This window comes from Protomyctophum bolini (genome assembly GCF_963924005.1).
Source record: "Protomyctophum bolini genome assembly, chromosome: 4".
NCBI lineage: Eukaryota > Metazoa > Chordata > Actinopteri > Myctophiformes > Myctophidae > Protomyctophum > Protomyctophum bolini.
In genome coordinates, this window is record NC_137865.1 from 13,400,796 (window position 1) to 13,472,884 (window position 72,089).

Consider the following 72,089-nt stretch of genomic DNA (forward strand, 5'->3'; position numbering starts at 1 on the left):
TAGCACGGTCGGTGAGTCATAATCAACTTCCATTGTTTGATTTCGGCTTTATAGTCTCTCTTGTCTCTCTGTCCTCAGTTTCATTTTTCTCTATACTAACATAAGAAAATAGCAAAAACTGCCCAGAACAAATATTCAGAAATCAGAATAGAATCAGAGATTATCTTCTTTATACTAATTCTAACCTTTCCAACCAATCACAGCCAACAATTCGTTAATGAGCCATCACTCAGGAAGGAGAGGAGAGGTTGTAAACAGGGGTAAACAGTTCCTGCCCAGTTCCCACCACCACCTGGGGTTAGTAGGCCATTCTTCACAGTTCACACGTGTAGTGGGGTTCCGTCTCCATGTTAAATTTAGTTGTCATTTACAACTCTTGTAAAAGTTTTACTTTCAGGACTAATTTGAAGTTGAGGGTCTATAGAACCATTTTGGTTCGAGTGGCAATCACCAAAATAAAATAATTGGCCTCTAGGGGGCGTAGTCAGGTGCCAACCCCCATCAGCCCTACCAAAATATGTAAACTGTTGTAACTTTTGATTAAATGATCCAATCTGAACATATGAGATATGTATGTATTCACAATCAGGAGTAGCATTTGGTACTTAAACCTTATTACACATAAAATATTTGTTTCCACCCAGTATTGGTGTATATCCACAAAAATAGCAGGAAAAACGAGCTAAAAACGAGCTAAAAGCGAGCTAAAACAAAGTTCTTAGTATTACACACAGACACAACAATTCATTTAACATTTGTATTTATTTTTTAACTGTATCACAATATGGTGCCATTGTTTTAACAACTATTTGCCAAATATCCAAAATGGTCAAAATCGGAATTATGTTTATTTGAAAAATGTCTCTTATATCCTGTTGAACCTAGAATGGTGATGTTGGTGCCTATACCTATGTTATCATGAATGACTAATTGTATAAAACCAAAATACATATAATAGGACAATATATAATATTCCACACAAATGAGACAATGCAGTAGATATGTGGGGAACTAAAGTTAGATATTGCAATATAATACACCAGTCCTGTGTTATATTTTGTTTATTTGATTTTATTAGTTATACTATGTACTGCCACTATAGGGGCAGAGAAGCAGGTGTGTCTTAATTGTACAGACTTGGTAGCTTGTTAAGCATACTGCAGAAGAGCATGAGCTGCACTGATTGCTCTCTTGTGGTATTGATATTTTGAAGGTAAGCAAAAAAGTTAAACATGTCATGAAGGATCCTAAAGTGTTTTTTATGAATATGGATAGTCATGTGGGTTAAGTGGCCAAAGTACTACATCCCAATAGTATGAGCTAGCATTAACCAAAGTAGCCTGTAGCTATAGCACAGGCTAAAACTAAAGGCTAGCTACAGTATAGCAATTATGCTGAGGAATAAATTGTGTTTTCATTGGCTATATGCACTGCTGACTGTTTTCTTGTATTAATATGTTGAGGCAAACTGTTAAATACAAAAGTTATATAATAATATAGTAATATAATAATATAATATTTTCTATATTTTTTCATGATATGACCCTAACAGAAAACTAAACCTGGATAGTAGTGGAAGTATTTGTCTGTTATGGCTGGGACAACGAAATGGCAATTGTGCATTTTGTGCCAAAAGCAAACTGAGGAAAGACTAGTTTGCCCTCTTGCAAATCCAGTTGCCAGTCGTAGAGAAGGAGCCTACACAGACATCATAGGCCTTGCAAGTCAGTTCAGAGCAATTGACGCTTCTCCCCACCCAGACGTTGAACTTCCAGATGCAGAATCCATGAAGCTAAATCGTGCATCCTGGCATACAACTTGTCGGCATCTTTACAGAGCAACAGCACTTGACAGTGCAAAAAAAAGGCATTCTGGAGGTGCTGTGGCATTGGCAAGAAGATCATGCCGGACTGGTGCACCTGTTAATCGTAATAAATGTCTCTTTTGTGGTGAAGAAACATATGCAGCAGACCATTCATTCCAGAAGGTAGAACTCACCCAAGAGATAAACGACAAGGCAGTTGCGCTGGGAGAAGACCGTATCGTGGCACTCCTTGCAGAAGGAGATCTAGTCGCTATTGAAGCCAAGTATCATTGTAATTGCTACATAACGTTCAACCGCCGTTTAGTGGGGTTCCGTCTCCATGTTAAATTTAGTTGTCATAGTTGTCATATTTAGCATGGCCACCTGACTAACGGACAGGATCTCCCTGGAATTATCTTCTTCTGGTGATGATTTGGGTCCTGCAAGGAGATGACGGAAGAAATACTTCATACATTGTGGAACAGATGATTCTTCGCAACCATTGGGAAATGAACCATCAAACCTGAAGGGAGTGTTATGATCCATAACAGCTTTTCTTAGAATTGATGCTGCCATTAGTAATGTATGTGCTTCCTCATCTTGTGTTTGATTTGCATCTGATATAATCTTTCTTGCCGCCTTTGAATAAACGATGAAAAAAATTCCACGGTGACGTTTCTCCTCTGTCATATCCGGGAACTGTTTGAGAACTGTTTCCTCTAGCCGTGTCCGGTTCACAGACTTATGAATTCCATGTTGTTCCAATCTCTCTGTCATCATTTCTGTCAGATCTTGTAATGCAAAAACCCTACGACCTCCAGCAATTTCTTCCTTCATAAATTGGAGCAACTCGTTTTCTACTGCAGCATCAGATTGATCGGTAGCTGTGACTTTACCAATCGCATCATAACGGCGGTTGAACGTTATGTAGCAATTACAATGATACTTGACTTCAATAGCGACTAGATCTCCTTCTGCAAGGAGTGCCACGATACGGTCTTCTCCCAGCGCAACTGCCTTGTCGTTTATCTCTTGGGTGAGTTCTACCTTCTGGAATGAATGGTCTGCTGCATATGTTTCTTCACCACAAAAGAGACATTTATTACGATTAACAGGTGCACCAGTCCGGCATGATCTTCTTGCCAATGCCACAGCACCTCCAGAATGCCTTTTTTTTGCACTGTCAAGTGCTGTTGCCCTGTAAAGATGCCGACAAGTTGTATGCCAGGATGCACGATTTAGCTTCATGGATTCTGCATCTGGAAGTTCAACGTCTGGGTGGGGAGAAGCGTCAATTGCTCTGAACTGACTTGCAAGGCCTATGATGTCTGTGTAGGCTCCTTCTCTACGACTGGCAACTGGATTTGCAAGAGGGCAAACTAGTCTTTCCTCAGTTTGCTTTTGGCACAAAATGCACAATTGCCATTTCGTTGTCCCAGCCATAACAGACAAATACTTCCACTACTATCCAGGTTTAGTTTTCTGTTAGGGTCATATCATGAAAAAATATAGAAAATATTATATTATTATATTACTATATTATTATATAACTTTTGTATTTAACAGTTTGCCTCAACATATTAATACAAGAAAACAGTCAGCAGTGCATATAGCCAATGAAAACACAATTTATTCCTCAGCATAATTGCTATACTGTAGCTAGCCTTTAGTTTTAGCCTGTGCTATAGCTACAGGCTACTTTGGTTAATGCTAGCTCATACTATTGGGATGTAGTACTTTGGCCACTTAACCCACATGACTATCCATATTCATAAAAAACACTTTAGGATCCTTCATGACATGTTTAACTTTTTTGCTTACCTTCAAAATATCAATACCACAAGAGAGCAATCAGTGCAGCTCATGCTCTTCTGCAGTATGCTTAACAAGCTACCAAGTCTGTACAATTAAGACACACCTGCTTCTCTGCCCCTATAGTGGCAGTACATAGTATAACTAATAAAATCAAATAAACAAAATATAACACAGGACTGGTGTATTATATTGCAATATCTAACTTTAGTTCCCCACATATCTACTGCATTGTCTCATTTGTGTGGAATATTATATATTGTCCTATTATATGTATTTTGGTTTTATACAATTAGTCATTCATGATAACATAGGTATAGGCACCAACATCACCATTCTAGGTTCAACAGGATATAAGAGACATTTTTCAAATAAACATAATTCCGATTTTGACCATTTTGGATATTTGGCAAATAGTTGTTAAAACAATGGCACCATATTGTGATACAGTTAAAAAATAAATACAAATGTTAAATGAATTGTTGTGTCTGTGTGTAATACTAAGAACTTTGTTTTAGCTCGCTTTTAGCTCGTTTTTAGCTCGTTTTTCCTGCTATTTTTGTGGATATACACCAATACTGGGTGGAAACAAATATTTTATGTGTAATAAGGTTTAAGTACCAAATGCTACTCCTGATTGTGAATACATACATATCTCATATGTTCAGATTGGATCATTTAATCAAAAGTTACAACAGTTTACATATTTTGGTAGGGCTGATGGGGGTTGGCACCTGACTACGCCCCCTAGAGGCCAATTATTTTATTTTGGTGATTGCCACTCGAACCAAAATGGTTCTATAGACCCTCAACTTCAAATTAGTCCTGAAAGTAAAACTTTTACAAGAGTTGTAAATGACAACTAAATTTAACATGGAGACGGAACCCCACTAGTGGGAAGGTGGCACAGGAGGGCTTTATCTGGGACTGCAATATAGTGACTCAGCGGAACTGGGAGGGATAGCGTCTTACTCCGTACATGTGTTCTGCCCTCCAGTTGAAACTCTTCACGTGTATCCTCCCCCAGAACAAACAGTACTGTATAGGGGCTGACAGTAACAGGTGCTATACAAACGTGGTGGGAATTGGCATTATCAAGTACATTGAATCTCATCTCTGGTCCTCTCATCTCCTGTTGATTTCCTTCTCTTCTCTTCTCTTCTCTTCTCTTCTCTTCTCTTCTCTTCTCTTCTCTTCTCTTCTCTTCTCTTCTCTTCTCTTCTCTTCTCTTCTCCCCTCCCCTCCCCTCCATGCTCTACTAATGTGCCATCAGCAGTTGACAGCAGACTGCACTGCAGCACTCTCTCGTTAATTGGACCTACAGACACTTAAGCACAATGGAGTGATACACACACATAACTGTACACTTAACCACATGCATACAGTACATACATACACATACTGTATATACACGTACATTAAATGCACACATACTGTATATTATGCTCATATACTATAAATATAATACATCCATGATGTATATGCATGCACATACTGTATACACATTACACAAATACAGTATGTGCATATACATCCCTATATAAACACACATACTGATACAGACACACCGGTGCACAATAATTCGTGAAACGCACACACGCACGCACACACACACACACACACACATTCCTTTCTCATTAATATTGTACCCTCCGCTATGGTGGCGCGCGCCTCCCCTGCTTACGAGACATGGAGAGTTGAGGCAAATGGGGAACGGCAGAGATGAGAGGAGAGAAGACACTGAGTGATCAAAGAGGAGGAGACAAGGAAACGAAGGGAGCGGAGGAGGAGGAGAAGAGACGAGGGGATGGCAAAGGGAGAGAGAGAGGAGCAGAGGTGGGGGGGTTGGGGGGGCAGATGAGTCACACATCACTGATGTCGTATTATTTAGTAGTTTTGTTGAGAAGAGAGAGGAACTAGAGAAAGAGAGAGATATGAGGGAGAGAGAGTGGTGTGGTGGTTGGAGGGGGTTAGCAGTTAGCACTTGGCAGATGCTGCTACTATTTGTAGGAGGTTCCTGAGCACAAGTATGTGGTTTGTTCATCTTAACTGAGCAGTGAATGTAATGTGAACTGAAGTGGTCAGGAGGTGCACGCACCGGAAGAATAAGTCTGCACACCGTTTCGAAAGCTCCCCAAAAACTTTATTTACTCTACCTCGTTGGCCTTCGTCAGGTGTATGTAATGTGAACTGACGATGTAGTTTTTAATGTGAACTGACCACAGACTGTAGTTTTTAATGTGAACTGACCATAGACTGTAGTTTGTAATGTGAACTGACCATAGACTGTATTTTTTAATGTGAACTGTACACTCAGGATCAGTGGTGGAGTAATGGATTACATGTAGTGATCTAATTACACTAATGGTATCGGTATCTGTAATCAATAAGTGAATGTAACTAGCCATGTATGGATTTCCTTTACATTCTACCTGTAAGAAAATGAACTGAGCCCAACTGATTTCTACCTACTGTGTGTGTGTGTGTGTGTGTGTGTGTGTGTGTGTGTGTGTGTCCAGGCAGGTGGCACCATGTCGTTGGAACAGGATCTGCCAGGATATCATCTCAGTGGTGAGTATAATGTGACAGTCATGTTTATACACTGAGGTATGTTTATGTGACAGTGATGTTTATACACTGAGGTATGTTTATATGACAGTGATGTTTGTATCTGAGTCTTAAAGTTAGTGAGTGCGTGCGTGCGTGTGTGCTTAACACACAGACAGTAAATGTTCTCTTATAGCGAGAATCACACAGCATACCTCAAAAGAAAGTGTAACTTGTCCACCCCTGTGTATCGCTGTGTATCGTTCCAACTCGGCTAGCCGAGTTCGCCTGCTGTTTTTTCCTCCGGCGTGGAAATACTGTTGTGAGGCGGTTAGTGTTGCTGCCCACCTCTCGTAACACAGAGTATGAAGAAAAAAGGAGACAGAAATGTGACCGACAGACACTCAGTCATGACAGTCACACTCGGGTCACATTACACACAAGACCCCTCCGCTGAAACACACAGGAGGGAGCCGTCCCCTCCCTGAAACAAAGAGAGAGAAATCAGATGAGAGGTGCACCCCACTGCACCGAGACCATCGGCTTGATATGCAGCCATTCTGTTGACCTGAGTTGCATGGGAGTCTCCGAGCCGCCATTACGTGACAATACGCCAACCCCCTCCCGTCCTGTTTTCAGGAAGGGATGGGGAGAGGCTTTTTTCCCCTTTTTTTGGGATCACGTGATCGGAGGGTTGTGGGATGAATCAGGACTGCTCGAGGTATTGTCTGGGTGTGTAGAAAGGCAATTGAAAGTAATCAATAAAAACGGACATCTACGTGCGGTAAACGGACATCTACGTGTCCCGCACCGGACCGTTGGGATTCGATCCACATAGAAATCCATTTCTCGCACGGGATGTGTTAAGAGTGAGATTTTTTTTTTATCCGATCGGAAGTGAATGGTGCAACAGCGCCCCCTGTTGGTACCCTAAACATACATACATACAGACAGACATAGGGAGGGACAGACATTGCTGTTTCTAGGAGTGGTTGCACCACAGAAAAATCAGACCTGTCTGAAGTGAGTGGTGCACCGGCGCCCCCTGGTTGGTACCCAAAACAGACAGACAGACAGACAGACAGACACTTTAAAGGTGTAGAATGTCGTTCCTTCTTCTGCTATGAGAACTCTTAAAGTAATTAAATAAAACTTCCCAGACTTTGACCTTGATATCCGCTCCTGCTCGCTGCAAGCCTGAATAATGATCAAGGAGGCAGCATGGCTGCCTGTGTCTGAAATGTGGTCAGCCGTACACAGAGATAAGGCCACTCTTATATCTGAGGCAGGCAATTAGCAGCTGCTCTCAGCCATGGAGATTTAAGAACTGAAGGAACATTTTAATAGAGACAAAGTCACATGTATTTAGGAAGGATGTGTGTTTGAAGAAGGGATTTAAAAGGTACCCCTTCTCTCTTTCTCTCTCTCTCTCTCTCTCCCTCCCTCACCATCTTCCTCTCATTCACATAGTGACACTCTCTCTCTCTCTCTCTCTCTCTCTCTCTCTCTCTCTCTCTCTCTCTCTCTCTCAGTAAGAGAGACCATATGTCACTGTTTTGAAAAATGTCATCTTTATTCAGAACACTTGTCTTTTTGTTGATGTCTGTTGAAGAGACTTTTACTTTTACTTTTACTAATGTTTATATTTGGTTTATAAAATAGCCTATTATGAAAATGGGAGAGAAAAAATATATGTGACTAAGAAGGCATAGTACATTGTTTCTGTAAATGAGATGGGAATCACTTTTGTTGTTGATGTGTTGCTCTAAATTATTTGGTTGTCGCGTCGTATTGTAGACCGTGACTGATTGTTTGAAAGAACTAATTTAGCAAACATTCTTATTAATAAATGAGTTGTCAAAAATCTCTCTCTCTCCCTCTCTCTCTCTCTCTCTCTCTCTCTCCCCCCTCCCCCAGTGGTCCGTAACCCTCCGGGATGGGAGACGGGGGTGTACCTGGTGGGTTTTCTGCTCCTCCTGGGCGTGGCGGGCATCAACCTCTGGAGACTGTGGAAGTCTGGAACCTTCCCGACTGCGTCTCCGTTCCCAAACTTTGACTACCGCTATCTGCAGGAGAAGTACGGCAACTCCTTCTCTGAGGTCCGACAGAAGGTAGTGTTGCTGTTGACTGTTGTGCTGTGTTCCTACTATAGCTGCCAGTGTTAACGCATTTAAAAATTGTACAGTGTGTGTGTGTGTGTGTGTGTGTGTGTGTGTGTGTGTGTGTGTGTGTGTGTGTGTGTGTGTGTGTGTGTGTGTGTGTGTGTGTGTGTGTGTGTGTGTGTGTGTGTGTGTGTGTGTGTGTGTGTGTGTGTCTGTCTGTGTCTGTGTCTGTGTGTCTAGCCTAGCTCACAACGGGTCACAATGCAGCACGTTGTGAGCTGCTTAGTGCTTATAGCTGGCTATTGCTATTTGCAATGGTGGAAAGTACATTTACTCAAGTATTCTTTACTTAGAGGTACAATTTTCAGTACTTTTACTTCTAGGCCTACTCCTTCTAGGCCTGTCTCTAATCTCAGAGACAAATATTGTAGTTTTACTCGACTACAAAAACTTTAGTTACTAGTTAATTTGCGAAGCCCTTCAATGTTTTTATTTTATTTTATTATATTCTATGGATATGATAACTTGTGAAATGGGACATTCTGCATAAAGAGTACTTGTAACAGTGTTTTTCTAAATTACTTACCATAAGTAAAAAATGTGAGTACTTTTTCCTCCGCTGGCTATTTGGGGGTTCTTGGAATGGAAACGTTAGAGAACCTCTGCAACAGAATAAGGAAGCCCAGTTGAGAGCATCGAAATCCTGACGTCAAAGCCACGCCTCCTGGGCCATTAAATCCTCACGTCAAAGCCACGCCTCCTGGGCCATTAAATCCTCACGTCAAAGCCACGCCTCCTGGGCCATTAAATCCTGACGTCAAAGCCACGCCTCCTGGGCCATTAAAAATCCCATTTCCTTTTTTATGACATCGGCTCTGCATGAGGCTTATCATCAAGGTTCCTGGCACAGTGCCAGTAGGAGCACCTCCACATATGTTTTATATATATTACCAATATAAAATCTTGAATGGGGCTTGGATCATACGTCATATAAACGACATGACTGTTGTACGTCGCAAGACGACATGAAGTCGGAGATCCACATTGGAGAGGTTCCCATGTGTTTTCCTGAGTTACACATAATTCAATTATTTCAAATAATTTTAAATACTGAATATGCAAACTCGCCTACAAATCACAGACTGACAGAATTCCTGGACTAATTATTTTATATTCTTGGAAAACAGGAGGACATAGGACATTTTATTTTATTACCCAACACGTCGCACAGCGTTGCGTGTATTTTCAGCGTGCAACACACGTGTACAAAACCAAACCTGTCCTTAATTCTACTGGCTCTCTTCTCCACTAGTTCCCCCCTAACATTTTAGTCTAGTTTTTATTTGTTGACAAAATATGTATAGTCTTAGCTTTAGTCATCATAGTTTTTATTTAGTTTTCATCAGTGAAAAAAGGTTGACGAACCTTTGTCGTTGTTTTATAGACGGCATTCCTGGCCATGTCGCCCCCTACTTCCGTTTCGTTCTTTATTTTGGAGCATGACTGGCAAGGATTTCCGGTAGCCGTGTTGACAGTTTGTTTATCATCAGACCGTCAAGGCGTGTTTGTTTGTTGATTCTCGTACTATGGATTCTCGTACTTTGTAACTGATTAATAATGGAACACCCCGTTAGAGAGCATATTAAGTGTTTGGGGATGTTGAAAGTAATGTAATTTCATCAGCTTGACACCCACGCCAGCCCAGCTGCCATACAGTGTTATATATCTTTGAGGCTAAGCTAGGTTAACAACACAGATGCGCATCATTATCTAACTGCTATTCATTTACTGAGGAGAGAACTTGTTTGCCTGATCACTTAACGGTAAAATATGAAAGCTAAATTAATAATAGTCTAAAATAAAGGCGTCAGTCAGACTACACCTCAAACGTAGCTGGAAATGAGTACACTTTACCTACGTCTGAACCCTGCAATGACAGCATAAAGCAATTTATCCACAGAAACACAGTTGGTTTTGTGCTAATATACAAATGCAACAGCTTTATGTATTTGAAGCATGATTTGAAGGCAAGTGCTCTCGGGAGTTCTCTCATATCTCGATCACTTTTTGTTAAGGATGGTTCAATATTTTTTGCTGTAGATAGTTATTTTCGACGGCACAAAGAGTCTCGTATTAGCTGCTGAAAATCAGCGTCACGCGTTCAGCAGTGAGTCTGTAACTATTACACTTTACAGCCATACACGCGTTCAGCAGTGAGTCTGTAACTATTACACTTTACAGACATACACGCGTTCAGCAGTGAGTCTGTAACTATTACACTTTACAGCCATACAGCAGTGAGTCTGTAACTATTACACTTTACAGCCATACACGCGTTCAGCAGTGAGTCTGTAACTATTACACTTTACAGCCATACACGCGTTCAGCAGTGAGTCTGTAACTATTACACTTTACAGCCATACACGGTTCAGCAGTGAGTCTGTAACTATTACACTTTACAGCCATACACGCGTTCAGCAGTGAGTCTGTAACTATTACACTTTACAGCCATACACGCGTTCAGCAGTGAGTCTGTAACTATTACACTTTACAGCCATACACGCGTTCAGCAGTGAGTCTGTAACTATTACACTTTACAGCCATACACGGTTCAGCAGTGAGTCTGTAACTATTACACTTTACAGCCATACACGCGTTCAGCAGTGAGTCTGTAACTATTACACTTTACAGCCATACACGGTTCAGCAGTGAGTCTGTAACTATTACACTTTACAGCCATACACGTTCAGCAGTGAGTCTGTAACTATTACACTTTACAGCCATACACGGTTCAGCAGTGAGTCTGTAACTATTACACTTTACAGCCATACACGCGTTCAGCAGTGAGTCTGTAACTATTACACTTTACAGCCATACACGCGTTCAGCAGTGAGTCTGTAACTATTACACTTTACAGCCATACACACGTTCAGCAGTGAGTCTGTAACTATTACACTTTACAGCCATACACGCGTTCAGCAGTGAGTCTGTAACTATTACACTTTACAGCCATACACGCGTTCAGCAGTGAGTCTGTAACTATCACACTCTACAGCCATACACGCGTTCAGCAGTGAGTCTGTAACTATTACACTTTACAGCCATACACGCGTTCAGCAGTGAGTCTGTAACTATTACACTTTACAGCCATACACGCGTTCAGCAGTGAGTCTGTAACTATTACACTTTACAGCCATACACGCGTTCAGCAGTGAGTCTGTAACTATTACACTTTACAGCCATACACGCGTTCAGCAGTGAGTCTGTAACTATTACACTTTACAGCCATACACACGTTCAGCAGTGAGTCTGTAACTATTACACTTTACAGCCATACACGCGTTCAGCAGTGAGTCTGTAACTATTACACTTTACAGCCATACACGGCACAATCTGCTCCTGTCCTCTGCATTATATCCAGATAGTAAAAATAAAAATAGTCCCAAAATAGAGACGATTCGCGTTGGTTCTGTGTTGTTAAGTTGTTGTGCTAGAGCTAAGTTGACAGACAGATAGATACCCGCCGGAAGTGCTTGCCAGTTTACACCACTAGAGGGGGGAGTGGTCTCCACCCAGCAATCGGCCAAAATACTCATGTATAGTCGACGAAATCAACACTGCTAGCGTTCTGTTCTTCTCCCGTCCTCCCATGCAGAGAGTCGCCGCCAACAACCACCGGCGCACCTCCGTCACCTCCGGCAGCCGCAAGCCCAGCCTGGCCCTGGGCGGAGGAGGAGGGGACACCACCCCCCTGGAGGGCTACCGGGACCACCTGGAGATGATCCACCGCGAGTTTGACCCGTCGGCGGTGCCTCTGAACCGCTCCATGTCCACGGACTCCCTCAGCTCCATCTCCTCGGTCGTGGCCAACTTCGGCCACGACTACACCGTGGGCCAGCTGGAGGTGACGCTGGAGTACGACGGAGGGGTCCTCCACATCACCCTGCACCAGGGCAAGGACCTGCTGGAGAGAGAGGAGGGAGACTTCCCCGGCTGCTTCATCCGGGTGTCCCTGGGACCCCATGAGATCAGCGTGGGAGTCAGCAGGGTGAGTGTCTGGGACCCCATGAGATCAGAGTGGGAGTCAGCAGGGTGAGTGTCTGGGACCCCATGAGATCAGCGTGGGAGTCAGCAGGGTGAGTGTCCCTGGGACCCCATGAGATCAGAGTGGGAGTCATCAGGGTGAGTGTCTGGGACCCCATGAGATCAGAGTGGGAGTCATCAGGGTGAGTGTCTGGGACCCCATGAGATCAGAGTGGGAGTCAGCAGGGTGAGTGTCTCTGGGACCCCATGAGATCAGAGTGGGAGTCAGCAGGGTGAGTGTCTCTGGGACCCCATGAGATCAGAGTGGGAGTCAGCAGGGTGAGTGTCTGGGACCCCATGAGATCAGAGTGGGAGTCAGCAGGGTGAGTGTCTGGGACCCCATGAGATCAGAGTGGGAGTCAGCAGGGTGAGTGTCTGGGACCCCATGAGATCAGAGTGGGAGTCAGCAGGGTGAGTGTCTGGGACCCCATGAGATCAGAGTGGGAGTCAGCAGGGTGAGTGTCTGGGACCCCATGAGATCAGAGTGGGAGTCATCAGGGTGAGTGTCTGGGACCCCATGAGATGCTGATCTCATGGGGTCCCAGAGTCAGCAGGGTGAGTGCGTGTGTGGCAATATATACAGTCTAACCCCAGACCCACCAATGGATGGATGGAATGGAGAGGAGAGGAGAGGAGAGGAGAGGAGAGGAGAGGAGAGGAGAGGAGAGGAGAGGAGAGGAGAGGACGAGGAGGGGTGGCGGGTGGGGGTGGAGAGCAGCAGCAGAATTGCTGACATCAGCTCCACTCAGAGTGAGACCTGGCTGTGTATAGTGTGTAGTGTGTAGTGTGTAGTGTGTACGTATCTCTCTCCTGTTGTATACGTCTCTATCTTTGTTTTTTTTTGTTATCAAATGTTTTTTTATTAAGACAATAAAATCACAATAAGACACGTTATCATAGATGATTAAAGAAAACAAAACACATATAAACAACACAACAGCAAAAGCAAGAAACACAAAAACAAACAATCCCACCCACCCACCCCTCCCCCCGAGACCAAAGATGCACGTCTCTATCTTTGTTATCACATTCGTTTTTACTTATTTTTGTCACCTCCCCTTAACACGCACGCATGCACGCACTGTATACACCGATGAATGCATTCACAATGAGACGCACGCACACACACACACACACACACACACACACACACACACATGCACGCACGCACACGTGCGCGCACACACACACACACACACACACACACCACACACACACACACACACATGCACACGGGTTGACAAACACAGCCAGCCCATAAAGCTGTGCGTGGACACCTCTCTGGCACACAGGGTTTTATTAGCTCATTCTGGCTCCATGTCAGGACTCATCATCTCCTAGGATGTAACTCAGACAGCCAAGATGCATCCATCCATCCCTTCATCCATCATCATACTGTATGGAGATCTGTAAGGGTTTGATGTCAGATGTAGAGTTGCTGGCCCGGCTCCATATATGCAGATCTAGGTGATGATCCAGTCTTCTCCATGTATGGTTATTCAGGGTTAGATGAGGTCAGTGTCGTGATCTTCTTATATGGAGATGGCCATATCTGGTGGTATATATATGGTATAACGAATGGGAGATGCAGCTTTTCATAGTAAATGTGACCTATGGTGGCAATAATATACTGTAATACAATATAATACAATCAATACATTATGTCACTCTCCACAGACTGCTTTCCAATGTAGTCTGTGCACATCCATTCATGGATGACAGATGGATGGATGGATATCTTTATTGATCTTGAAATAAAACAGTAATATGTCACATGATGTGACATAGACCTGACCTACTATAATCAAAAGGATAATGCAAAAAAGTGTAGATCTTGTTTCCATTGCGGTCCTTAATACGATGTGTGTGTAGATGTGTATTACTGGTGTACTGGTGTATTACTGGTGATAACATTATACAGTTATCACATGCTGTATATTTGTTAATTGTTAATAATAATAATAATAATAATAATAATAATACTACTACTAATAATAATAATAAAGACAAATACGTAGGTTAACTAAGGCCGACAAAATGCGTTCGAAATCAGTATTAGTATAACTATTTCGTAATTCAAAATTATAAAAACAAACACTCAACACTCAAAAACTGCAGTGCGGCACGATGTGACGTGTTGTGACCTTGTATATGTGGCACATGTGCTGTTGTTTAATGGGCTAATTATTAACATAATTGGTGAGCATGTGTGACAGACAGTAGGACACGTGAGAGGGAGACGGAGTCTGACAGTCGTTTTATCCATTGGCTTTCTCTCGTTAAGTATTCATTGAAACGCTTCGCACGGAGATGGCCTTGAGTAAAGCAACATTAGGTTCAGAGTTTTAATATTCAAGGCGTGAATATTTTTAATTACACTCATCATGCACCATGACGCAATGATTACAGGTTTTCTCATTTGAGATGTATACCGGCCATGCACTGCAGAGCGAGACCAATGCAGTGGATACCATTAAGCATGATGACACACTGACTGTGAAACGTGTCACTGCTTGCTTTTTGTGTCGTTTTCACACCTCAACACGACTCCAGAGAACTGAGATGAAGGAGTGTGTATTGTTTCATATGGTACATCATTAGTTGCTTGGTAACTTCAGAGCGCTTCAAAGTCTTTCTTTAAAGGCAGGGCTAATGCCAATTAAAACTGGGAAAGCGTCTGTGTCATTTTAGATTTTAGCGTTATTTAAAAAAAAGAACACACACACAAATCGTCTCTTTTGGGGGGCTCCTGTCATAAAACCTTTTCAGATGGGGGGTCCGTGGCCAACTACAGTATATCAATTTGGGGGGTTCTTTTGGCAGGAAACAACTTTGAGAACTACTGATTAAGGTGAGACACCCCAGGTGAAATCATGATTTTTCTTTTTTTTTTTTTTTTGCTATTTTGCTTCCTAAACATGTTTTCTTTCAAACTAAAGCAAAATACACATTAAAAATACAGATTTAGATGTTTAGTTGGATAGTTTATTTTAGCCAATGACAGCTCGTTTTTCGGGGTGAAAAGCCACCATCTCTATTTTCATGATTGGTTGTTGGTACAAAGGAAGTGACCATATTTGGATCAGACCACAGTCAGCTTGAGGTCCAGACCTTTCCAATGATATATGCCATTATATGTTGTTGCCAAGGTTTGGATGAGATATTTTGTCTCAAAATAGTGGATTCAAATAAAACGTTTTGGAATTTTACAATACAAATCTTTAAAGGCCGTTTTCTCAAAATGAGTTTTCCTCATACTTGGGACAAAGAATCTCCACTTCAGTTGAACTCACATACACCAAACTTTCCAGTCTTATTCCTAACTATATTCCGCAGACATTTACACATGGATTTGTTGATATATCATTCACAGCCTGATTTACATCACATTTTATACCAAAAAAATGCCGAAAATTGGTTTTTTTATGCCTGTTGACACTATTTTCTGATTTGTGGAGTGATAATTAGAGATATCAAAAATCCCATGTGTAATTTTCTTTGTCTTTAATGTGTCAACAAAATGAAATGATAATTTTGAACCTGGCTTTATCCGATCTTCAGATTTATCGTCCCGAAATGTATGCAAATTAGCGCATATAATGCCTAATTTGCATATTTAAACATATAATTTCAGAAAACTTGTAATACAAAAAATCTTAGTTTTAATATAAGTAATCAACTGGAGAAGTTTCATTGTGATAGCTATTATTTAACTTTTTTTCCCTATTCACCTGGGGTGTCTCGCCTTAAGTAACCTCGCGTCACCAGACTTTCCACTTTGTTTTGGTTCCCCCAATCCCCATTTAAATGCTGAATCGAGTATACCAACTATATTCCAAACAAATGTACAGTAAATACCAAACAAACCATTACTACTATTATAAGCTAAGCTACACCGCATCAAGAGTTTAATTAGGTAGGCCCTAAAATTACTCATCGCATGGAATTATTTTGGGTAGATCTGTTTCCGGTTTGGTGGTTCTGACCTGATGACTACAAGTACAAACCAGTGACTATAACATGACGCAAGTTATTTCCGCTCCCGACCGGAATCAGAAACCCCAAAATGGTATTGATCCCAGACTACTGATTAAGAAGGCATTTGTAGAATCGGCCTCAGGTTTTAATGGGTTAGGAGTTAAACTAGAGCATTGCACATGCCACTGCAGGACAGTTACGTATGTTGATGTATGCAGTGGCGTGGTGGGCATGTGTGGGCGGAGCTGTATAAACTAGTCAGGGATCCTCAGGGAGAGAATGAAGGAGCTAACAGCTGTTCTAAGCATCCTGGCTGGTGAGACGAGGCTTAAGTTATATTTGGGTTTATCATGAAGTATATCAGGGCTGAATCACGCTGTGTCTTTGGCCTGCAATCAATGTTGATTTTGTCGACTAAAACTGTGATGAAAAGATTTCGTCGACTACCTTTATTCACTGACGGAAACAAAATAAAAGCTAAATGAAAACTAAGCCATCATCATGGCTAAGACTAAATAAATATACTGACAATTTTGTCAACAAATAAAAACTAGACTAAAATGTTCGGAAGGGACTAGTGAAGTTCTAGTAGAAGTCAAGTTTGGTTGCGCTCCGAAAGTAGTAGATCTACTAGCTCACAACGCGTTGCGCTGCAATGCCTTGCAGATCAGCTATTTTCAGCATGCAACCAAGTGTGAAATCAGCCATTACGACGCCATTATTAAAGTCCCGCCAAAACCAACACTGGCTTTTGGCCTGCAATGCGGACGCTCTGCAGAGAGCCATCTGCAAAGCTGTTGGCCATATCGGAGCCGCCCAAACAAAACCAAGCCACTGCAATCAGCCAGAGTAGCTTGTCTGTATTTACATAACTGTGGCTTTCAGTTTTATGGCCGTGCAGGCGAGCATGACCTCACACATGAATCCCTGCACCAGAAGATCACAGAGGCGGTCATTTGGTTGAAACAGTTCTGAGGGAATTGTGATATATGTTTATGGGTTTGTTTATATAGCTCTGTAAGAATAGAACCATACCTACGTTCATCAACAATTTTTTTAAACTCGGTCTCAGACGGCCTGGGCCATGGCTCAGCGGTCCAGGCACCTTGGCTGGTAATCCAGTCTGGCAGTGTGCCGTGGGTTCGACTCCCGATCCCGACGGCCTTTACCGCATGTCTTCCCCCCATCTCTCTCCCCATTTCCTGTCAGCCTACTGTCTGTCCCTCCATAAAAAATATAAAATGAAGGCGAAAGTCCTGTGTTCGATTCCTGTCAGCGTTCCAAATGTCAGTGTGATCAGGTGGGAATCTGGCAGCTGGGGGATTGTGTCCTCGTCATTGCAGTAGCAACACCTGGGTGCTGTTCAGCAGGGAACTCAGTGGGAGAGAGAGAGCGTGAACGAATGTCTGTGTGTTAAGCACATGAAACTTAGGTCACATTCTCACCTAATACTTCGGTAGACTCAATGCGTATGTGCGGAGAATTTGGGATTCTTGCATATTTCATTTGCTGCGGTTTGCCTTCACACTGTCATTCGCAGCAATTGGAAATGCAGCAGGGGGGACCTTTATCAATGTGTTCCATTCATAAACTAGCCTACACAGTGAAATCTATGGTGATAAAATTACACTCATAACGTGCATGTGTCGTGCCGTCTGGGACCCCCACCTCTCTCTCTTTCTCTCTCTCTCTACACACGCAGCCGCCACACACTGTTCTTTTGGGCATGGAGGCACAGCACTGAGCGCACTGATATAACTCCCCAGTCCCCACACAGTGACAGCAGTAGCACTCCATGTTTACGGTGCTGGAGTAAAATGCGGTTCTTTGATACGCATTAGGATTCGAATGAGCCTTCACACCTGCCAAACGAAGTGCACTTTCTGAAAATGTGCAGCAGGATTCGTTTTAATCGCAGCAAAGCTCTCTGGTGTGAATGTGACCTTAGTGTCCCTGTCGGGGGGGGGGGGGGCATTCAGCCATAATAGCAGATTTACAAGCTCACAACACGTCGCCGTTGTTAGGCATTGTAGAGCTTGTAGATCGACTTTTTTGGGGCAACTGTATTTGGTGTATAGACGGAAACATGGAGCCGTCCCAGCATAGACCCCTGGGGGACTCCTGTCACTGAGGTATTTAGGATTGAAGTGGTTTTGCACTCCAGGTGAAACTCACATCACTGTTGGTTGGAAAGAAGCTTAGCAGCAGGTGCCTCAGTGCGTATGAGAGGAAGCATGTGATTGGCTACACAGCCTCCATGGACCAACAGTGGAGGTTGGAAGAGAAAGAGAACACTATACACATGGGAGAAAAACAGCATCTGCATTACAGAAGCGTATATTCATACAATGCAACAGTGTTAATTTCCCCGATTAATACTGACTTTTCACTAACAAACACGCTCACAATGTGTCGCACTGCTACTCATTATGATCTTGTAGATCGACATGCAAGTGTAAAATCAGGCTTTGCGACACAAAGGCCTACCAAAATAAAATTTCGGCGACAAAATCAACTGTAGATTTAGTCGACTAAAATCTTATGATACTGTATGTAATCGACTAAAACTAAACTAAAACATTTCAGATGACTCAAATAAACTATATTGAATTGTATTCCAAAGACTATGACTCAAACAAACACTGCAATGTTCAGTTGGAGACGGTCCTGTCTTTGTGTCCCAGATCCAAGCCAACGCCTTCACGGTGATGTTTGACGAGCGTTTCTCTGTGATGTTGGACCCCTCAGCGCTGGACGAGTACAGCCTGAGGTTCGCCGCCTTTGGCATCGACACCGACGAGCGAAACATCAGCGCCGGGATCGCAGAGCTAAAACTGACTGACCTGGACCTCAGCGTCCGGCCCTTCAACGCCTGGCTCTACCTCCAGGATGTCAACAAGGTAGGCCCAATACAAGAACGCTCACCCCCGGGTCAAATCCGCCAACCTCTGAACGGTCTCCAGCATGGTATTCCTAAATGTAATCTCAGTAAAACTACGCCTGAACCTAATCTTATTCCTAAACCGAACCTTTTTCCTAAATGTAACCGCAGTAAAACCGTATTCCAGTAAAACAAATGGGGCCGAGTATGCTTTGTGGCGAGCCTTCCGCTTACCGGTAGGCTACCTATGATACTGATGTGATCTTTATTTATATCTGATTTCCTTTAATCTTTCTACAGGATTCATTCACATTAACGCAATTTATTTGGTCTAAATTTTAGACCAAATAAATTGCGATAATGTGGTACAAAATGATGTAAAATGCTCACCAGAATGTGAAGCCATCTTGAAATTGCTTAATATCTTTAACCAGCATTTTGTTTTTATGCTCAAGGGGGAAATGTGTTGTACAGCAAGTGCTTGTTATTGTATATTATTGGCACACTGATTCTTATCAGTCCGTAGGGGCTGCTTTTTTGCAGACATGAGCCTAGCTGACCTCGTATCAACCCTATTCAGTAAAGGCTGTCTGTATTTTTACCGATGGAAGATCTGACTTGAGGTGGTTCAATCGAGGACATCTAGTAATGATAAATCAAACAATCATGGGAGCCTCCCCAGGGGAGGTCTTGCCAAGGCCAGGGAACGCCTGGGGATCCTCCAGTCAGAGCCAGAGAAAAGCATGTCTGGCATTCTCTGATGGAACCTCCGTGACTCCACTCTGGGATAAGCAGACAGAGATGGATGGATAGTGGATGGAACTGTAGTTTGTTGCGTTGTGTTTTTTGGCAAGTAGCCTAAAATGTACTCTTATAGAGATGCTCATTAGGCAAGGCTCAAGATAGCAGTAATAGTAGGCCTAATAGCCAATTAAGTTTGATAGATGCATGTCAAGGATAAACGTTCAAAGACTGTTATTTACTTTTTACAAAAGTAAAAAGTAAAAAAAATAAAGAAAATACTGTAGACTTTATATTCATTTTCATTTTAGAGTAGAAAGCACATACCGTTTTTTTGTTGATAGACAATTTATAGACAGTTCATTATTATCATTCATCAAAATAATAATTGGTTATGTTGTCAATGCCCTGGTCTATTCTCGTTTGAACTACTGCAATGCCCTGTATTCTGGTCTCAGTCAAAACCTCATTCACCGCCTACAGCTGGTACAAAATGCGGCAGCTAGGCTCATCACAGGAACCAGGAGATTTGAGCATATAACTCCGGTTTCAGCTGCACTTCATTGGTTGCCAGTATCATTTCGCATTGATTTTAAGATTGTATTACTACGTTTTAAAGCTCTTAATGGTCTAGTAGTGCCTAGCTACTTATCCAACATGGTTGAATTGTATGTGCCGCCACGTACCTTAAGGTCATCGGGTCAGGGTCTACTGAAGGTGACCCACAAGGCTAAATTGGTCACTAAAGGGGATCAGGCCCCAAGGCTCTGGAATAGCCTACCAGAGGAGCTGAGACTAACCCAGTCCCTAACACATTTTAAAACCCTCCTAAAGACCCATTTTTATAGAATAGCCTTTGCATCTCCCTGATTTTTATCTGTTTGTTATTTTGCTTTTTCTGCTGTTTTTTTTTCTTTTGCACCTGTGATGTATTCTGTTATTGTTGTCTGACTGTCTGAAGTTGTATTATTATATTATTATTATGGACTGTCATAGAAAAACAAAGAAGAACACTCAGGTGCTCAGATTATAAAAGGTAACAGTAAAAAGTGTCCATGGTGCTCACAGATCAAACGGGATCAAAACATGTGATAAAACAACAGATGATCCGGCCACTCAGCCTTTATTTATTAAAAGGCAGCTGCCAACACATTTTGATCTCGTTATTATAGACAGCATATTCATTCATATTCACTGTAGACAGGGAAACTGCATGAATATGGATTAAAGTAAACAGTGATTCACTGGCAAATGCGTCATATATTATTTTTGAACACATACTGTATGGACAAACCCACACATTGACATGAACACAGAGAATACACACATTTATCCATTCCAACAGTGTAGGAATGTTGAATGGAAAAGTAATTAAACCCCTCTTTCTTTTTTCTTCTTAAAATTGCTACATACAAGTTACAACGCACAAGTACTTAGTATTGATACAATCGATTATTTGCATTGCAAAACATTCAATACCGATAAATAACGATACAATACGATACAAAGTCAATGTTGCTGTTTACATTTTGATACACTTCGATTCTTGAAATTAAAATACAGTTTTCGATGCACTTTACTATATCGTTACACCCCTACTATAGCCACTGATGCATGACTCAGAATTCATGCACTGTTTGCGCCACTTCTCTGAGTTTAAAGAGGTGACTTATGATACCCCCTGCTGGACATTTATCAGAACTACTACTCTGTAGGATAATGTTGATCATGATCATGAAGCAAGTAACAACACTACTGATAGACCGTTATGTTATCCCTTCAGTTTAGTTTACCAATAGCAATTATACATTGTGTGTGTGTGTGTGTGTGTGTGTGTGTGTGTGTGTGTGTGTGTGTGTGTGTGTGTGTGTGTGTGTGTGTGTGTGTGTGTGTGTGTGTGTGTGTGTGTGTGTGTGTGTGTGTGTGTGTGTGTGTGTGTGTGTGTGTGTGTGTGTGTGTGTGTGTGTGTGTGTGTGTGTGTGTGTGCTTCCAGACTGTAGATGCTGTTGGGGAGATCTTGCTGTCTTTGAGCTACCTGCCTACAGCGGAGCGTCTCACTGTGGTGGTGGCCAAGGCCAAGAACCTCATCTGGACCAACGGAAAGACAATGGCTGGTGAGTGTGTGTGTGTGTGTGTGTGTGTGTGTGTGTGTGTGTGTGTGTGCGTCAAGCAATCTTTGAGTCAATATTTTGTCACAGCACAGGCTATCGTAAATGTATAATAATAAACTTTATTTATATAGCACCTTTCATGTCATAAAATGCAACGCAAAGTGCTTTACAGGGCAGGAGAAGATAAAAACACAAACGTAAAATAACAGTTAAGCAAGCAAAAACACAGTAGCCTTAAGAACAACAATAAAACAATAGCAAAGATTTAAAAAAACAGCAGTAAAACAGGCAAGGCAGTAAGAGCAAGCGGGTTTAAAAACTCAACTAAAGGCAAGGGTGAAGAGGTGGGTATTGAGCTGTGCTTTGAATATGGTTACCCCCCCCCCCCAACAACTTTAGTATGCTCTACTTATTTTGAAAAACAGCTTTTATGTGGCTTGGTGAAGGAAAATGCTTCATTAGGCTATTGTGGTCTGCAATAGTCAGTCCATTTTGTATCAGCATTGCCATTTTGTGAAATAATGGCATAAGCCGTAGTTGTATACAATCTACAGGCAACAGCTGTCAAACAGCATTGGACGGTGACACTTTTCCTATTGCAAGTCATCCCTCTGACTTCGCAGTGTTGGCATTTGTTATTGCCACTATCACACAAAAAATGCTTGCTCAGGGTGGGACAATGCCGTCTCTGTTCTATACGTGAAGTGTCTTAAGACAACGTGTTGAGATGTTTCTGTATAATAAAATTGTATTGATAGAATTGAATCTAAAACCACACATGAAGCAGACGGATTTGGTTCTTCTGTGTAAAAAAAACAACAAAGTGGGACAGCTCTTCTTCACACCTAAATGCACACCTAAATGCACCATTTACCATTTCACACCGAATAGGAGCTGTACTGCGGCTACTCTGTATAGTGGGCCAGTAATAAAGCCATTGAGTGGAGACTGGAGACTGACTGTGATGACTAATTACAGTTCCATTAACCTGAATGGGCAGGTCATCATATTCCCATTAGCACCGATTCCATACAGTCATTAACACATGTGCTCTACCTTACTCTAACTCCCCAATGAGTGAACAATGTTAATTAAAATGAAGTGTCTCCCTCTCCTCCCTCTTATCCCCTCCCTCTCTCACCTTCCTTCTCTTCTTCTATCATTCCTTTCCTCTCCTCCGCCTTCCCCATCCGTTTCTCCTTTCCTTGACCCTCCTCTCTTGTCCCTCCTACCATATTCTCCTTCCCCCTACCCCCATCCTCCTCTCAATCCCCCCTTAGCTTTATGCAAGTGTCATTCTGCTTTATGTGGATTACGGTCAACACGCACTGGCATTTTGTACACTAATCCCATGTCCCATTTTTGTGTTTTGTTTTCCTAGCACCTTCAATAACATCATGCACAGTATACATCTGCTGCAATGCTCACACAACTTTATATCTTATCTCATGGACTATGTGTAAATATTTTAGTGCTGCCAACGAATATTCCATATTCGAACTAATTTTCGAATAAAACATTTTAATTAATAGCTGAATATATAAAATGAAGGTTCGAAAAAAAGAAAAAAAAGATGTGCGAGTTCTTGCAAGACTCTGGGCCACATAACGTTAATCGGTGGCTTGTCTCGTGAGATCACCAGAACCCTCAGTCAGAGAGGGGCACCCAGCCGACACCGGCATACAATGAAGAATAAATCGGCTGCCTCGCACCGCTCCGCTCTGCCTGTTGTTAACACCATGGGGCCACACAGACCACAGTAGCCTTGGAGGAGTCGCTAGGCAGTTTTGACTTTAACTTGCTCCGCATGAAGCACACATGTTTAATCACACAATGTTAATAGGTCAAGCTGAAACGGTGATTCATCTGGTCACTCAAGGCAGACAGTTTACAGTGAGACTCGATGACCGACAACGCAATGTAAAAACAATGCATGGATTCTTGTCTCTTGCGGTAAAGCTCCCTCTGTGACTGTGACACATTTATCTTGTAGCCTACCTTAATTTGATTTAAACCAAAAACAAATTGCTATTGCTTTGATTATTTCCCGGTTCATGTCGAGGTAAGAACTTCTTCTATCACAGCAGCACCCCGCACAATGTGCACATCGTTGGAGCAATGCGTCTCTGTTCTCTAAATTGTATCTAAACTAAACCATTATACAAATATTAAGATCATTTTGAATCATTCAATTGATCTCACAAGAGAGCGCATTTCTCAGCACCAACCTCAGCCGATTCAGGACCGGCGCATATAGAGAAAGAAAAGAGAAAGTTTTACTGCATATTAGGCTGCAATATTTTAAATTTGAGCTGTTCGAATCATTCCGAACACACTGTTTTAAAAGGAATATTCAAACGTCATTCTTGGCCAATTCTGGCAGCACTAAAATATGTAGATATTTTTGCCTTCCCCCCCTTCTTTTTCTTCCCTTTCTTTTTTTCTATGGAAATAACAACGATGGGAACCATGCACGAAAACACATTTCACACACCTTTTAACTTCTGTAAACTTGATGTAACGTGATGTAAAATAAATCTGGTTCTGAATCTGAATCTGAATCTGAATGACCTCCATCCTCTCCTCCTCGCCTCCTCCTGTCAGATCCGTTTGTGAAGGTCTACCTCCTGCAGGACGGCAGGAAGATCAGCAAGAAGAAGACGTCGACCAAGCGGGACGACACCAACCCCATCTTCAACGAAGCCATGATCTTCTCCGTCCCCTCCCTCGTTCTGCAGGTGAGCCATGATCTTCTCCGTCCCCTCCCTCGTTCTGCAGGTGAGCCATGATCTTCTCCGTCCCCTCCCTCGTTCTGCAGGTGAGCCATGATCTTCTCCGTCCCCTCCCTCGTTCTGCAGGTGAAAGCACGGCACAACCACAACTCTGCTATTTAGTTTTTTTTTTTTTTTTTTTTTTTTTTACATTTCTTCAAGATTATTTTCAAATATCCCATGTATATATAGGTTTGGTTTAAAGTGGTTAAACTTAAAGTGGTTATACTGATGTAGGGCAAAATCCCATATCCTCTGCCTCTGCTATAATGTCTCCCTCTCAGATTTCCTATACTGTCTGTCTCTCTATAGTCTATACTATCTCCCTCTCTGCATTGTCAACCATTTAATACTTAGATTTAGGACATATACACACTGCATCAAAACAAAGGCACCTCACATTGTCCAACTGTTATTGTATCGTATTTTTGTGCTATAGTTTTCTTACTGAAATGTATGTTATTGTATTGATGTTTGTCCGTCTGTCTGTCTAGGAATTGTCTCTCAGAGTGACAGTAGCGGAGGCGACAGATGACGGCCGTGGTGAGAACTTGGGCCACGTGGTCATCGGTCCAGAGGCCAGTGGGATGGGAATCACCCACTGGAACCAGATGTTAGCCACGCTCAGAAAACCAGTCTCCATGTGGCACACTCTACGCATAACCTAGTCACTCTGCTGTGTGTGTGTGTGTGTGTGTGTGTGTGTGTGTGTGTGTGTGTGTGTGTGTGTGTGTGTGTGTGTGTGTGTGTGTGTGTGCGTGTGCGTGAGTGTGCGTGTGCGTGTGTGTGTGTGCGTGTGCGCGCCGTGTGCGTATGTGCGTGTGAGGACAAAGCATTGGTACGGTTGTCCTCGGTTTCTGTGTATTTGTGTATAAGTGGAAATTAGAAATAACTTAATTTAACCCATTTAGTCCTGGCAAGCCTATACGTGGTTACACCTTTCAATCCGTATCTGTGTCATTTTAGATGTTGCTATGTATAGCAACGTCATTTTTAAAAACATTTAAGACTTTCAGAAACCTTTAGGTTAGGATGTAGAAGGCGTTTTTAAATCCGGCCTCGGGTCTAAATGGGTTAAGAGAAAATCAAGTAGCCTACCAGTGAAGGCAGACATGGGTTTTAGGATGAAGGGGGGATAACAGTTTAAATATAGTGCACGTGGAGCAGTGCACGGCACGTTGTGTGAGATTATTTCAGCCCGATTCTGGCGAAAGGCTTTGAGGACAAGGAAAGTAGAGATGTTGATTTCCTGCTTGTCGGGGTGCATATGTTGTATTTTTGCCCCCTCCAGTGGTTGGACAGTGAACTGTGTGAGGTGAGAGCCCATGGCTTGGCGGGCTGCCTGCGACCCCTCTCTGCATGGTGCCTACCGAGGATATTTATTGGTCTAGAGAATGATCAGGAATCCACCCTATATGGGGTCAGTTATGCCTGATTTATACTTGACTGCGTGCCATGTTGTTATGCGCCGAAATCGGACGATCTACAAGCTCACGGCGTACTACGCATTGCCGCGTTGGGATCGTTGTAGATTGTCTATTTTCAGTAAGTATAAAGTCATCCTTTACTGGACCTTTTCCTTCAGGAAGAATGACTTGTTTGTCTCTTGAAACGGTGTTTGATTTGATGCACCGTGTTTTATTGATTTTGGAGCATTACAAGCTAGAACTAAATTAGAGTATTTGAGTATAAAGGTCTATTTATGAGATTTATTTGCTTGTGTCATTTGTATAAAAACTGTGTGATTGACTAATATAGTTCTGGGTTTTGGTATGTCCTGTATGATGTTGTGCTTTTTATTTTGAAGATAAAAAAAGAAAGAAAACATAATCCAGGTACTCTTATCCAGGTGAAATTACTAGTGATTTGTAGCAGCTGTTACAGGGTGGTCCAATGACAGGTAACACGCCACCTAAGAACTAATATGTCGCATTCTTCACTTTATCTGCCATGTTGAAATGCAATAGTCCTACCAGTTGCAGTTAAAATTCTTTCTGATTTAAGTATTATTAATATCCCCATGTAATTAGTATACTAATATCTCAGCATTATTGTTTTAATTAATTAGTCAATTTATTTATTTATTAAATACAATTTACTATAGCCAATTATTTTTTACCCCCCTTTTTTCTCCCCGATTTAGTCGTTATGCCAATTAATTTCTCCCCACACGCATTAGTGTGTTTTCACTTCTGTTGTATCCCACTGACTCACCTGCCAGTGATTACGTACAATGACCAATATCACCCTCCCCACCCAGCTTCCCTCCCCCCAGCGGGCGCCAAACACGGGCCAGCTGTGTTTGTGTACACTCGACAAAGTCGGATGCACCACGGTGGATTCGAACCCACAACCTCCGTGGTGGTGGTCAGGGACTTAACCACTGTGCCAGCCGAGCACACTTTTATAAATAAATAATAAATTATTGTTATTGTTATTGTTATTATTATTATTATTATTATTATTATTATTATTATTATTATTATTATTATTAAGTTTAAGCTATTTTTGTTTAACTAACAATATTATCAACACACGATGAGGTTAACATTTGTTACAGTAAGTGGTATTAAGCATTATTAATCTTCAGCTCAATGTATTCAACACAAATAGCCTCATTCATTGTTCAGTAAATATTATTATTCTAACACCTCTGGGTATTGATGTGTGTGATAGAATGTACAAATAGCAACTCTGATGCCCATGATTTATTTACTGAAACTATATAGTATGATGTGTTTTCTTCTGTAGGTTCAACACATAATATGGGGTAGAAGTTTATGTTTGTGCTTCGGCTTGCTGAACATTTTAAAGCATACAATTTGCTGTTGAAACCAGTGGGTACCATTGGCTATTTCCTGCCATTAGCCTCAATGGGGAACACTTGACAAATGACAATATTACTAATAAACGTTTTCCTCTGTGTGTGTGTGTGTGTGTGTGTGTGTGTGTGTGTGTGTGTGTGTGTGTGTGTGTGTGTGTGTGTGTGTGCGGCTGTGCGCGTGCGTGCGCGTGTGTCCATAATATGTTGAAAGCCTGGTAAATCTCCTCTACCAGGCATCATGCATTACTCTTGTTCTGTTGAAACTTGTGTGAACTAGCCCTTCACTAAATCCCACCCCAAAAAGCGATTGTCCAATGCCAATCCAAATAGTTTAGCAACGGTTGCTATGCAGGTCAAGCTTTCTTCGCTGCTAACGTGCCTATTGGACAAGGATGGGTTGGGGAGGGACTTAGTGAAGGGCTAATTCACCAAAGTAACACAAAAGCCTCCATTTGTTGACCACATTCTTCACCACACATTGAAAATACACATTTCCAACCGTGCCAAATACTGAAGCAATATTTCCATTTATTGTCAACGTAATGCATTTGACACACCACAGACTTGTAACCTACAATTGATCATGCATGAAATTATTTAGCACTTGATGTGAATGTGCCTCCTGAATAAAGTGTATTGTGTGAACGCTGTTTGAAATAAAATATATATATATAAAAAAAGCTTTGCAACGGCAATACATTTCCAACACTTGAATGTCCCCTTGGAGTCTAATGGAATTTAATTGAAGCATAGGTGGATCTAGAGATAATGGCCCCCTGGCCCACCAACATGCAAATCAGTGGCGGAAGGTTCCTATAACGACAGTGGGTGCCCACCTTAGAGTAGCCTACTGTATATATTTTAAGGTGCCCACCCGCCCCGCAACTTATTATTATTATTGGCTTATTATTTTGCCAGTGGGTGCTTTGGCTCCTGCGCACCCGCGGAGTTGACGCCTCTGATGCAAATCCCCCCCCCTGTTTTTGGAGACCTACCTCTGGAAGCCTTATGGATAAACTGAGGGTTTGAACACTTGCAGTAACATGTATCATGATGTTCAGGACAGGGGTTTTCAACAGGTCGTCCGTGGAGGTATTGCATGTGGACCCTGACCATGCATTTAGTGATGTAGGATTTGTAGATTATTTTTTACATTTTCTTTCTACTACTGTTGAGAAACAGTGAACTGAATGACCTGGTGACATTGATGACCGTCCATGCAGTGGGAGGTTAAGAAATTCAACAGAAAAAGGGAGTTAAAATCTCAAGAGGGGGAAGTTCACCGAAATGTCTGGATGAATCATTATTAGGAAATGATTAGTCAATGGACCATTGGTTGAGAGTTGAGACACAGTGGGATGTTGCACATGGGATGCATAGCAAGTGATACAAGAGCACTAATCTTAGCCCATATCCCCACCCAACAAAACAGTGGTCCCCAGGTTGATTCTAAGTCAGGCTGGCGGTCCCTCATTCACAATCAGTTGAAAACCACTGGTTTAGGACATTTGGGGTTATTTTATTGACATGATAAGCCCATTACTGGCAACAAGTACGAAGGTAATAACTATTATTAACTTTGCACTTTTTGGCCCCCCCTAGCTCAGAGGCCCCTGAGCCTGGGTCCAACAGGCCCGTTGGATAATCCTCCCCTGAGGCGGAGCCGTGCTGGCTGCTGGTGGACATTTTTTTCACCAGACAATAATATTACTAGAAGAAAGACATAAAGAGCTAGCCCTAAATGTATGAGAGACATATCTCTGCCTTTACATTTTATTTTCAAGGACCGCCCCACAACGAGACGAGAGTATGAACATGCTATGGGTACATTTGTACACTCAGTGTTTAGGGCTAGCTCTTTGTTGTGTTTGTCTACTCATTTTGTATGTCCATGGCAAAAATAGAATTTCTTGACCACAATGTCCAGTTTGTCCACCACAATGTCCAGGCGATGACCCCTGCAGTAATGTGTCAATGTAAATCCATATTCTGAAGAAAAACTGGAGACCGACATTATTGAGTCTTATGATCAAAACGTGATATGTAAAAAGTAAAACAAAACAAAGAAAAACAGGAGACAGTATTGGGTCTTGTGATCAAAACGTGATATGTAAAAACAAAACGGAAGAAAAACAGGAGACTGACTCAGTATTGCATGGGTCTTATGATCAAAACGTGATATGTAAAAACAAAACACAGAGAAAAACATTTATAGGCCTAGACATAGGCCAAAGGCAAAGTCTTGGAGAATATATTGATGTCCCCTGCCCTAGAGACTGTTACAGGTCTGTAACTCGTGTAAAATGGATGGATTTTGTACACTCTCCGAGTGTAGTGATTTAGTAGGTCGAGATCCCATGGATGGAGAATTTGGAGATGGTGGTCTGTGGCCCCAATGCATATCAAACTGCAACTTTTGAAGGGGGGGGGGGGGGGGAAGAGATTAACCTTAACACACACATGATAAAAATTAAACTGTTTTTTAGACATTACATTAATTAGACTGTTTGACCACATGGTTTCAAAACAACAACTTCCCCTTCTTTTACTAGTGTCCTTAAATATCCTGCAAGTGTCCTGAAATATAGGTCAGTAATAAAAGACAAGCCAGCCAATCACAGCAGAGGGGCGGGGATACCGTGCAAAGTCCAGGAAGCTTCTTCGTGTGTGAAAGCCAAGTGTAAACAGTTCAACTTCAGACTCCCCGAGCCTTTGCTCTTGATTTGACGTGTGACCGTTGATCTGTGGACATCATGGCGGACTCCAGGGACAAGGCTACCGACCAGATGAAACTGTGGAAGGAGAGCCGAAGCTCTCAGGTTGGTATATTTTGTATACGTTTACGTCTCGTGAAAGATGTGTAGGCGCAGGTCCACTTGGATATTATGTGGCTAAATAAATGGGTGAGAGGTCGTCTGACTGCAATGCAGAATTAACGCAAACAAACGTTTTATTTGACCCAAATGTTGCGTTTGATTTGATCAACATGTGAATTATTAGCCCGTAAGGTTTGCATTAATGGCCTCTTAATTGTGAAATGGAAAGCTTTATAGCAGCATGAGCATTGTATTGGTTAAATGTCACTGAACTTCGAGGGGAAATGCTAGCAGCTTCAGTAGCTGATCTACGAGCAAAGAGCGACTTTAACCCTGCAAGACCCACCGTTGCAACTATAAAACCATTTATATTTTAATTAATTAATTCATATATTTATTTATTTTCTTCACCTAAACATCATCATTGATGTTCATTGTCTTGCAATGCCATTGGTCATGATATTTGCCTATAACAGAAATTCACACAACTTCAAAATCTCTGAACAATCTTTAACCCTGATAAAAGTAAGTAAAATGCCTGTAATATATATATATATATATATATATATATTTTGTGATCATTAGAATGTCTAGAACATATTTTATTTATTATTGTGAAAGATATCCCCCAAATGTAAATTATTAATTTATTACTATTTTAATCATTATTATAAATGTGCATAACATTTGCATATTTTTTTTTTACATAATTTCCTCTAAAAAAAGTCTGCTAGTAGTACAAGTAATAGTACGGTGTTGCAGGGACAGGGTTAAACCTTACATGTTAGTGAGATACTGGATATTACCTCATTCAGTGGTGCAATTTAACTCAAGCCGAACCAATGACCAAGAGAGCTGCATGCATGCTATTATATCTATTTTCTCTATTTACTATTGGATATAAGCATAACATAAATTTGAGGTTCTAATTTGGTCAATTTCCCATAGGAGAAACAGGGATTGCACTTGAACTTTGACGTGGCTACTGTCTACTCATTCTTACATAATCACAGACCAGGGCGACCTTTTTAAACAATCCACTCTTTTGTCTTTGATATAGAATAGATTTAGAAACTATGCACTAAATTACTTTAGCTACTGTGTTTCCAATTCCAGGGTTCATCACCATGTTGGTTGGTTTGTGTGGATACTTTTGTCTTATTCTGGGCCAGATCTGACTCTCTCTGATTCATCCAGGGATGTCCGTCTCAGTGTGCAGAATGTATGTTTGTTGAAATCAGGTGATATTCTGGGCCAGATCTGACTAGTCTTTGTTTGACTTGATCTGGCCACAATCGAGACGTCACTATTTTGTCCAGGTCCTGACCGTGCTTGCTGGGAAAGGATCAACAGCAGCGGTCAAACAAAACAGACGCGTTTCGGCACACAGTCCCAGCCTAGGCCTTCGGATTTTGCAAATTCCAACACCGTTTGGTTTTACTGCTGCTGCGCAGGCCTTCATCTGTGTTGGAATTTTGCAAAATTCAACACAATTCTCCACGTGGCCAGTATATTCCTCAACTCTTCCAGACTGTCCTTGAGTCGAGCGAGCTTTTCCCTCGAAGTCACTCCAACAATGAGTCATTGTTGATAAATACAGTCTGAAAGTCTGGCCACACACTCGCACTTCCCATAACCCCTCTGGGCTAGGTGGTCAAAAGTAAACCTGCACGCCAGCATGGCAGCATCATGCTCCCACTGTGAAACTTATTTGGCAACATTCCTCAAACCTTATGATTAGCTCTCCCTCAGACCTTATGATGATGATCATAAGTTCTGAGGAAGAGCCTCCCGGCTCGGAATGTAGCCAAATAAATTCCACAGTGGGAGCATGATACTGGTATGCACTGCAGATTAAAAAAGATCTGCTGTTGTTAAATAATATTAATTCTCCCATCATGTATTTATCCTTCGTCTTTGTGGAGCTGATGATGCTGACACTCGTGTGCAGTTACTGTTAAATATTGTGATTGGTATGAAATTGGAAGTGATTTATAGGAAGTAGTGGTTTTGTACATGACTGTGTCTTTTTGTAGCTAGTTTCAGCTGACAAAGACAACAGCCATGTGCCCTACGATCCACCATGGTTTGTTTGGCCTTTTTTTGTTTTTGGCCTTTGAACCAAACCTTACAAAACCTCTAACACTTGACTTTGATCAGCACGGCAATGCCAAGAGCTTGGTTAGATAGACATGCTTTGGTAATGTGGTTGCTGTGAATAGGAGAACATGTTGAATTCAGTGGCAGAAGTAGTATTTTCTATTTAAGAAATGGTGGATCTGATTTGCCACCAATAGACTCTTTACACTGGACTCTCGCTCTGGATTAATGCAACAAAACGCTCTTTGCCGTTATCAGATATTGTATTTTGAGTGTTGTACACTGTTGATGAGATTGCCCCAAATAACTGTGATTGGGGTAGACAAGTCTGTGACACCCTCAAATGCAGTTTTTGAAGATGTCATTGTGTTCAAGCTAAAAATGTTAACTTATAAAGTTGCCTAGTGTTGTTCTGGTGAAATGCCTCGTCCTCTAATCAAGAAAACTGACCACCATTATGTGAATATCAGTCATATTGTCATTCTGAATTGCAAGTAAACTGTCCCTGACTGTTTTTATGCTTTTTGTTTATTTTTGCCAGAAACTAGATGTGTTGACGACAGGAGGTGGTCATCCCGTAGGGGATAAGCTGAACTCGCAGACGGTGGGCCCCAGGGGTCCCATGCTCGTCCAGGATGTGGTGTTCACGGATGAGATGGCCCACTTCGACAGAGAACGCATCCCAGAGAGAGTGGTCCATGCCAAAGGGGCGGGTAAGGCATTGGTAGAGGATCAAACACAATAAGGCTTAAAGGTGTAGTGAAATAAAAAATATGTGTGAGTCCAAACACAGGTGCTACTGATTACAGAAATCCTCTGTTTTTAATCCAATTCAAGATGACATCCAGACAGTGTATTACTCGTTTTCAACTTCATCACGCTAAAATATGTATATAGGTTGTAGGTTGAAAATAATCCACTGGCTTTTCTGCCGTCTCTCTGACCCATAGCCTGGAGGGATAGGACACTCTGATTGGTCTTCAGAAACTGTAGCTGATGATATTCTGAAAAGTAGCTGATACTGATCATCTGGCTGGTGGACAAACAAACTGTTTTCTTGTCATGCATTTTCATCTAATTTAGGTCATATATATACAGTATATATATTGTCTCATTGTGTCATTTCCCTCTACAGGAGCATTTGGCTACTTTGAGGTGACTCATGACATCAGAATGTACAGCAAGGCCAAGTTGTTTGAATCCATGGGTAAACAAACACCCATCGCTATTCGCTTCTCCACTGTGGGTAAGAATGACCATGTGTTTCAACTACATAAGAGCTCAGAAATACTTTCCCCTCACATTCAGAAGATTACGTGTATAATCCACGTAACTCTGGAACCGTTCGCCCCTCAAATTCGACACACCTGTTCCACACCCCCACAGGGAGTGCAGTGCCCGGTGTCGAGTCGGGCGGACCCACGGTTGTCCAGGAGGGCCACAAAAGGCCTCTGTCCATGATATATGGAGCTGGCCTGTACTGACATCATTCTGACGTCTGCTGCATATTACTCCTTATTTGGGCATGCCTGACAAAGAACTCTATGTATGGGCATAAAAGGTACACAGACATAATATCTGGGTGGGGCATGCATTTCCAACTTGCATCGTTCCAAGTGGGCCAGTGTCCAACGGCCACCGCTGTAGAGGCCCCATGGGCATTGCTCTAGTTTATATAAATATTTCAAACACAATATGTGGCCTACTGGCAGTGTGCACTGAAATATGATGCTGCTCTGTCCAGCAATTTGCAAGATAAGCCACAGACAGACACACACACACACACACACACACACACACACACACACACACACACACACACACACACACACACACAGACATCTCTCTTCTTGAATATGAATAGCAAATATGAATATTTGCTTTTATTTGGAGGAAGATTGAAATTAAATAAACTGTTTAAAATAACCACCTAGGCCAGTAATCCAGCCTGACAGCGTGCCACGGGTTCGAGTCCCGAGGTCCCCCCCCCCCCCCCCCCACCCTATCAAATAAAGGCAAAAATATATATATAAAATAAATAACCACATGCATGGGTCACTGGCCTTGGGACACCGCATTATGTAATATCCTACAGCCATGAAGCCACTTGATGTTTCCTCAAAATCTTGCCAACACCAGAAAGCTAACTAGTGTGCGGCCTATGCCTCCTATTGTAATGCGAGCATCCTAAAGCCCAATCCACACCAGTCGCAACTCCTTGCAACAAAACAGTTTTAAGGTCAACTACACCAATGCAACTCCACTTAAGTGGAGTAACTAAAAATGCAAAGCTTCATGACACAGCCAGTAAAAGAGATCAGAGCTTATACTGACACATTAACATATCCTTTAAAAATGGAAGTAAAATCCAATCTCATTTAATATATATTTATCTTCTGTTGACTTGTAGCGGGGGAGTCGGGCTCTGCAGACACGGTCCGTGACCCACGAGGATTTGCGGTGAAGTTTTACACAGAGGAAGGAAACTGGGACCTTACAGGAAACAACACACCCATCTTCTTTATCAGGGATGCCCTGCTGGTGAGGCGTGTGTGTGTGTGTGTGTGTGTGTGTGATAAAGAGAGGGAGGCTTCTTGCGAATGATAACCTTAATATTTATTGGCAGCATCGCAATTTTGTGTTGAATGTGTAGGCATACTTAATCGTGGGCGTAATAAAAACAGATGACCCACAATAAGAACACTGTTTTTATTGCATTTTTATTATCAGTCTTTGCACCCTATCCAGTCTGTGGTTCACCAAAGAAAGGGAAGAGGGCATGAATGAACATCATGTTGGTTTTTTCCTTTTCCTTTTTTTCCCAGCAGTTTTGGCTGTCAAAATCATTAGTTACTGGAATATTGACCGGAAAGCGGTAGGTAGCTTCTTGCCACCCGCAGTTGTTCACAGCCACTCTGGACAATGTTTGTGATTCAACCAGATGTGTTTTAAGACGTGTCCCAAAGCGTCTCTCTCTCCGTCTCCCTTATGTCAGGGGTTTTCAACTGATTGTGAACCAGGGACCACCACCTTGACTAAGGATCAACCTGGGGAACACTGTTGTGTTGTAATGCAGGGGTTTTCAACAGGTGGTCTATTTTTAGAAAATACAAAATCTTCACTTTGCTACATTACTAAATGCATGGTCAGGGACCACATGTCCAGTGGTCCACGGACCACCTGTTGAAAACCCCTGCCTTACGTCATTCTTGTAGTCCGGCAGCCGAGGTGGACGGGTGGGAAATTTGGTATAGTCCCTTTTTTATTGGCCTAAAATATTGTCTATATACACGCATTCATGAATCCACTTGCTGACCGGCTGTCAGTATTGGGCAATCTTTTTTATAGGGGTTTCTTATGACCCTACCATTAATCCTATGGCAGGCAAAAATGTCAAACATTCCTTTTGCTTTAAGTAGCATGTGACATGTCAAACTAGGGGGTTTTCATGATTCTGAATCCATTCCAAGCATTAGTTTTGCACAAAATACACTCCTTGGGCTAAAAACCGCCATAGACGAAGTGGCTATGGCTGCTTTGTGCAAAACTAATGCTGTATTTTGAATTCAAGATCATGAAAACCCCATAGTTTGACATCTCACATCATGCTACTTAAAGCTAAAGTTTGAAATTTTTTACATTTTTCCCTGCCATAGGATGTTAATGGGAAGGTCATATGAAACCCAAAAATTGCCCAATAGTGACAGCCGGTCAGCAAGTGGATTCATGAATGTATGTATATAGACAATATTTTAGGCCAATAAAAAAGACTATATACCTAATTTCCCACTTTAAACAAAAGAAGCTTGTCAGCTGCCGGACTATTGCAGATGTCCCTGATGAAAATGTTTGATATTTATCGGGCAGGCCCCTGGTGCGTCTTCAGCAGACCGGGCGGTTTGGGATTCGGTTGTCTGGAGGGGCGTTTCCGAACTAGAATGTACACAATTATCCTGTAGTCGTGTCTCGGCTTAAGGAATGTTAAGTACCTGCCTGGTACCTTCCTGGTACCAGGCAAATGAAAACACTGTACGGGGTAGTTGCCACTTACCAGCCAAATGCAACAAGCTACTGTTTGTAGCTACTGTAATCCCTGACATTGATGTGTCATGTTTGGAAGTGGTTTGTCTTTTTAACCTGTCCCCTGAAAGGCCTATTCATCTTGAGTTGTTTAAATTGTAAATATCAGCAGATGCTGGACGTTACAATAATACTTTTAACACTGATGAAGCAGCTAAATATTTAGATCTTGTTGCAGATATCTAAAACAAAAAAAAACAGAAAACATGTTTTATGTCTATAGTATATTTGACTCCCTTTCTTCAACCCCTTTAGTTCCCATCGTTTATCCACTCTCAGAAGAGGAACCCGCAGACCCACATGAAGGACCCAGACATGGTGTGGGACTTCTGGAGTCTCCGGCCTGAATGTCTGCATCAGGTAACATCATTTTCATCCACCTCCATTATGTGTGTTGAGGTGGATCGGACCTCTGTCTCAGGCAACATCCTGTGTTGGTCAAATGTACAACAGTAAGTTATAGTTGACAGATGTTATGCAAATAATTGTGATGAATTATATCGTATAGATACATACATTGTACATAAATACAAAATAAAATTATTTTAGGTGTTGAAACAAGGGCAGATACTGTATATTTAAGATACAGTGTTTTAAGTAAACGACTCGCAACTGTCATGCAACTACTCTCAACCATTATTTGATATGGCAGTTGCAAGGAGTTGCATTGGTGTGACATGCCTTCAAAGTGTTTTGTTGCAACACTTGACCTACTGTTGACAGAATTGACGGATTTAATCAATAAATCCAAACCTTCCGTTGACGGAATTGACAGATTTGTTTTATTCCCTATAATTGGGGGCTTAATGTAGCATCATGTAGCAACGTTTGGCTAACGGCCGATGTAATCTACCTAAAAGTAAAACCGCCCGAAAACCAGTCTTGAGGGTTTTTAAGGATGTAATAATTGTGACAGGACTCACTGCAACATCCTGTGTTGGTAAACAGTAAGTGTTTCACATGGTCTTCAACATCTCGTGTTGTTCATGTGCTAAACCTCCTGTCTCTTCTTTCTGCCTCTCGGCTGCTGTGTCAAGTGGTCAGATGGGTGGGCCGCGTGCATTTTCAGAGCACGTTCATCTCAATAAACAATCAATCCATTATGTTCCTGCTTGGATCAATGGCAAAGTTAATATTTATCTAATATAGGGTAACAGTTAAAACAACTTTTTCAATGTTTTACGAATAAATACCATGACTTTTGTTTATTTTATTTTATCATCATTCATTGAATTGTTTTGGCAATTATTTGGGGGCTTACTTGCCGTACCCTCACGGCCCAGTGGGTCCAGCAGTCCCCCCTGACCCACAGGTTGAGAATCACTGTTGTACACTGTCTCTGTCGGCTCTCCTACAGTCGATAATATCAGTGGAGAGATGAGTTATTAGAGTGGACTGCGCTCTTTCCTTGTGAGGAAAAGCAAACAAAAGCAAATACAATGTTACTGTATTTCTGTTTTGGGTCCACAATCTATCCTTTCTTCTGGTTAATGAATCCATCTTTGACTTTTTATTTAAAGTTCCCTCTATGTCCACCAGGTGTCGTTTCTGTTCAGTGACCGTGGCCTGCCGGACGGCCACCGGCACATGAACGGCTATGGTTCACACACCTTCAAACTGCTCAATGCTCAGGACCAGGCCGTCTACTGCAAGTTCCACTACAAGGTCAGTGTAACGTTGTGTAAATGATGCTGTACTGAGGTTGTCTTTATTCCGTAAATACTGTCGGAATGCATTTAACATTTCCATTACATAAAATAGTGTACGGTAATTTCATTTCTGAAATGTAAATTAGGGATTAATGGCTTGGATTTTGAAATCTCGATTTTGATGTCAGTATTTTGTTCAATGTATTGCTTTTTTGTAACGCAAAAATACAGTTATATAAATGTATATTTACCTTGTTCTATATTAAAAGTTAAATGTTTTTACAGGAGACATTGATTTACAGTAACTGCTATCTATGAATATCTGCCCACATCCATATAGTAAAAGAAATATAGATCAGCCTTTTTTTCCCTTTCCATTTTTGTTGCGTGTATTCGAATAAAATACATATATATAAAATTGCCATCCCTAATGTAAATATCTGTTCTGCCTTGCATTCATTTCTCCTGTTCTTTCTCAGACTGACCAGGGCATAAAGAACCTGACCGTTCAGGAGGCAGACCGTCTGTCCGCCGCTGACCCCGACTACGGCATTAAAGACCTCTTCAACTCCATCGCCAACGGGAACTTCCCCTCCTGGACCTTCTACATCCAGGTCATGACCTTTGAGCAAGCTGAGAGGTTTCCCTTCAACCCCTTCGACCTCACCAAGGTACACTGAAGTTGTAATTTCATACTGTACAAAAAAGAAAAAACGTATCTTTTCAAACCACTGGAATAGAAAAAAAATCTGTCTGTCTTTGGACACAAAAAGATCCCCCACAAGCCCTCCCCTTCATGCGAAACTGAAGTGCCTTCTAGTTTTGTTTCTCCCCAAAAGCCCAATATAGAATGGAAGACAGACAACGATGATATTTGCTAAAAGAAAGATTTTATGGTAATAATAATATTTAAAAAAATAAAATGTGTGGTAATGAGCTAAATCATGTCATAAGCCTATGCATCACATATATTTACAGCATAGCTGTAATTTGTAATGCGGTTATTGTCCCCTGCCCTATGCACAATAGCCAGCAGTACTAGAGGTCCTGGTAGGATAGAATTCCAGCTAAACCCTATTGAATTGTGTGCCTGTCTAGGTGTGGTCCCATAAAGAATACCCTCTGATCCCAGTGGGCAGGTTGGTTCTCAACAGGAACCCAGCCAACTACTTTGCCGAGGTGGAGCAGCTGGCCTTCGACCCCAGCAACATGCCACCGGGTATCGAACCCAGTCCTGACAAGATGCTGCAGGTAACGGAACATTTAGTTTACGGCAGTGATTCTTAACCTTTTTCACTTCAAGGACCCCCAGTTTGATATGCATAAGGGAATGGACCCCATTTGATGAACATTTTGTATCTCTGGGGCCCCAATCTACACTGTATTAATCCTCAGTGTTTTATGAGTTTAGTGTGTCCATTTTGACATCTGGTGGCCTGCAGACCCGAGGTTGAGAAACATGCTTTACTGTTAGTTTTGGTTATCCCTATTTCTACCTCCTGTTTTATATATTTTACAATTAATGTATCCATAACTGTTTATGTATTGTTTTAGTGTATCTACATTGTGTGATTGTCTTGTGAGCCTGTGCGGGCTGGGCATCTTATTATGTGGGACACTATAATAATAAAAACTATTTTATTTGTTTCATGACATTAAATGCTTGATACTCTTATAATCTGTGGAGAAGTTTGGAGATTAAATGTGCTTGATAACTATGAATAGATTTACACACACTTATCTTTTGAGTAGTGATTACTGAATCCTAACTGTTTGTCTCTCTCCTGGTAGGGTCGTCTGTTCTCCTATCCAGACACCCACAGACACCGTTTGGGAGCCAACTACCTCCAGATCCCTGTCAACTGTCCCTACAAGACCCGCGTCTCTAACTACCAACGAGATGGACCCATGTGCATGTATGACAATCAAGGTCAGTCAGTCCTGAACTCAGACACCAAACCAAATGGTGTGTCAAATATGAGAAAACATTGTCCTCAGAAATTCAATAAACAGTAACCGTGTGTGTAATGACTTTGTCTGTGTGTGTATACATCCCCATGTGTTTTATAACCTTCTGCCCGGTTGGGGTGTGTTCTCTTCTCTGACCTGTAGGTGGTGCTCCCAACTATTTCCCCAACAGTTTCAGTGCCCCAGAGACCCAGCCTCGCTTCCTGGAGTCAAAGTTCAAGGTGTCGCCTGATGTGGCTCGCTACAACAGCGGGAGCGAGGACAACGTCACACAGGTAAACACCAGAGGCCGGCGCCGTGTCATTAGTCAGAAGGTTCATTGTTCCGAAATTATTATCCCTATGTTCGCCAACCTTAATGCATGTTCGGACTAACGGGACTTCGGATCTATGGGCAGTTCCCCAGAGGCCTGGGTCATAATGACACACACACACACACACACACACACACACACACACACACACACACACACACACAGTAGGACTCATTTTAGCAGCTGCATCAAGTGAGGGGATGCGTCACATTCGCTTTATCGCTTACTCATGGAAAGAGCATCCGTTCTCCAGACTGAATGACAGAAGCATTTGCAAATTATGAGAGGCAACAGTCTCGCCATGCGAGACTACAAACCCAGGTAAAGACCCTGTATGATCGGGTCATCTTAAATCCAGAACCTTTCCAAATATTTAGGATTCAGATTACATTTACACTTGTTAGTACAAGGTGTCTCACATTTCCTAGATAAAAGTGTGTGTGCGTCTGTGTGTCTGTGTGTCTCTCTCTCCTCGGTTCCTGTGTATACGTGGAAATTTGAAATAACTTAATTCAACGTGTGTGTGTGTGTCTGTCAGGTGTGTGAATTCTACACACAGGTATTGAATGAAGAGGAGAGACAGAGACTGTGTGAGAACATGGCAGGGGCCTTGAAAGGAGCCCAGGTCTTCATCCAGAAACGCTGGGTGAGTCTTCTTCACTTTATTCATGCTCTGCAATCCATTTACCTAGTTTAGCATTTTCTCTTCCCAAAACTCTTAAAGGTATATTCATTGATTTAACTTAATTCAAATATCACTTTTCTTCTCTTTTTTGGGATAATCCCCCAGAGTGTGCTGACCATATAATGTAAGGAGTTCCTCCCTGTCCCCAGTAAGCCCCTGGTTACTGGGGTTTGGTTAAAGTAGTGTATTTTATAGTTCTGTTTTCCTCTCCTTCCCTCTCCAGGTCAGCCAGCTAATGCTAGTCCATCAGGACTATGGTAACAGAGTCCAGAATCTTCTCAACAAGTACAGCGCAGAGGCCCAGAAGGTTCGTATTCAACAGTTAGGCAAATTACATCTACTGTATTATAATTCATCACAAATGTTGTGATGCCACGTGTTAAAAACCACTTAAAAGGTTATGGGTTTCATTCCCTCTGTAGCTCAGTGGGTCGAGCAAGGCAGTGAAGGCACTGACACTGCCAGGGTTGTGTGTTTGTTTCAACTAGTGGACCTGAAACACTGTAAATATCTGCTGTCACTGATTTTGCATGGAACCTTGGATTTGAAGTATGTCCTGTCTTTGCTTTATCCCCACCCCCCCCCCTCCGTTCCCTTTCTCCTGACCAGTGTGCACCTGTGCACGTGTACTCCCGTGCCTCTGCCATCGCTGCGGCGTCTAAGATGTGATGCCTTAAAATGTCCACCACGGAGCGCCCACACACCCCATCAACGCAAGTGGTGTTTGCACTTCCTCTTTCTAACTGCTCCTATGAGTACATGCCATATGGGTGCATTTATAACTAATCCATCCACTATTACATGCAATATCCAACTTCAAAATAAATGACTGAGATGAAATCTGTCACTGTTTTTGAGTGACAGAACTAGGTTTTATCTTCAGTCCATTGGGTAACGAGGCTAATGATCTTGATAATGTTTGTTTTAATATCTGCGGAGAGTAGACGGATAAGCAGCTTTGCATTCTTCCTGCGTCACAATGTTATCCATAGTAACATTCTTCCGTTTTACTGCTTTATTCACATTTTGCCACACAAGATTACATTTCAACATAACAAGTCTTACTTTGCTCCAACGTAAACACAGCTTGTTGCTCTACTAGGGCAAAAGACTACAAGAGCTCAGTTAATGATTACCTTTGGCACGGGTGACATGCGATGCGACTTCTAGCAAAGTCAATGATATTTTTGTGATTATGTAAAGTCAAAGCTAAACACATTTCAATGTCTTCGACTCAAGACAATTGCGACAGCTAAATGAATGACTTTTTAACTGCATTGTTTGTGGAATTGTTTTAATTCAAGTCAATCTGATTGAGGTTTTACATGGAAAATGCGACTCTACAGCAAGTAGTAGTATTAATATTATATACTAAAGTTAAGGGGTATAGGGCAGGTTTGTTTGGATGGCTTGTATAGTTGGGTCAGAAGGAGCTTTTCAAATGGCATGTCCTGGAATCCCTAATTCATTGTTTGCCTGAAAAGAACAGATTTGTTCTGGGATGTATATTTAGTGCTTGTATCAATTAATTTTGTAATCAAAAGCTTATGCTCATGCCTTTCTCTTTTTTTCCTACTGAGTTTAATTTTAGTTTTTGTTTGAAACAGGTTTGGTCACAAACTGGTTCAGATAATTTCCAAGATCTTGTGTTAAGGAATCAAGTTTAATAAAATAAATATAATAAGCTGTGGCTGTGTGTGTGTCTGTGTGTGTCATAGTACTTGTTCTACTTTCAAACATGTGATTCAAGACAATCGGATTTAATTTCTGTTTCATTTCAGGAGAATATTAGCACAGTAACTGTGGTTCATGCACATACAGTACACAGAAGCAATACAATACGGCCTGGGCCGCGCCTGGGCGTTCCGGGTGCCTTGGCCACTGGTCCGGCCTGGCGGCGAGCCGCGGGTTCGGGTCCCGAACCGTCTGCCTTTGACGCGTGTCCTTCCCCGTCTCTCTCCCTTTTTCCTGTCACATTACTGTACCCTATCAAATAAAAGCAAAAAAGCCATAAAAAAATCTTTAAAAAGAAACGCAATACTATACAATAAAAGTACATTGTAGAAGTAGAAAAAGGATTGGGTGAAATATTATTTGACTTGATGCACCGATCCTGGTGGAAGTTATAGTATGTTTGGAAACTAATACCAGCCCCTGCAGCTTGTAGATAACAAGAAATGACACAGCCCAACTGACACCACACCTGACAGGGGACCTCTAATTTCCCACAGGTTGGCTGTGGGTTAATCATTTCTATCCAACGTTACAGACCGAATTTCCACACAGACTCCAAATTGGTTAAATCCTTGTTAAAGGAGTAATTTGAACAGCAGCCATGTTGCGTGGCATTCCTTGCTTTCTTGCGTGTTGGTTGTTATTTGGACATGTTTCTGGGGGTCCCACGGCGGACCTGAGACCTGGAATCACCGACCAGGAGCTGTTCTGGGGAGCAGACCAATATGACTTCTCCATCGTGCTGCGCGCCTCGGGGATGGAGTGCTTCTGGCATTTTGCTCACGAGGGAGAGAGATTCTACTTAACGTTCATGGTAAAGACTGCGTGACTGTCCTCTACTTTAATTGTAACCAGAACGCATTATGTCAACCATTCCTGTGTTGTATGATAGTAATAGGGGTCAGAAAAGTACACAATTATATTAGTATTTTCCCCCAACTATACAGACCTAGATGTATAATGTATTTCTTTTCTTTTAAGTTGGCTTTTAAATGTTCAAATGTCAGACAAGAAAAGTGCATTTTGGTTCCTTGGTTGCGCTATATATATATATATATATATATATATATATATATATATATTCATTTAGATTTGTAGGCCTATTAGTATTTCCCCCAGCCATACAGATCAAGATTAATGTATTTTTATTTTATTTTAAGTAAGCTATTAATGTTCAAAAATGTTTACAAAGAGTTAAAGGTAGTTAAGACAAGAGTTTAACATACTTTACTGTAATTGTCTTCTTTTCCATATCATCATAGTATAAATGAAGTAGAAAAACATCCACTTACAGTAGTTGCTGCGTAATACTATGAGGTGTTTTCTGTTATACCGTGTGTGTGTCTGTAACTGTAGGTCCAGTGGGTGACAGGGGTTGGTCATGACAGACACCTGTCAGTTTCAGTCAACTCCCCCAGCGGTTTGCTGGTGTCCACTGTGGACGATGCCACTGGTCAGATCAACTTCAAAGCCGAGGAGACGGGTCAGTTTAGTCCTTTTCCTACGTCGTTGACCATGTGACGCAACATTTCAAAAGCAGCCCAGACCAGAGCCTGATTAGTGCTGTTTATGAGAAGAGGAAGAAGATGGTCAGTTGTGCCAAACCATGTGGTTTGTTGGGCTTCTTCCTCACGGAAGACACAGGCTGGGGCGCCAACTCATACTGCTACCGGATGCCGTCTACATTCCGGCTGCCACCCATCTCTCCGGTGGTCACCAGACTATTCCTGGTTGTCAGTCTATTCCTATGAGTCACTAGTAATACAAATTCACAACTCATTGTGACGATTTTTGGCTAATGTTCCCCCCCAGAATGGGCATGCTGGGGTTCAAGTGGTGAATATGCCTCATAATGCCTGTTTCATAATGAAGCTGCATCTTGTCTCATTGCTTTTTTTTCTTCTTATTCCCCAGGCTTCTATCAAATGTGCTTCAGCAACTTTCACAACCGCTTTGGCGTGATGCAGATCTTCCTCAACTTTGGCGTGTATTATGACTCACCTGGTGGTGTCGCCGCTGCGAAGGCCAAGGAAGAAGAGGACACGGCGAAAGAGGAAATCAGACAAGACCTAAACAACACCCTGTCTGCCATAGAGGTATATCATCACCTTGTCCTGCTGTCAATCACAATGTAGTGGATATATATATCTTAATACTAATAACTCGCCTGATGGAGGGGAAAGGAACTGGTTGGAATAATGTGTTCCTTCCACGCGCTACGTCCAACCAGGGAAACTCCCCCGTCAGGTGTAAAAGAGCAACTTGGACACTCGGGCATGAAGGGAGCATGAGTTAAGTCCGTTGCTCTCCCCAGGTTGGCGGAGGGTGTGTAGAGCCCAGGATCACAGTAGATGATTGGCACAGGGGTGAAAAATGGGTTACAAAATCGTGGGATAAAAAATATATTAGGAAAAAAATTAAAAAAATACTAATAACTTGAGTATTATACTATACAGTAGGCCTATATCAGTGTCTTATGGTTGGTTGAAACTGTTAACCATGCTACCCTGTCAACTACAATAAGGCTTACTTACTTGATTAAATCCTAATTACGTTGACTGGTCTCCACCAGGGTTTCATACTCAGTCCCCCCCCCCCCCCCCCCCCTCAACCGTCTGAGCACCTAGGCTGCCAAGCCAGCCGGACCGCGTGCCGCAAGTTCGACTCCCGAGCCAGACGGCCTTTGCCGCGTGTCACTCCCCATCTCTCTTCCCCTTTCCTGTATAATTACTGTACCCTATCAATAAAGACAAAGAAACGCCAAATAATATCTTTAAAAAAAAGAAAATAGCCTGAATATTCACCCCAGAATATAAAGATGTGATTAACCCCCCTGCCTCAGCCCCTGCCTCTCTATTCATAGTCTGGATCTTCGGTGGTGAGGTGACCACCGGAGCTGAAATAACGTTGAGCGGTGGCGAGTAAAAACAGAAAGAAGGGCTGGAGCGGTGGCGGTGGTTTGCTCTTCACCGCGGCTCGTGACGTCATGTTGTTGTTCGGTGGTAAACTAACAACCGAAAATCCAGACTATTTACACTCTCTGCACGTCCCTGTCCAGGCGACCTCCCACAGGGTAGAGAACCGTGTTTTCCACATGTTCCGCTTCTACAACTTTGGCCGCATGAGGAGAAGCCTGGACTACTACGTGCTGCTGTCCAACTCCAAGTACGTGACGTGGTGGTCGGCGGCCCAGAGCGCCGTCATCGTCCTGGCGGGCTACCTGCAGCTGCTCTTCCTCAAGAGGCTCTTCAACACCAAGAACAGCACCGAGGGCGAGAGGCTACGCTGCTGAGGTCGTCTCGGCTGCATCTTCTTGTCCATGAGAATGAGAACCATGTGAATGATTTACTTCAGTGGTTTTCAACCTTTTTCATATCAAGGTCCATTATTTATTCGGCATTTGAGCCACACGGACCAACATGATGAGATTGAGCCTCTCAGACCCAAAACGTTGAATATTTTTGTTATCGTTGGATAAGATTCTGTCCACAATTCCATGTTATGTTGATGTGGTACAATCGGAGAGATAACAGGAAAACGTTGATCAAAATAACAATTCTTCTATTGTTCTCACATTCTCTAATTGTGTAGACTTCTTGTAATGCAGATGTTTAGTAACAATTTAACCCTTGGGAGCGTAAAAGTAAACCAAATGAGGACCCAAGGGTCCATTTGGTTTCATTTTACACTCAAGAGTTAAAGATCTACAAGTACATTTGGTTATCAACTCTCTATCAAGTTTCAGAATATCACATAATTTCTAAATTAAAAAAATGTCTTCTAAATCCTGACAGTTTTCTGAAATACCTCATGTTTCTATGTCAGTGGTGCTCAATATTTCATGTCAAGGACCACCAGAATTATGTGTATTTGGCCGCTGACCCCAATTTGAAAATATATTGTTCCAGGGACCTCCCAGAAGCAAAGATTTGAGTTGAAATGTTCGCTCTGAAAGAATATATATTCAAAGATTTGCGCCACGTTTTCACGATTTAAAAAGAATAGCAGATCTACAAGCTTGTAGCATGGCACTGTAGTCTGCTATTTTTCAACAACTAAAGAATAACATAATGCTTAAAACAAGAAGGGGTTCCTGTCCAGAATGGGTTAAACAGGGCTGACAACTTTTCAGAGACTGAACACAGCAATTTATTTTGTGGCCTGTTCGGGGGTTTTGTTAAAACTTTGCATGAGAGTAACGATAAAATCACTGAAAACAGGCAGGCAAAAGTCAGATGTTACTTTAATAAATAAAAGCCCTGGTACAGTGGTCTTTAAAATGCCATAAAACAATCACAATAATACCAATAAAACTATGTAACACTTCTAGATAATGAACTAAACTAAAAGTGTAAAAATGTTACGTGAGGAGGCGACACGACAAGGAGACGTTCAGGTCCAGGGAAATCCTTCTGGTCACGGCCACGCACACCCGGCGGTATCTGCAAAATAAAGGCCACCTAATTAGACTGCCACTCCCCACACTCAAGATGCACACAATTGCAATTGTTTTTTATCAATCAACCTCTGATTTGGTGTCAGTCAGTGGACAAGAATATAAAGGCAACAAAAACAACATACAAAACCAAACTAAAATGCTAATGTTACAAAAATGAACTAAAGCAAACCCAAATCATAATATCTATATTCCACCAGCAGGAACTTTAGAGCGAGCTACAATGTTTACAAAAGCACTGGCATATAACCTGCACCACAAAGGCATGGGAGGTGTTGGTAAGTACCCATTTGGGATTTGGGTGCAAAGTGAAAATATTACAAATGGTGGCCTTGAACAAAAAAAGAACCCCATAAAGATATCTCTCATTACATCACCCATTTTAACCACTTTGTGAATTTATTCTCACATTAACATGGCTGACTTCTGACATTTCCACAGGCCCAATGTTATAGGAGCACAGTTCTTTGTTGTGGCTGTGATATATAAGATGAATGGCTGAACCAACTATTCACAATTATTGCACATCAACGCCTTTACAGTAGGCTACAATGAATAGCAGAGTAGCATGATGTCACCAACATAATTGTGTTGTATATTCTTGTACAAATTCTGTTTTGACTAAACTGAAACCCATCCATCTGTGTTCTTCTTTCCTGGAGAGGTACATCATGAGTAATTGCCACTACAGTACTCGGCACCTCTTCAGGCAAATTAGCTTCAGCTACCACAAAAACATAACGTTTTGAGAGAGTACAGTCCAAGGTTTCCAACTAAGCCTTACTCTGAGTCCAGTCACAACTCACAACCATACTATCCTCCTACTCCAAGCTAGTCACAATGCCTTCTACTACTGTGTCACTTGGGGGCAGTACAGCACTATAGTCAGGAATATTCCCCTGGAGAAGGAAACTGCTACCAAAGAGAGACAGAAAGTGTCATACTCATATGAGACATGTTTTTGAATCATCACCTTCAGCTCTCTCTCCTCAGACCCAAGATAAAGCGTCCGTGATGGAAAGCCTGTCCACACTGGATGTTTGTCCTCCTGAAGGTACCAGACTGCTACTCTGCATGTTCAGTTCACACAGCTGTTCACTTGGAGGGCATCCAGGGATTCCAGACACACTGAGGTTGACAGAAAGACATTAAAGAAAAATATGGAAGATTACTCTAGGCATTTAACATGTTTCAAAACATTGTCGTCAACATTATTGTCAACAATTAAGCAATTGCTCTCCCCTCAATCATTCAGACTTTTTTTGTTGTTGCATAAATGACACCTCTCGTCACGTAACTGTATCACAGATATACTCACAATGTCATTTTAGTATCACATGTACTATGTGATAGGTAGGTGTCGACACCTACTGTAAGGTTTTATTGCCTATGCATGGTGTGTTGGTGTCGGCAGTGAATAAACCGAGTTGAGTGAACTCTGAGTTAAAGATAAGTAGACAGTTCATAGAACTTGCCTAGGCTAGGAGGAGGAAAACCTAGTCTGATTGGAGTGAAGCTGTGCTCAAATCTGAGAACTATTCAGCCCTAGGAAGAGCCCTTATCCATAGCCGGCAGCAAAGGGCATTAGAGCTATGGAGCAGAGCTACCTGCATGATACACCCATGAAGCAACGGTAAGAACCATGGACAGCGACTAGCTAGGGCTAGGCTATGGATCAGAGCTAGGACAGCGACGCTCTCTCATCTTGCAGATCTGCTATTCCTCGTCGTGGACAAAGTATGGCAAAACTGTCTGTTGCCTGCTTGATTTCACACTAACTTATTGCACTAGTGTAGCTAACGTAACGTTAGCCAGTGAGAGATGACGTGACATCATACATGATGTTGTGAACCATGGCTAAGCTAACGTTAGCTAACGTGTTCAACACATGGTTCGGTTCGCCTCGTCCGCATGGATTTAGGTAGATTTAATAAGCTTCACTATATCCTAGAAAATACATTTCACAAATGCCCAGCAGAATACAGTAATAGCATCATTTACACTAGAATTGTACCCGATATAAACGCGGATGATGCTCAGTACAACGAGATGTTGACGAGATGTGGGCTTGTCCACAGTCCACGCGACAGGTGCTTCGTGATTCTCGTTTATGCTACTTTCGCAGCTATTGGCTAATAAAAACGTTAGCGCGTTTTGATTTGCTATTTGGATTTTAAATGCAAACTGCATAAAAGGAGTCGCGCACAGCCCTACCTCATCACTTCTCACTTGTTGTTGATGATGATGGTAACGATGGAGAACACCTCAAGTGCTAAGCTGATCTGTGTAGACGTTGTCCAACGCTGCCTACCAGGAGCCTTCCTACCTGCAAGCAAGTCACATCTGCTACCCAGTGCAGCACAGCAGTTATGCTACGTTGAAGAGCTCCAACGTGTCCTTAACGGGAAACTGTTGCTGCAACCACAACTCGACAGAGAAAAACTTGCCTGCCAGCCTCTTCTAACCGACGACGAGAAAATCAAGCTACGCGACTCCAACAACAACACGGAGGTCGACGAGGAGAAGAGGAAGTCAGCTCGCAGGATGAAGTTCATCATGGATGAGCTGTTACAGACAGAGAAAGCCTACGTTAAAGATCTGCATGAATGTCTGGAGACGTACCAGTGGGAGATGGCCAGTGGCGTTGAGCAGGTACCGCGCAGGCCTCCTCAACAAGGATCGCGTCGTGTTTGGTAACCTCCAGGAGATATGCGACTTCCATAGCGACATTTTCCTGAATGAGCTGACCAACTGTGCTCTACCAGAGGACGTAGGGCACTGCTTTGCCACATGGGCAGATAAGTTCCACCTCATGTATGTGACCTACTGTAGGAACAAAGTTGACTCCAGTCAACTCATACTGGAACACGCTGGGACCTTCTTTCATGACATCCGGCAGAAACATGGTCTGGGCATTGCTAATTCTGTCGACTCCTACCTCATCAAGCCTGTGCAGAGAATCACCAAATACCAGCTACTGCTCAAGGACTTGTTGTCTTGCTGTGAGGATGGAGAGGGAGGAGAGATTAAGCTTGGTCTGCAGGTGATGCTCAGTGTGCCTAAGAAAGCCAATGATGCTATGAACGTTGCCATGTTGGAGGGTTTCCATGAGAGTCTGGATGTCCAGGGGGACTTGCTCCTGCATGAGAGTTTACAAGCGTGGAAACCAAAGACCTTCATCCAGAAGGGACGCACGTGCATGTCTCTCACCCGGAAGGATCGCAGCCACCACCTGTTCCTGTTTGAGAACTCGCTGGTCTTCAGCAAGGAGATCAAGGACTCAGCTGGCAGAACCACGTACAGGTATGTGAATAAAGTGCTGACATCAGAGTTGGGGGTGACAGAGCTTATTGAAGGGGACCCCTGTAAGTTTGCTCTGTGGGCAGGAAGGACCCCCACCTCTCGGACTGTACTTAAGGCATCCTGTATGAAGGCCAAGCAGGAGTGGGTTGAGAACATCAGCCGGGTTGTGATCCAGGAGAGAGTAACACAGCGGAAGGAGCCTCGGGCCTCGCTCAGGTCGCTGCAGTCCAGTTCTGGAAACAAGCTGTGGAAATGGCTGAGCAGCTGCATACAGACACCTAATCGGCGATAGCTCTGTTAGAAAGGACTAGCCGCAACACTAGATCTTTTTTTAAATCTGTTGAATCTAGATTTGCCATTCTATATTCAACATTACAAACAATCTAGTGTTGCAAATTGTGGCTAGCCCAGGACCAAAAAGAGAGAGATAGCCATCACTGCCCACCAATGGCAACAAACTGTTTGTGTCCTAGTCCTGTGCTATTGGCACCTTATTGTATATAGTTTTATTGTATTATAGATATCATTAATATCTGTGATCATTATTGTATCCTTGTCTATATTATTACCTATAGTATTGTTATTACACTGTACATATTTTACTTTGTTTTTATATATTGGTGAATAAACCCAGTTCAGTGAATTTACCTGACTTGACAGTAAATCAAATCTTGAATGTTTGTTTAACTCCACCACATTTGCCCGTGTGTGACCCAGAGGGTCTTGTTAAATCTATCTATCTATCTAAAGTATCTATCTATCTATCGTGTTTACTGTTTACATACAGGTAAAGCAATCACATTATTATGATTTCTGTAGTGTTACACTAAATACACTAGACTATAATACTAAATACACAGACTGTATTATTTTCTGAGGATTTCAGCTAATGTGAAAGAAAGTTATATGATTTTAACAGGTGCCTTAGCCTAACCTGAGCTAATGCATTTTATCATATTAAAAGCATAAGAATGACAAGAGCATTATTACAATAAGCTTATGCAGCATTACATACCATCTATGAGGCTTATATCGTATTGTATCGTATTTTGAAGACATGGGTTCTGGAAGGTTCTAGGTTACTTTGTAGTTTAAAAGAACCATGTGTTAATGCTGGTCCCTGCTCTCCCTGCTGCAGGTCCAGAACCTGGGCTTCTTCTCTGTGTCATGTTCTGGGTTGATGTCTGGGCCGTGACCTCTTCTGGGAACCAGCTGGTGAACATCACAGACTACAGCCGGTGAGACCAGACTTGCTTCAGTTTTAAATGAACAAAAGTCTATTTGCCATCACTGCCCACCAATGCCAACAAACTGTTTGTGGGAAACGCATCCTAGTCCTGTGCTATTGGCACCTTATTGTATATAGTTTTATTGTATTATAGATATCATTAATATCTGTGATCATTATTGTATCCTTGTCTATATTATTACCTATAGTATTGTTATTTCACTGTACATATTTTGCTTTGTTTTTATATATTTGTGAATAAACCCAGTTCAGTGAATTTACCTGACTTGACAGTAAATCAAATCTTGAATGTTTGTTTAACTCCACCGCATTTGCACGTGTGTGACCCAGAGGGTCTTGTTAAATCTATCTATCTATCTATCTATCTATCTATCTATCTATCTATCTATCTATCTATCTATCTATCTTGTTTACTGTTTACATACAGGTAAAGCAATCACATTATTATGATTTCTGTAGTGTTACACTAAATACACTAGACTATAATACTAAATACACAGACTGTATTATTTTCTGAGGATTTCAGCTAATGTGAAAGAAAGTTATATGATTTTAACAGGTGCCTTAGCCTAACCTGAGCTAATGCATTTTATCATATTAAAAGCATAAGAATGACAAGAGCATGATTACAATAAGCTTATGCAGCATTACATACCATCTATGAGGCTTATATCGTATTGTATCGTATTTTGAAGACATGGGTTCTGGAAGGTTCTAGGTTACTTTGTAGTTTAAAAGAACCATGTGTTGATGCTGGTCCCTGCTTTCCCTGCTGCAGGTCCAGAACCTGGGCTTCTTCTCTGGGTCATGTTCTGGGTTGATGTCTGGGCCGTGACCTCTTCTGGGAACCAGCTGGTGAACATCACAGACTACAGCCGGTGAGACCAGACTTGCTTCAGTTTTAAATGAACAAAAGCCTATTTGTGTGTGCAAAAGCCTTGTATGTCCAAACCTGTTACATTTCAGGAAATGGACAAATAAAACCTTTTTTAGGCTTTGTAATCCTAAAGGTGCACTGGTCAGATAATCCACATTTAATAACTATATACTTAAAATAAACAAGTAGGGTGGCACAGTCTTTAGTGCTGTCGCCTCACAGCTAGAAGGTCCTGGGTTCAATTCCCACTGGGGACGCTGTGGGCGCCGGGGGCGTGCTCTCCCCTCCGTGTCATCAGTGCCCATACCTAAGGCGGGGTTGGTGAAAGGGCCTTTCTGTGTGGAGTTTGCATGTTCTCCCCGTGTCCCCTAGGGTAGGTACCCTCACAAAAACATGAAGTAATCCTGGTCTCTAAACTACCTCCCCCTGGCCAGCATTTCTTTTGCACACAGTATTCCGTTTGAAATATTTACTGTATTGTGCCGAATATAAGACGACCCACATTTTGTGGAAAAAGAACATTGACTATGAAGTAGTCTAGTCCCGATTATAATACGACCCTATTTTGTAGGACATTTCCATTGAAAGAAACATATTCAAGCCAATAGGGTAACTTTAATTAGAGAATGGAAGCCAAAGAGGCTCTGTGGGGCTGAAACCATGCCTGAATTTGGAGTCGTGTATCATATGACTCAGTATGTCATAGACAACTGACTGGGCAAATCTTGTGGAAAATAATTCTGCATCTACAAGTCGGTGTAGTATTTGCAAAAGTTTTAGCGCCGAGTATGTCATAGTTGTGAAACTCTTTACATCAAACTGTAGAGTGACACTAAGTGTGTGCGTGTGTGCGTGTGTGTGTGTGTGTGTATGTGTGTATGTGTGTGTGTGTTAGGTTCAACCCCCTGACTCCCCTCAGGCGCCCTTCCCCCTGCAGGGCAGTCTGCCCTCCCAGGAGTCTGAGGGTTCGGGACGACAACCAGACGACTTCGTCATGGTGGACTTTGTAAGGATCTCGCCTTTTCTCTGCATGGATTCATTGTATCAATTGATGGTAAATTGATTGTGGTCTGCGTCGTTATTATATCCAATAACGAGTGGTAGAGGTGAAAAATTACATAACTCCAAACGGAGAGCCCCCAGGAGCTCAGAGCATGCGTGCTGGGTCATACATAGGCTTGTTCGCCTTTTTACAGAAGCCCCTTTGGGACTAAACACTGCATCGTATTTGTCATTATGAAAGACAGATGTATAGGGGGAAAATAAAAATGTTTAGATTAACTAGTGGATAATGAACCAGATGGCCAAAGAGATTTGATATAGAGGGTAAATAAGATGGGGGACAAGTACAGATCCCGGGGGGGACCCCGGGCAATGAAGCATGTATAGGGTTTAAGTGGTGAAACAACCAGAAAAGCTGGTAAACTGTAATTACACGAACAACGGACAGTCGCTGATGTTCATCCTTGGTTTATTCTGTCAGAAACCGGCCTTCTCCAAAGATGACCTGTTGCCCATGGACCTAGGCTCCTTCTACAGGGAGTTCCAGAACCCCCCACAGCTGGCCAGCTTGTCCCTGCACATCAGCTCTCAGGCCTCTATGGTATCGACATCCAATTATGATTTCTTACAGCAAAGGTGTTTCCCTGTTTAATTATTTCAAAAACTGTCAAATGATCAGAAATGGTTAAAAAAAAGAAATCCATTGAGAGTTCATCTGTTTTTAACATTGTTTTAAAATATTCATCACAAACAATACGATATTATTTTAACAATATGGACAAAATCAGGGGTTTGGGAGGCAGGGATTCATGAACATTGTGCTGTTGCACAGGGGTCTTCAGCAGGTGTTCCGGGACCCCTAGAGGGTCCTCAATTACTACATTATCTTTGGGTGATAGGAACTCTGAGACAAGCAGCCACTTAGCCACATATTAATATGAATCCAACACAACGCCACACATTGACAGTGCTCAGACAAGTCTATGAAGCCGTCAATGAAAAGGTTTAATCTGCAACACAATTTTATACAATATGTAGTGGGGGTCCCTCCCTGCTTCATCTCTCTGTCACCTAAGGGGTCCCTGGACGTAAACACAGTTGAAGACCCCTGCTGTAGCATATTCTCTGCAGCCAACATAAAGGAGACACCTTGGTTAACGAGCGGGGCAATGCATAGAAAGCACTGTTCTCTTCTGGCCATGGACATTGTATCAAAGTGTCCTTAGTGCCTTGCATTGGTTGCCTTTGCTATGTGGGGGAATCTCACATTGTAAAGCGTTTTGGATTAAGGCGCTATAGAAATGCAGACAAAGTATGCATGTACATTTTCTTCTCTCATCTTACCAAGGTGTTTGCTCTATTTTGTTTGCAGCTTAGCTGTTTTACTTTTACACACTGAGACGTTCTGTTTGTAATGCAGCTTTTAGTGGTGAGTCAGCACTGTTTTCTACAAGAAGCCCAGGTGCTAACTTGGCACAACGCTGTTGTTAATCTGTCTGAACACAGAAAGATCTTCAATTTGCACTTTTGTTTTTCTGCTGTTATTACTAGATGTCCTAATTCACAGCATGACTGATCTGTTCCATTTCAATAAATCTACTCTTAATTCACCTGACTTCTAGTTTCTTGTGTTTGGTTCTGTTTGCCCATTTGCAATTACTACTTAGTTAGGGCAGATTCACACAGAGTCTGATTGAATCGAACTTTTCCCGAAAACGATTGCCTGGTCCCCGCTGGCCATGATTCACATTGGCCTTTTAGTACAGATGGCTTTCACATTGCAGGTCCGTATCTGAGTACACTTAAATCGGTCCATCTGCCAAGTGGTCTCGAGTGTTCGCACACAGCCACAGCGAAGGAGGTGGTGGTGTGGTGTGGGTCCTCTCCTGTTGGACTGCACGACGTGCGCGTGACTGTAGGAGGGGACTGATCCTCTGCTGCCATACAGTCTCTGCAGCATGGCTCATGTGTTGGGGAGGAGGGAGACAGGTGCAGGTCCTCTCCTGTTGTACAGTAGACCTACTAGTTTCCCACTGTTCATCCCTCTGGCTCCATCCTTAACTCCTACTGACTTCACCACCACAGAGAGTGAGTGAGTGTTAAACAAGTCCACACCACAACAATATTGAACAATATACTGGAGTTAGAGAAAGATATACACAAGGATGTAAATCACTGTCTCTGCCTAAGTAGTAGGCAACTGCCACTGAATCAGCTTACTTTGTGTCCTGCAGCAACGGTAAACTGTTTAACATTATGTTGTAAAATGCATTCACTTAATCAAATGACAAACTGACATCAACACATATATGACTTAATAGCATTATGTTAATGCCAACAGACTAACAGTAGAAACATGCCAATTGCCAAACAACAGTAGAAAAATAATCTGTTAACTAGCGTTGACCTAATTTGCACCATTAGGCCTACTAAATCAACAGACATGAACAATATTAACATTAATTTCCATTGACTATAGGTCACACATTCCTACTTCCTAGTATTTGGTGCCATTTGTGTCCCCAGGTCATAATACAGAATAGGCTATCTTGTGTAAAATAAGCAAAAACACTCATTCCAAAAAGCTTATCTTATAATATTAAATGTTTTCCACCATAGAAAAAAAGCATTTGTAGGCCTACCTCAGAGTGAAATTAATATAAAATAATCCCTTTGATTTGAGTATGCTAAAATAGCATGTCCCCTGCATGTTTATTTGATGATGCGGCTGTTACGAAGGCTCTCCATGTTGGGACCACCCTCGAGACTACATTACAATACCCATGGGCAGGGACCGATCGTCGAGACTACATTATTACGGGCATACCAACATCATCTGAATATCCTGGGCATATCATAATTCTGAAAATATGGTTGATAATATATTAAGATCTTATCTTATTTATCTTATTACTCTGTGTTCACAATGTGATACCATATTCTTCATTACATGAGGAGTAATGGCCATCTTTAGCATAACATACATTACATTTGTGCTGTTACATTGTCAGTGGATATTTACATGGACATTTTTGAATAATGCATGATTAAGCTGGACAAATATGTTTTTTCTGTCAGATAGCTGAACATGTCCTCTTTTCAGAAAATTTAAAGAATCCTGTAAAAATATACTTTCTTTTGAGAAAGTTGGCAGGTGGATCATCAGCTACCGGCCTCGAATTGTGATTGGCTGAGACAACATTTCGAACGGGGCCGCGATTTTGTCTAGCGGAACGGACCAATAGGAACGGCGCCTGGCTAGCAGCGGGCCAATAGGAAGGCAGCTAGCAGGCTAGCAGCGGACCAATAGGGAACGGTCCGGCGACTCGAGCAGGTGTTTAAACTAACGCTTGTTGCTGCCTTCAGTGCGCTTCAGACTCTTGTTGGAATCAGTCGTGCATTTTCAGAGCTCCTCCAGAGAAACCGTTTACGATTTACTGCCTGCTTTCATTGTAGTTTGTCATCCACTGTTTTTATTCTTTCACAACTTATTGTTTCAACTTGTCATTTCTGCTAATTTGTACATTTACTAAACAGTGTTTTATAGTAATATCTTTTTTTTTTAACAGTGTTTTTTAGTAACATCTTTTTGTGAATTCCATCGTCTCGACTCTCCAGGATAACCAACAGAGGTAAGTGTTGTTTTATTTTTCAAAACGCTCTTAACGGATTTGTTTGTAGAATTAATGTACACCTTGGTCTTTTCTGTCTACAGCAGTTGTGGATAATTTTAAATTTCAATCGTTGTGTAGCTAGCTACTATAGTATATAGCTAGTTGTTTTCATGTGACTGAAAGCCTTAACTTGTCGTTATCGTTGAAATCCCATAACCATAAGTTATCCTGTGTCCTGTCGCTCGTCAAAAAGACCAAGATAAGCTTTGTAGAACAGTTTTTACTTTGATTTTGGGGTGAGTTTTGTTTATTTTAAAACACGTTAACGGGCGGTCATCGCATTCTGTATCCAACGTTAACCACTGCCAGGAGGGTGCAGACGGTAGTTAAGCTTTAAATAGAACGTTTGCCGCATATTGTCGTACGAAATCAAGCTAACAAACTGTCACTTGTTAGTTTGTAGATATCTTCTTTTATGCCAAGCGGCACGGTGGTACTGGGGCCGGAGGTTTAAGGGGGCTGTGAGTCAAGTGCACCGGCCGGCGGCCGCCATATTGCATCACGTTATGATGTGATTAGTGACCGAAAATAATATGCGACCATAGTGTGGACTTCATATATATTAACGTTGATGTTGTAAACTTAATGTTGTTTACTAGGTTTATTAACAGAGTAAAACCTGGTCGTGTTGTTTAGTCCACCACATTTACACAATACAGCTTTCAGTGGTGGAAGAAGTAGCTACTTCATATTTTGGTTATTAAAAATAGTTGTGAGCTTGTAGTTCTGCTATTTTTGAAAGTAGTGTACTTTTACTTTGGTAATATAATTATATATTTTTTGCTTGTACTTTTACTCAAGTAACATTTGGAATACAGGCGTTTTACTTGTAAAGTATTAGTATTATATACTAGTATTAGTACTATTTAAAAAAATAGTAGTTTCTTTCTTTCTTTCTTTCCACAGGTAAAGGAATAAGGAGGACCTAGCAGACACCAGTAGGCCAACACACACACACACACACACACTTGGTGTTTCAGAGGACAGCCATGCTACCTCTGCAGTGTGCCACTGCCACCCTGTGGCACCTGTCCGAGGTGGACGACAGTCTGACGAGCCTGCAGTGGCTCCAGGACTTTGTTGTCGGTGCCAACAGCGGAGGCCCCCAGCCAGGCGGAGGTCCTGGCCGGGAACCTCTGCTGTCCGGCCACCGTCACCAACCACCACCTCCCCTCTCCGTCCCGGTGGCTTTGTCCCCTCTGGCCGGGGACATGGCGTCCGTGGGCATTCCCCCGACCCCGGTCCTGCCCACACCAGTCGTGGTGATGCACGGCCACTGCCCCGGTGTGGTGGATGCCGGTGAGAAGCCGACCCAGACCTGTTCCACGCTGCTCTTCATGGCCATACAGTGCAGCGAGAGTGGAAAGCTCACACTGTCCGCTATTTACGAGTGGTTCAGAGTGAATTTCTCCTACTACCGCTGCACCGCTAGCACAACCTGGAATGCCACCATCCGGCACACTCTGTCCACGAACAAGGGCTTCATCAAGCTCCCGAAGGAGAAAGGCGAGTCGGGAAAGGGGCGCTTCTGGACGGTTGACCCGCAGCATGTCCAGATCGACCTCCAGTCCGGCTCGCAGCAGCTCCCCGGGCACTCTGATGAAGTCACTTGTGCGGAACGGAATCTGCCGAGCCAGGCGGTCAGTGGGCGCAAGAGGAAGCGGTCACAAGCCTCTCCAACTAGCCTGGCCAAGGTCACTCGTCGCTCGACTCTCTCTAGCTCCCAGCTGCTTCGTGGAGACGAACAGAAAGAGCTGGAGTCGGTCAAGGAGCACTTTGACTTGGGCGCCCTCGTGAAGTGGGCCTCGAAGGAGCCCAGTGCAGACAGCGGGGAGCCACTGTCTGGACTGAGCCCCACACACCCTCCTGTCCAGTACCAGCTTATGGAGCTCTGCAATGTGGATAGCTCTGCTGTGCCTGTGCCTCCTTCCCCTCCTAGCTGTGACTTGGATTGGCTCCCACAGAGTCAGTGCACCATCCCCACACTGGATGACCTGGTGCCTGACTTTGACTGGGTCGCCACCCTCGATTCAGTCTTGAGCGTGGATTGGAGCCAGGACAGCGGGGAGCCACTTAGCTCCGTCCCCCCAGAGGAGGTTGCGATGGTGAACTTCAACCCGATGTTCTGCCTCAATTCTCTCTTCCCCGGGGAGCTGATTCTAGACAGTGGGGAGCTGCTGAGTCCCATATTCTAAGAGGAGTACCCTGGCTGGCTAGTTGAGTTGAGGCTTGCTGGAGTTTTCCTCATTGATGTCCTGCGGCCTGCGGGCATGTAGGGTCTGAGGTCAGCGTGTCATGATAGGATTGGGTTGGCGTCCGCCAGGGCTTGTCCACACACCGGTGGGCCTGCGCACCTCGCCTCTGGGGCCCCTGCTAAATTTAAGTTAGTTTAAGTTAGCTTAACCCATTTTGGGCGGGAACCCCTTTTGGTGTTTTAAAGCATTATGTTATACTTTAGCTATTGAAAAATAGTAGATCTACAAGCTCATAGCTATTTTTTTTAAATCATGAAAATGTGCCTTAAATCTTTGAATATATATATATATTATATATATATTATTACAGAGTGAACATTTTAGCTCAACTCTTTGCTTCTGGGGGGGTCCCTGGAACAACATATTTGCAGATGGGGGCAGAGGCATATTACATATAATTTCTGGGGTCCTTGACATGAAATATTGAGCACCACTGATACAGAAACATATGGTTTTTCAGAACTGTCAGGATTTTGAAGTCGTCAGGCCTAAATGGCTTAAACAGGTAAGTAAGAACCTACATACAGACAATTGTCTGTCTATCGTGGACCACGGAGGTGTTTCCCCCGACTGGAGGCGGAGGTCCCCCCAGTCGAAGTCGGTCAGTCGAGCCTCACTCCTGATTGCTCCTGGTGCGCGTGGACGCGCTTCCAGAAAGGTTTGTTTGAAATATCCTGAGGTAAGAACATTTACTTTAGTTACTTTATATGGTTTAAACGTGTTAACATGTCTGGCTGTTGTGTACCACAGGAGTTTCCCGGCACTGGAGGCGGAAGCCTCAGTTGATGTTGGTCAGTCGAGCCTTGCTCCTGGTGCGCGTGGATGTGCTTCCAGAAAGGGGGGTGACTAATGCAAACGACAACGAAAAAATATATACTGTCTGTCTGTACCACACAGGAGTTTCCCTGAACTGGAGGTGGAGGTCCCCCCAGTTGATGTTGGTCAGTTGAGCCTTGCTCCTGATCGCTCCTGGTGCGCGTGGACGCGCTTCCAGAAAGGGGAGCGACTAATGCAAACAAGGAAAAAAATATTCTGTCTGTCTGTACCACACAGGAGTTTCCCCAAACTGGAGGTGGAGGTCCCCCCAGTCGATGTTTGTCAGGCGAGTTTTGCTCCTGGTGCGTGTGGATGTGCTTCCAGAAAGGGGGGTGACTAATGCAAACTACAACGAAAAGAATATTCTGTCTTACTCTGTACCACACAGGAGTTTCCCCGAACTGGAGGTGGAGGTCCCCCCACTCGATGTTTGTCAGTCGAGCCTTGCTCCTGGTGCGCGTGGACGTGCTTCCAGAAAGGGGGCGACTAATGCTAACAACAACAATATTCTGTCTGTCTGTACCACACAGGAGTTTCCCCGAGGCGGAGGTGGAGGTCCCCCCAGTCGATGTGTGTCAGTCGAGCCTCACTCCTGACCGCTCCTGGTGCGCGTGGATGTGCTTCCAGAAAGGGGGGCGACTAATGCAAACAACAACGAAAAGATATACTGGCCGTCTGTCTGTACCACACAGGAGTTTCCCCGAACTGGAGGTGGAGGTCCCCCCAGTCGATGTGTGTCAGTCGAGCCTCGCTCCTGATCGCTCCTGGTGCGCGTGGACGCGCTTCCAGAAATGGGGACGACTACTGTAGGCATAGGCATAGGCCTACAGGCCTACTGTGTTTGTTTTAAATAACCCGAGGTAAGCAGTAAAGCACATTACTTTATTCTGTTACTTTATAGAGTTTAACATCAAATTGTCATTAGCATGGTAGTACAAGATTATGGTACAATGTAAAAAAAGAAACTACAGAAATATATATACATAAATCAATTTCCTTATGTCTATACTGTATATCTATATTGTGTGTGTTTGTGTGTATACAGTATATCACGCAGACACAACATTATGGGGCGTCTGGGTGTGGTGAGGCAAAACGCTTCCCCACCACCGCAGAGGCCTGGGTTCAATACCCAGTAGCAGCAGCGGTGCATTCAGCTTTGCTGGGCGCTCCAACAAACACAATTGGCCGTGTTTGCGGGTGGGAAGCTGGTGAGGATCAAGTGATCATGTCCTTTTTGCTGCACTGCAGATGCATATCAAGGTTATTATAGTTCTGAATACTTAATTGGTTTGTATTTACTTTTGACTTCTTTTCAGTTTAGTTGTAATTCGTTTTTTTTTAAGTGGGTTTGCTAGATCTCTTTTTTTCCCCTGCTGACTGAATAACGCTGCATTGTTGATGACTCTGTTTAGTTTTACTTACTTGGTTTGTATTTAGTTTTGACTGTTCAGTTTAGTTGTAATTAGTTTTTAAAGTGGGTTTGCTAGATTATTTTATTTTATTTATTTTTAATGTTGACTGGATAATGCTGCCTTGTTGATGACTGTTTAGTTTTAATTCGTTTTTAATGTTTGCTTGCTAGTTTTGAATTTGTCGACTGACTACCGGTAGCTGCCTTTGCTAGTCCTTACTGAGTCAGTTACATAGCCGCTCGCTAGCGAGCCTGGCTCTTTACCCGACTGATAACATAAACACCTACGACTCCAGAAATCCTGGGATCGTATTTGTCAGGGCTGAGAGATGAAAGGGTTCTAGTTTTGTTCTTTTGCTCATTTAATTTACCTATAATAACCTTGATGCATGTAGTAGTTTATACCTCCATGTGAGTGGAGGTGGCAGCAACAGGGACTCTAGGATACTTGGGGACAATTGGGAATTTGCAACGACTAAATTGGGTTCTCCTCTCATGGATTGTCACCTTGCCGCGGTGGAGGAGCTTGTGTTATTCCTGTGACCCAGAGGGCTAAACTGGCATGGTCCAACCATGCCAGACGGCTCACAAGGGTAGGAATACAGACTAAGGACAATCCAACAATTCATAGCCCTCCTTATTGAGGGTTGGGAAAGACATTAACAACTGTCCCTTTTTAAAAACGAGCAGGTTGCAGAAATCATCACAAAATCAAAGCATTCAAGTCCAGACATCCAAGGAGATGCCAGCCACAACACAACCATGCTAGTATCCCCACCTAGGAAGCCTTGAGCATGAAATGGAACCTCCTGGACCCAAAAGAAACCATCAAAGACGGAGCGTTGAATGTAAGGACTATTATTTAAACTAATGTCATCCAAAATATATAATATACTATTGGCTATTTTAACTATTCAAATCTGTTTTTCAAAATGGTAAAATAAGGCAAAGTAGTTTAGGGATAAGGGGTTTAGCATGGACGAAAATAGAGCTCCCTGTGCCTTAGAATTCTGCACTTGGGAGTCTAGCAGTACTGATTTGTGTTTTCGGCAGCAAATTTAGTTTTAGTCATAGTCTCTTGAATAGTTTTCATTTAGTTTTAGTCACCTGGAATGTTTTGGTGTTAGTCGACTAAAATATATATATATTTTTTACGCGTTGTGAGCTTGTAGATCCCCTATTTTCAGCATGCAACTAATTGTCTAGATTTTTGACGAAATTGTCAGTCTTGGTCATCATAGCTTAGTTTTTATTTAGTTTCCGTTTAGTTTTCGTCAGTGAAAAAAGCTAGCCGAACATTTTTCGTCTTAGTTTTAGTCGATGAAAACAACACTGCACTTAACCATACTTTTTTTTCCCTTCCTCTGTCTGTTGTGCTCCAACATCCAGGCTCCTCAGTTCTCTCAAGGTTGATGCCTGAAAGACACTGCTTAGAGCTCATCTGGACGGAGAGATCCCTCACCTACCAGACGGGTCATCATCATCACACACTGACTTGGTGACTACACACTGGGTATCTTCTGTAGAGTCCTACTAGTAGATGGAGGTCATCACACACTGACTTGGTGACTACACACTGGGTATCTTCTGTAGAGTCCTACTAGTAAACGGAGGTCATCATCACACATGTTGCTCAGCCAACTGCAAAATTAGGCTTCGTCTCATTCAATGTGCTGTGATTTATGGCCGTTTTTCATGATAGTCGTTTTATGGTGTCAGTCATAGGAAAATGTGTGATTTGCATTTGTGAGTCCTAATTTGTATTGTGTGTTAAACCCAGGGTACAGTGATGTTTATTATTATGTAAAAGACTAAATGAGTTCGGGTGTTTTTTTTTGCATTTTCACGTCAAGGACCCCCAAAATTATATGTACTTGGCTGCCGTCCCCCATCTGAAATTATGTTGTTCCAGGGACCCCCCAGAAGCAAATATTTGAGTTAAAAACATTTGCTCTGAAATAATATATATTCAAATATTTGCACCACATTTTCACGATTTTTCAAAAATAGCAGACCTACAAGCTCGTTGTGCTGCACTCAGTGCCGCTCTATGAGCTTGTGGATCTACTATTTTTCAATAAAGTTTAAAATAATGGTTAACACCAAAAGGGGTTCCTGCCCAGAATGGGTTAAAGAAAGGACTTGTCTTCATTATATTTTTGGTTCAATGAACAATAGGCTCAATCTTTGAAAGTTATGCAACAATCTGAAGGTTCAATGTCATTTTGGATTGTCACCAGTCTCCCCAGTTTTTACTCCTGCCACAGATGGGGGGGGGGGGGGGGCACACACACACATACACACACACACACACACACACACACACACCCACTAAGACACATGTGCTGACAGAGGTCAATCATCATCACACACTGTGTACATTATACAGATGCCCTCCTAATCAAGTACTCCATACATTGTGCAACTGAGAAACATTACCGTAGATTTGATCCCCCATTTCCCAAGTACTCTTGGGAGATAATTTGCCAGGATATTGTTTTTTTATTATGTTTTATAATGTATTTATTCACAGTGGAAACATTCTAACATCTCAATTGTTAAACATTAAATGTCCAGTGAAGTTTCGTTAGATTTTTTTCCCCCTTTGAGCTGCCTAACAGACACAAAGTAAAAACACAAGTATACTGAGCAGTGTGCTGAGGTTGGGGAAAAGACGCAATTGGAAACGTGAATAACAGATATTATAAAAAATAATACGTCTAAAGGAGGGGTGATGGATTCAATGCATATCCGTTCAACTTCTGTAAAGTAATGACGTTGACTACTAACCTGTGTAGGTATAGATGCAAAATAATCCATGTGGGGTTGCCAGACTTTCAAAATAACCGTCGATTAATGTTGTAATGAATTTAATGTTTAATCTAGAGGGGTGTATTCATTTAACAAATATGAAATGGTAAGATGGAAAGAAGGCTTCCTATGTATTGTCATACATTTCTTAGCGTTATCAATAAAATGAGAAATTGCATCTGAGCCAGTCTTGCATGTTTTATTTTGGAGTGCTGCTTTTTCCCCACTTTGTTTTATGAGTTAAGTACTGTACAATACATGGGTCTGACAATATTCCTGCCTTCCAGACTTTTCTCTTTTTAAATGATATGTTTGTATATTAAAGGTTAAAACAAGTGTTAAATTGCTCTATAATAATCATTGCTATAGTGTGTTTTTCTTTTAAAGTAATGGGGCATCCTTGTCTCTCCAGTAAGTAAACACTAAAACGGAACATACATTTTCAGGTCAGGATATCAATTTCATCTAATCAGAAGAAGGAACTCATACAATGATACAGGGATAAACTAGTGAAATTGGAAGTGATGGAAAAATAAATGAGCAGACAAATTGGAACTATACCATCTGCAATTTAACTAGTGTACCTATTCTGCATATTGTTAACTCAATACCTCTTTAAATCAATTACTATTAAAAGCTCTGTCATTATTTTCTGTGAATATTTGAATACTTTTAGACAAATTGAAAAACGGCACAATTAAGGCAGTCGGACATCTTTGACTAACAAAACAACCCAGAACCTTCCATGACCATTAAACAGTAGGCTACAGAAGCTGTGAACGTGATGTTCTGTTAAGATTTTTTTTTTTTTTACTTTTATGCCTTTATTGATAGACAAGTAAAGATGGACAGGATAGAGAGAAGATGCCTATATGTGGCATACAAAGCTTATATGTGGCATACACCTGGACCACAACCACCCTTGGAGGGGGCAGTAATTCATAAAAAAGAAAAAATACTACTACTAATAATAAAAAATAATGCAGAAAAAAAGGTACAAGCTTGTAGATCTGCAACTTTAGAGACAATTTGAAAGTCATTTTCTGCCCCAAAAACCACATTGCAGTTTATTTTCTATTATTTGGGAAATAGCTCCATCCTGTGGTAGAAATACAACATTGACACATCAAATCCAGCAGCTGCATTGATTGGGATGCATTTTGTCACCACCTGATGATGGCCACCCTAGAATCCAAGCCTTTAAAAAAAAAAAAACACAATTGTAAAAGAATACTACAATATTATAATACACTGGTGATTAAAGAATGAACACATTCCTACAAAAAATTGCAAACACCCGAAATAAGACTCACTCACAGGTGCACTAATTTTCCTGAACACGCTCGCGTCACAGCTTCAGACGCAACTAGTCGAACTTGGAGATTCCACTGACATAGACGAGGCTGCCATGTGTCAACACAAACATCAACTTTTACACGCAGCCTTCCATGGAGCAAAGGGCACGCGTCAATTCGGGGTAGGGCTCATTTCTTTCTTTGTCACATGCTTAGCTTAATTTATTTGCTGTGCAATGCTGTTACCACTATGACATGAATTGCTATAATTGCGCATTTTGATGTTGTCATTTTGTTTCTGGAAACAAGCAAATGTGTATTGAATGAAAGTTTTCGGTATTGGGGTCGACGTCTTGTCACCGTTTGGAGTTGGCATAAGCTTTATTGTGACGTCGTCGACTGTTGTGTAACTTGTGTTTAGTAATAGTAATTAGTGGCCAGTAATTAGTAATAGTGAACATACCGTGTAACGCAAGTCCCTATACTTGGGCGATACTCATGGTTGCAGAGGAAGTTCAGTTCAGTTTTCGTTGCAATCCAAACGTTCGCTAAGTTCATATTAAATTATATTTATTATCTGACCAAAGTCCTATAGGACTATACTAAATAAACATAAACGTTCACAGTCAAAAACGGGTATACCTCTGCCACTGGCAACACCTGAGGCTGATTTAGGGCCAGGGTTAAAACTGTCACAAAAGTTCACAATTCACCCAACGAGTTTGCTCATTTTGAAACATCGTGAAAATGTGGCACAAATCTGTAAATATATATTATTTTGCTGCAAACGTTTTAACTAAAATCTGTGAGGATTTAGAAGACATGTCAGTTCTCAAGTTTAAGTGCTTAAGTCTTTAAAACACCAATTCTCTTCTGAGTGGAGTCAGGAGTTTCTGAGCGTAGCAATGTGTGTATGTCCCCGTGTCTGTATGTCCAAGCACGGAAAGCTGGGTGCGTTCCTTGAGGTCTGGATGTTGCGTATAGTAGAGGGTCAGGGAAACCCGACTGGTGGTAGCCTTTCCAGCAGAGGTTGCATTTGAAGTCGATAGGTCTTCCTCCAGCGAAAGTTCGTCTGAAATCACAGAATTAATTAAATAAATTATTTTCACCGTAATCATTTCTCTGGCTTGTGATCCATGATTTAACAGTTGCCCTGTGGGTAAAACCCAGCCATTTTCTAATTTCTATTCCTGTGCTAAAATGTTCTTACCATTTTTATTATGAATTTTATTTATCCATCACCATCATCTCCACTTCCTCCATGTGACCTCCTCATCTGTAATTTGAACAAAATCAAATACAAAATTGATATGGATTGCATTTGTATAGGGCTCACAACACGTGAGCTTGTAGATCGACTATTTTCACCATGCAACCAAGTGTAAATTCAGGCATTCTGAAATAGGCCTACCTACCATCACTGCTGTGAAATGTGGGATAACGTTTTGGCTGTGAGAACCACTGCCTTAACCCATTTAGACCTGAGGACGCATCTGTGTCGCCTCATAGGTTTTAAACATTATTTTAAAAGCTGTTAGCTGTTGAAAAATAGCAGATCTACAAGCTCATCTCCCTTCTACACCTCGGTCATTTAAAATGTCATGATGGTAACAAATTAACAATGGTACACAGTTACACATTGCAAACTTGAGGCAAGAGAGCTTGTAGATCGGCTATTTTCAGCAGGATCCAAAGGCCATAATATATACAGAAGTTACACAAAATATATGGCTTAACCTTGTTATGTAGCTGCTGTTGTTGTTGCCATGATGTAACTGGAGTAGAAACCAGGTCAGGGTGGTAGAGAACGCAGGGTTCCAGTCCTGAGAAGTTTAGACAAAGACAAAGATACAAAATTGAAATTTGTTTTCAGTAAAAAACGTTCAGTTGTTTCAAAAAGTAATTACTTAATTCAGTGGTTCCCACCAAATAACTGTTCAGACAGAGCAGAGACAGGGCAGTTTAATAAAGATGAAAATTAGCATTGATATTTAAGTCCACAGTCATCACAGTAGGCCTATACTTACGTTAGAAAATGCGTTTCATGGTGCAAGTTCTGGAACAAATGACAAAAAATGTGATTTACAGCAAAAATGCTGTTTATGTAGCCTATACACAAGCAACGTATCAAATCTTATCCAATTCGAATAATTGTGGACTTTTATCAACATAAGAAGACGTTAGAAAAGAACATCATGATACATTATTATTGTTCGCTACTAAACCATTTTACTTAGCCTACTTCTGATGAAGTTGCTTTGTTTCCCCAGGCTCCACCGTCTGGGTCTTGGAACGTCATCTTGTATGTCTGTAAAATGAAATAATATAAAACACCGTCCATAACGCTTAAGCTGCAGTAGCTTTCTATTTATTTCCAACGGAGCTGTATTTAAGCCTGTTAAAATAGCATGAATTATACGTTTGCTAACGCCCGTCCAGACAATAGATTAGCTAGCTAGCTAGCTATAGCTATACCGGTAATCTATTCCCTCTGCTAGCGTTAGGAAACGAAACGATTCTAACACGTGCAATTACGCTACACACAGTATATATCAGATATAAAAATACACTGACCTTTCAACTGAATTTCTCCGGAAAAAAACGGCGAAATATAAGCCTTTGTTGTGGACTGTGGAGTCTTGTCTTAATTCCCAGCTCATTTCTCAATTTTCAACAACAGACCAGAGAAGCCGCAATGCATGCCGGGTGTCGGTCCCAGGCTTCACCATAGAGAGGGGGGGGCTTCACGGGTGAATTTACTGCACGACCACAGTAAAGTGTTACAAATAAATTACTATAGTCTGCAGGTACATATTATTATTAAAAATATAGCTGCAAGAAGAAGTAGAAGAATAATCCACTTAATTATATTCAATATTAGTTTAAAAAAAACACATAATCCTACAAAATATAATATTATTATTATTGATTTATTTTATACAAGATGCACATCCTTGTCTGAGAGAGAGAGAGAGAGAGAGAGAGAGAGAGCGCAAAAGAAAGAGAGAAGAGAGGAAGAGAGGGGCGGGGGGGGCAAGCCTCAGGACAGCGTCACGAGGGCTGTAAATGCACACTGTTGCGCAGAGGAATGAAAATCTAACTAAAGTGCGTTCGTTTGACGCGCGGACAGCGGGGGGAAGTCCAAGCCCGCCCGGGCGTGCTACGCTGTGAAGGCGACAGCGGGAGGCGGTAGCTAGCGGGGAAATGTTAGCTGGGGTTGTACTCAGCACTGCAGATTTGGGATTTTCTTAATCTTTTCTCACTATGGTATTCCCTTGTGTAATGTACGTGTAATGTACTTCACCAATTGTCACTGGATTCTGCTGGAGGATTGACGAACTGAAACTAAAGAGGTTTACTCTTGTGTAGGTTACTGTACTGCACTCGTGTTATGATATGTGTAAAAGATTGCATGGGGATCTTGAAATCTTTGGGGAAACAGTGTTGCTGATATTTGCAGCTCCTTTTTCATCCACATGATGTCAGTAGAGCAACGTCTACCACAACTGTTATTATAGTTGTTTGTTGTGAAGAATTGCAATATTATTTTTAGATCTAGATTTTATTAATCACCACCATGCTTTCATTTTCCCTTCTTGTTTTCCACTCACAGAAACCACAATACGAAAACACTATAGACTTCCTGCTGTAGATAATGATGTGAATGGCATAAACTTTTTCTCTCAATATAGCCTAAACAGACTAAAACTTATAATGCACGATGTATCCTACTGTCAAGAATGGTCTATCCACCAACACCACAAGTTTTAAAAACTGTAAACGGAGAAAAAAGGTCACAGTTTACTCGCATCAATTAACTGAGATGACCACAGGCTATTGTACTTTTGCTGTAGGCCTACTCCACAACAACTTTTTAACCCTTTATTCTACTCATATTTGCCTAAAATATACTGAGCCATGGGGGTATTCAAATTGAGTCAGGTATTTTCATTCTCCCATTCCTCACATTTACAGAATAGTCACCTCACCCTTAGATACCTCACTTTATACATGAGGACATTGTGGAATTTGTGGTTAGCCTACCACACCTGGGTTCATGGCACTTCCTTAGCTCTGGTCCATAGTTCTAATGCCTTTGCATTAGAGCTATGCTACTCTTAATTATCTTCTTGCGCTCGCATGAAATGCAGACCAGCCTCTCGTCTGTAGTGAAAATAAAAAGATTGTTTTTGCTACTCACCAATACAAAGGTGGCTTGTGCTATTAGAAAGCCTATACTTTCCTTAGTGGACACACTTTGACCCCCCGACCACACGTATAAAATGCACTTATTGGCCAGAAAGGGATTGTTTTTCACCGGAAAGAAAAAAAGAAAAGTCTATGGGGTTGTCTCTTGACAATATTTTTTATTTTTAGCTGAAGACGAGAGGATCTAATGCAAAGGTATTAGAGCTATATGGAGCAGAGCTAGCACTTTCTCAGACCCTTCTCTTTTTAATGCGCAGGTCAATACATACGTCATGCGTCCGGATATTCCGCATTGGTCTATTATTTTCATATAGAACTTGATAGTTCATCATACAGTTTGAAGACTTTTCCGTGCTGAAAAATTTACCTAATTTTGTAAAATAAAGTTGACGTATCACTGAATAATATTTGCATGTGGATGTACTCCTGACACAAACAATACTTCAAAAACATCTATTTTCATGCAGGGAAATTAATCACATGGGGGAGAAAACAACACTCCCAGTCTGTAAGGATATTTTAATGAATTCTTTATCAACTTTAAATAATTCTCAATATTGTGGTTGATGGTTATTATTGATGGTTATTATGGAGTTAGCAGTATCTCTCTGTCCCTAACATGCATGTTAGAGACTTTGAGAGTGGTTTTGAAGGAGTCAAGGGATTCACATGTCTTAATGACTGTTGTTAGGGCGTTCCACATTTTGGTGGCATAGGAGCGAAAAGAATATAGTCCCTTGTTCGTGCCGAATCTGGGTTGTCGTTTGTTTTGCACTCCCTCTGGTGTTGTGGGTGTGGACTTCGTTAACATTAAGGAAGTATTTAGACGGGTACATGGGTATCTTGGTGGTGTATCGAATCTTGTGGACCAGACCCATTGCAAGATGCTGTACTCTGTCGTCAACCCTAAGCCATTCCAGTAGGAATGGCTTAGTTTTTTTGGGAGGTCTGGACTGGAGCCTTGCTTTAAGGGCCTTTGAGGTGCTGTGGTACCAAGAGGTGCATAGTCAAAGAAACATGGTCCTACATGGAAGGCTGCAGTATTCATCGAGGAACTAATTGTTCCATGGAAGGTTCTCCCTGTTGAAGTCAGGTGTAGAGCAGGGTTTGTTGCCTCGTCCATCACACTGTAATGCGTGCTGACTTTGTTTGTGCCACTATAGTCAAGGAGGATCTAATCAACAAGGCAGGTAATTGTGGAAATAGATGATATCAACAAAGTCCAGGGGAAGATGTTGAGGACGAAAACAACAGATCTTGTTAAAGCAGGGGATGATATCACTAACAAAGTTAACATGTGTGGAAACCACAGGGGGGGGAGGGTAGCCGGGAGGGGTGGATTTTGGGGAAGAAACCCAGATATTATTCATTGTAATACTAATTTTAATATAATAATATAATATATTTTACTAATAATACAAAACTAAAAATGGTATGAGTCATTTGTCAAAACTGTACCATGTGCCTATTGCCTTGATTTGGGTTTTATGCTATATGCCAGGCCCTACAACATAAATTAATCATACATTTACCTTCTTCATTAATTAATCCATGCTATAATGTAAGGGTGCAGGAATTTGTTATGACATATACCAAGAGTCCGACAGTCATTAGTCACCCTACCCAAGCACTAACCTAACCCTAACCGCATGCCAGGTGATTTGTAACCCGGCAATGCATGTTGGGAGCCACGGGTGATTTGTAACCCGCAGCACGGGTGATTTCCTAT

The 72,089-nt window shown here is 42.1% G+C and overlaps 4 protein-coding genes across 4 annotated transcripts; all 4 read left to right on the top strand.

Moving 5' to 3' along the window:
* Positions 1-5,338: 5,338 nt before the first annotated feature.
* Positions 5,339-25,498, top strand: syt12 (synaptotagmin XII; the record flags this gene model as incomplete). The annotated part of the gene is made up of 7 exons (XM_080762072.1): positions 5,339-5,426; positions 8,081-8,274; positions 11,921-12,313; positions 19,011-19,226; positions 21,942-22,062; positions 24,664-24,797; positions 25,325-25,498. The coding sequence occupies 7 exons, from the start codon at positions 5,339-5,341 to the stop codon at positions 25,496-25,498; spliced, it is 1,320 nt and encodes a 439-aa protein (XP_080618198.1).
* A 4,818-nt stretch (positions 25,499-30,316) lies between these two features.
* Positions 30,317-42,949, top strand: cat (catalase). Its single transcript, XM_080761258.1, has 13 exons — positions 30,317-30,473; positions 33,112-33,283; positions 33,706-33,816; positions 34,981-35,111; positions 36,906-37,010; positions 38,190-38,315; positions 38,779-38,970; positions 39,398-39,550; positions 40,091-40,229; positions 40,412-40,542; positions 41,119-41,226; positions 41,489-41,572; positions 41,875-42,949. Exons 1-13 carry the CDS (start codon positions 30,408-30,410, stop codon positions 41,932-41,934), a joined length of 1,578 nt encoding a protein of 525 aa, XP_080617384.1. The 5' UTR covers positions 30,317-30,407; the 3' UTR covers positions 41,935-42,949.
* Positions 42,950-43,600: 651 nt separating this feature from the next.
* Positions 43,601-46,291, top strand: LOC308314442 (transmembrane emp24 domain-containing protein 6-like; the record flags this gene model as incomplete). The annotated part of the gene is made up of 4 exons (XM_080762073.1): positions 43,601-43,813; positions 44,356-44,482; positions 44,914-45,095; positions 46,058-46,291. The coding sequence occupies 4 exons, from the start codon at positions 43,601-43,603 to the stop codon at positions 46,289-46,291; spliced, it is 756 nt and encodes a 251-aa protein (XP_080618199.1).
* Positions 46,292-58,549: 12,258 nt separating this feature from the next.
* On the top strand, positions 58,550-59,755 carry LOC308314443 (forkhead box protein J1-A-like; the record flags this gene model as incomplete). Its single annotated transcript, XM_080762074.1, has 1 exon — positions 58,550-59,755. The coding sequence occupies one exon, from the start codon at positions 58,550-58,552 to the stop codon at positions 59,753-59,755; it is 1,206 nt and encodes a 401-aa protein (XP_080618200.1).
* Between the last annotated feature and the right edge of the window lie 12,334 nt (positions 59,756-72,089).

Coding starts and splice junctions, on each gene's coding strand:
- cat (XM_080761258.1), top strand. CDS start 30,408: ATGGCGGACTCCAGGGACAAGGCTACCGACCAGATGAAACTGTGGAAG. Junction 35,112..36,905: donor TTATCAGGGATGCCCTGCTG/GTGAGGCGTGTG, acceptor CAACCCCTTTAG/TTCCCATCGTTTATCCACTC. Junction 37,011..38,189: donor GGCCTGAATGTCTGCATCAG/GTAACATCATTT, acceptor TATGTCCACCAG/GTGTCGTTTCTGTTCAGTGA.